Raw genomic sequence first — 72089 nt, 5'->3', positions numbered from 1 at the left:
AATTGCCAATATAGCACTTTTTTGAGTCCTGTGAATTTGGCTTAAGCTTTACAGAAATAAGGAAGTTAATATGTGCAAATGTTATTAGTATGTATTAAGTACTGTTTAACTTTTGGCTATTATCATTGTTTTTCTTCTTGCTTGTATTTTTTTTTCAGATTCATCTCTTCTTTTGCCTAGCTAAAAAAATGACTTACACTTAAATTTGCTCCTGTGTTAAGACCACTGCTTTTCTTCCCATTTGCTGTTTCTTCTTTGGCCTTCTGAGCTTAGCTATTCATGATGTGACTATAACAGTCTCTACTTACTCCCACCTTTATTCTTGCATTGTACAGTATATACTCAATATATCATTCAGTTTTTCTTCAAAAATATAAGCCAAACTATAATTATCCTCTAATCCATAATTTTTATAGTGTTTTATCTAACTCAGTACTATATTCACACCCCTCACCATGGCCTGCAAAGCCTTAGATAATACAGCTCTCACTATATATGTGATGTGTCAGTTCTCAGCACATATCACCTTTTCCGATTTTCATGTTTTTTTCTATCTAGCAGACTGTCTTCCTCTTTCTCAAACTTACCTTCTAATTCCTGCCCCAATGCCTGTATAATTACTATACATTCTGCCTTGAATATAGGTATTGCAGAACCTGTCTATGAAAACATTTTATCTTTGTATAATTGCAACATGTCATTGTCTCTGAAAACTCTTATTAAGTATATGTTGAATGAGTGCATAAATGGGTAAATAGATAAATGAAAATGAGAAATAATGATTGAACTGATGAATGAGTGAATACATTTTAGCCCTGAAAATGAAAGTCTGTTTATGCAAATAAAGCTCTGTGGAATGAATACATTAATATTATTAAGTTGGTGTGCACATATAATGCCTACTTATTTATGTGAAGGAAAAATTTAGTAAATATTGCAGCCTAAGGCACCTGGAAAAAGGATTTGTCATTGAAGAGAGAAAACAATCAGTGGAGAAAATTAAAGCATATGAATAAAACTTTTTGGTTTTGTGAGGCATATAGGCGAGTTTTGTCATAAGTTGTGATGAAAATAACAGCTCTCAACTCACATTAATTTTAAAGCACAGTGTTATGGCATACATCATATGTACATATGCATGTATAAAATTTTGTATGCAATTATGTTTTCAGATATTATATTAATATACATTATACAATAAGCCATATTTTTAACATGTTTAAAATATATAGCTGAATAAATCTTTGAAACTTTAATTATGTTGATTTTTACAAATTATGTTTTACTTTTTAATCGCAGGCTTAAACATATTTCTACTACTTAAAATGACCTTGTTGGAATCTTAAATCAACACAATTTCTATAGTATACAAAGAAAATTTAAGTACCACTCACCTATAATTGTGAGATTGCTTTAATGCTTTTTGCTTAATAGAAATTGCTTTAATATTATTTTTAAATAATCAAAGAAAATTAAACATTTCATTAGAAAAATAGTGATTTTTCCAAAGTTTATATTGGTAACATGCTAAATGTTATAATTGCCTTATAGGAGGGGCACACTACTGCTGATTTAATTGTTACAATATTTTGTGGATTTTCTTTTCTTTCCTAAATTTTTCTTAAAAAATACTAAAGTTAACCAATTGGATTTAATCACTTCCCCATGAAAATAAAGATAGAAATATGATAATTTTAAATAAATTTAGTCCTCATGAATGTTTATTATAACATTGAGTTTTGAAATAATAGAATATCTCCCATTTAGGATGACAACAAAGATAATTGATTTAAAACTTACTTTAACATTGGCAACAAAGTTAAAATGATATATTTAAATTATATTTTTTGTCTTTAAGTAAAAATAGCTCATTAGTCTCATTAAAATACATTTTTAAAAATTAATATTACCTTGCCTCTAAATAAAAGACTATTTTTAAAGAAGAAAACTGGTTCAGCTTTTTAAAATGTATTATCTGACTGTATTTGAAAAGTAACAATATGAAGGCCGCTTTACAGTTTCGTTAGTATACATGTAAGTAATAATCTCTAATTTATGAGGTTTATCTGTTATAACATTAATGTATGAAAAGCATAAATATTTTGAAACATACAAAATTTGAAATTGGGTTTATGGGAAAAATTTTAGTTTAATGTCAGGCAGTATTTATTTTCTTATTTTTTCTCTTCTAACTTTTATTTTAGGTTCAGGGGTTACATGAGCAGGTTTGTTACATGGGTAAATTGTGTGTCACTGGGGTTTGTTGTACAAATGATTTTGTCACCCAAGTAGTGAGTATAGTACCCAATAGGTAGTTTTCTAATCCTCACCCTCCTAGCCTCCACCCCCAAGTAAGTTTCAGTGTCTATTCTCCTCTTTGTGTTCATGTGTACTGAATGTCTAGCTCCCACTTATAAGTGAGAACATGTGGTATTTGGTTTTCTGTTGCTACGTTAATTCTCTTAGAATAATGGCCTTCAGCTACATCCATGTAGCTGCAAAGAACATGATTTAATTTGTTTTGTGGTTATATAGTATCCATGGTGTATATGTACCATATTTTCTTTATGCAGTCTACTGTTGATGGACATCTAGGTTGATTCCATGTCTTTGCTATAGTGAATAGTGCTGTGATTAATATAAGCATGTATCAGCCTTTATGTTAGAATGATTTGTATTCCTTTCAGTGTTCGTTTGGGTTTTTTATTCATTTTGTGCCTATTGTAAATGGAATTGCATTCTTGATTTGGCTCTCAGCTTGGACGTTATTGGTTTATACAAATGCTACTGATTTTTGAACATTGACTTTGTATCCTGACACTTTGCTATAGTTGTTTATCAGATCTAAGAGCCTTTGGGCAGAAACCATGGGGTTTTCTAGGTATAGAATCGTATTGTCTGCATAGAGAAATATTTTGACTTCCTCTCTTCCTTTTGGATGCCTTTTATTTCTTTCTCTTGATTAATTGCTCTGGCTAGAATTTCCAGTGCTATGTTGAATAGGAGTGGTGAGAGTGGGCATCCTTGTCTTATTCTAGTTCTTGATGGAAAATTGATGACATGGTTTGGCTCTATGTCTCACCCAAATCTCATCTCAAATTGTAATTCCCATGTGTCAATAGAGGGACCTGGTGGAAGGTGATTGGATCATGGGGGTGGTTTCCCCCATTTTGTTCTTGTGACAGTGAATTCTCATGAGATCTGATGGTTTAAAAGTGTGGCACTTTGTCCTTCACTCTCTTTCTCTCTCTCCTGCCGCCATGTAAGTTGTGCCTTGCTTCCTCCCCTTCTGCCATGCTTGTAAGTTTCCTAAGGCCTCCCCAGCCATGCAGAACTGTGACTCAATTAAACCTCTATTATTTATAAATTACCTAATCTCAAGTAGTTCTTTATAGCATGTAAAAACAAACTAATACAAAAAATTTGTACCAAGAGTGAGGCATTGCTATAAAGATATGTGAAAATGTGGAAGCACTTTGGAACTGGGTAAGGGGCAGAGGTTAGAACAGTATGGAGGGCTCAGAAGAAGACAGGAAGATGTGGGAAAGTTTGTAACTACCTACAGACTTGTCGAATAGTTTTGACCAAATTGCTGATAGTAATATGGAAAATGAGACCCATGGTAAGGTAGTCTCAGATGGAGACGTGGAACTTATTGAGAACTAGAGTAAAGGTCACTCTTGCTTGCTTTAGCAAAGAGACTGGTGGCATTATGCCCCTGCCATAGAGATCTTTGGAACTTTGAACTTTAGAAAAATGAGTCAAGGTATCTCATGAAAGACATTTCTAAGCAGCAAAGCATTCAAGAAGTAACATGACTGTTTCTAAATGCATATAGTCATATGCATTCACAAAGAGATGGTCTGAAATTGGAACTTATGTTTAAAAAGGAAGCAGAATATAAAAATTTGGAAAAGTTGCAGCCTGATCATATTGTAGAAAGAACGAACCATTTTCTGGGGAGAAATTCAAGCCATCTGCAGAAATTAGCATAACACCTGGATGTTTAGGTAGAAGTCTGCTGCAGGGATGGAGCCCTCATGGAAAGCCTTTACTAGTGCAAAGCAAAAGGGAAACATGGGGTTGAAGCCCTTACACAGAGTCCCCACTGGGGCACTGCCTAGTGGAGCTGTGAGAAGAGGGCCACTGTCCTCCAGAATCCATAATGGTAGATCCACCAACAGCTTGCATTGTGCACCTGGAAAAGCTGCAGCCACTCAACACCAGCTCATAAAAGCAGCAGCAGGGGCTGTACTCTGAAGTGCTGCAGGGGTGGAGCTGCAGAGTACAGCCCCCTGGGAACCCATATCTTGCCTCATCATGCCCTGGATGTGAGACATGGAGTCAAAGGAGATTATTTTGGAGCTTTATCATTTAATGGCTGCCCTGCTGGATTTCAGACTTATATGGGGTCTGTAGCCACTTAGTTTTCATCAACTTCTCCCATTTGGAATGGGAGCATTTACCCAATGCCTGAACCCCATTGTATCTTGGAAGTAAGTATTTTTTTTTTTATTTTACAGGCTCATAGATGAAAGGGACTTATGTTGTCTCAGATGGGACTTGGAGCATGGACTTTTGAGTTAATGCTGGAATGAGTTAAGACTTTGGGGGACTATTGGGAAGACATGATTGGTTTTGAAATAGGAGAAGTACATGAGATTTGGGAGGGGTCAGGGGTTTGGCTCTGTGTCACCACCCAAATCTAATCTCAAATTGTAATTCCCACATTTCAGGGGAGGGATCTTGTAAAAGGTGATTGGATCATGGGGACAGTTTCCTCAATGCTATTCCTGTGACAGTGAGTTCTCATGAGATCTGATGGTTTAAAAGTGTGGCACTTCCCCCCTTGCTCACTCACTCTCTCTTTTTCTCTCTCTCTCCTGCCACCATGTAAGTCATGCCTTGCTTCCCCTTCTGCCATGGTTGTTAAGCTTCCTAAGCCCTTCCCAGCTATGCAGAACTGTGACTGAATTAAACCTCTTTTCTTTAAAAATTGCCTAGTCTCAGGTAGTTCTTTAAAGTAGTGTGAAAAGAGGCCAATACAGAAATGCTTCCAGCTTTTATTTGTTCAATGTGATATTGGCTGTGGGTTTGTCATAGATGAATCATTTTATTTTGAGGAATGTTCCTTAAGTGCTTAGTTTGTTGAGGGATTTTAACAGGAAATGATGTTGAAATCTTTTAAAAGCCTATATGCATATATTGAACAAACCTTGCATCCCAGGAATAAAATCTATTTGATCCTGGTGTATTAGCTTTTTGACATGCTGCTGGATTTAGTTTGCTAGTATTTTCTTGAAGATTTTTGCATCTGTGTTCATCAGGAATATTGGCCTAAATTTTTTCTTTGTTTGTTGTGTCTCTGCCAGTTTTTGGTAGCAGAATGTTGCTGACCTCTTTGAACGAGTTAGGGAGGAGTCCCTCCTCCACAATTTTTTGCAATAGTTTCAGAATTGGTACCATCTCTTCCTTCTACATCTGAAAGAATTTGTCTGCAAATTCATTTAGTCTAGAGCTTTTTCTGGTTGGTAGGTTTTATATTACTTATTCAATTTCAGAACTCATATTGGTCTATTCATGTATTTAGTTTCTTCCTGGTTCAATCGTGTGAGGTTGCATGTTTCCAGAAATGTATCCATTTTGCCTAGATTTTCTAGTTCTTTTTGCATAGAGGTATTCATAATAGTCTCTGAGAGTTTTTTGTATTTCTGTGGGGTTGGTAGTAATGCCACATTTGTCATTTCTGATTGTGTTTTGGATCTTCTGTCTTCTTTTTCTTTATTAGTCTAAATAGTGGTCTATTCATCTTATTTATTCTTTCAGATAAGCAACTTTCTGTTTCATTGACTTTTGTATGGATTTTCACATCTAAATTTTATTCAGTTCTGCTCTGATTTTGGTTATTTCTTTTCTTCTGCTATCATTGGAGTTGATTTGCTCTTGTTTTTCTGCTTCCCCTAATTGTGATGTTAGGTTGTTAATTTGAGATCTTTCTAACTTTTTGATGTGGGCACTTAGCACTATAAACTTTCCTTTTAACACTGCTTTACCTGTGTCTCAGATATTCTGGTATGTTAAATCTTTGGTTTCATTGTTGTCAAAGAATTTCTTAATTTCTGCCTTAATTTTGTCATTTACTCAAAATTCATTCAGGAGCAGGTTTCTAAATTTCCATTTAATTGTATGGTTTTGAGAGATATTCTTGGTATTGATTTTTGTTGTTATTGTGTGTGGTCCGAGAGTGTTATTGGTATAATTTTGTTTTTTGTGCATTTCTTGAGAATTGCTTTATGGCTGAGCATTTGGTTGATTCTAGAGTATTGCTATGTGCAGATGAGAAGAATGTGTATTCTCTTGTTCTGTGGCATATTCTGTAGATGTCTGTTAGGTCTATTTGGTCAAGTGTTGAGTTTAGGTCTCAAATATCTTTGTTAGTTTTTTGCCTTGATGATCTAATACTGTCAGTGGGATGTTGAAGGCTCCCACTATTATTGTGTTATTATCTAAATCTCTTTTAGGTCTCCAAAAATTATTTTATTAATATGCTGCTCCTGACTTGGGGCATATACATGTAGGATCATTATGTTGAATTGAACACTTTGTCATTATGTAATGTCCTTATTTGTCCTTTTTGATCATTGTTGGTTTAAAGTTTGTTTCATCTGAAATAAAAATAGAAACCCTTGTTCTTCTATGTTTTCTGTTTGCTTGATAGATCTTTTCCCTTCCTTTTACTTTGAGCCTATGGGTGTCATTGCATATGAGATGGTTCTCTTGAAGACATGATACAGTTGAGTTTTGCTTCTTTATCCAATTTGCCACTGTGTGTTTTTTAAGGTATATTTAGCCCATTTACATTAAAGGTTAATATTGACGTGTGAGGATTTGATTATGTTATGTTGTTAGCTGGTTGTTATGTGAACTTGATTATATAGTTGCTTTAGAGTGTCAGTGAGCTATGTACTTTGGTGTGTGTGTGTGTGTGTGTGTGTGTGTGTGTGTGGTGGCAGATAATAGTCTTTCTTTTTCTTTTTTTTTTTCAGACAGAAGTCTTGCTCTGTCACCCAGGCTGGAGTACAGTGGCATGATCCCAGCTCACAGCAACCTCTGCCTCCCAGGTTCAAGTAATTCTGCCTCAGCCTCCCAAGTAGCTGGGATTACAGGCACAGGCCACCAGACCTAGCTAATTTTTGTATTTTTTTAGTTGAGACAGGATTTCACCATGTTGGCCAGGCTGGTCTCGAACTCCTGACCTCAGATGATCCACCCACCTTGGCCTCCCAAAGTGCTGCAATTACAGGAGTAAGCCACTGTGCTCAGTCAGGTAACAGTCTTTCATTTCCATGTTTAGCACTCTCTTAAATACCTCTTGTAAAGGGGGTGTTCTGGTAATGAGTTTCCTTAATATTTGTTTGTCAGAAAAGGATTGTATTTCTCCTTCACTTATAATGTTGAGTTTGGCTGGATATAAAATTTATAGTTGGAAAATTTTTTCTTTAAGGATGCTGAATGTAGACCCTCACTCTCTTCTGGCATGTAAGGTTGCTGCTGAAATATCTACAGTTAGTTTGATGAGGTTCCTTTTGTATGTGACATTGCCATTATCTCTAGTTGCCTTTTATACTTATTTCTTTCACATTGACCTTGGAGAGTCTGATGATTATGTTGTGAGGATGGTCATCTTGTATAGAATATTGTTAGGGTTCTCTGAATATCCTAAATTTGTATATCAACCTCTCTAGTTAGGCTATGGAAATTTTCCTGGACAATAGTCTGAAATATATTTCCAAAATAGCTTGCTTTCTCTCCCTCTCTTGCTGTAATGGCAATGAGTCATAGGTTTGATTTCTTTACATAATCCCATATTTCTCAGGGGTTTTCTTCATTTTTCAAATTATTTTTGTTTGTTTTTGCTTGATTGAGTTGATTCAAGGAACCAGTCTGTAAGTTCTGAGATTCTTTTCTCAGAATTTGCTCTATTCTGCTGTTAATATTTCCGACTCTATTATGAAATTCTTGTAGTGAGTTGTCAGCTCTAGAGTAGTTTGGTTCTTTCTTAAAATGGCTATTTCTTCTTTCATCATTTGTATCATTTCATAGGATTCCTTAGATTCCTCTGATTGTGTTTCAACTTTCTACTGAATCTTAATGATCTTCATTGCCAGTCAGATTCTAAATTCTATCTCTGCCATTTCAGTCATTTCAGTTTGATTAAGAACCTTTGCTGGGGAGCTAGTGGAGGCATTTGGAGGTAAGAAGACAACCTGGCACTTAGAGTTGCTGTAGTTCTTGGACTTTCTTTCTCCTCTAGGTGGGCTTTAATGTTTGAATATGGCACTTTTCGTTTCTATATTTTTTGATGCCCTTGAGGATTTGACTGTAGTGTAAGTTGGGTTTAGTTGGTTGGCTTCATTTCTTGATAATCTCAGAGGGGCAATCCTGGGACTCCTGGGCTGCATGCTGTAACTTTTGCAGGGCTAGCACCTGGCCCACTGCTTTGCTATCTGGCCCCTGGAGGTTAAGCATCTGCTGTGCTAGTTGGTCATAGGTGTTCTCAGTCTGCTGGCAACAATACTCAAATGGATGATGCTTATCAAAAGTGCTTTGGCAGAGCAGTGGCAAGTCGATGGGAGTCCACATGCTCGTGCACAACTCCAGCAGGGCAGCAGATGACCCCACAAACATGTGCATGACAGTCAGTATTTAATTTACGTTCATATAAAAATATATCTGTTTGGGTTGCATAGGCCTTACAAAATCTTTTTGGAAACAAAAAGTAGTTGCAAATAGTAATCCTGTTAAACTAAAAATAACAAATGTCTATATTTACTTGAATAAAATCCTAACAGCAGAAAGTTTTACAAGAAAGAAAAAGTCTTATTTTTTCTTATGTTTCATTTATATAATCTGCCTCTCTAGAATTAATCATTATTATGAGTTCCCTGTGAGTGATTTTTTCCAGGTATTTATTCCACCCAACCTTGAACTCGTTCATTAACAATTTACTAAACACTTATTGAGCATTTACTATGTACTAGGTAATTTTCCAGATACTAGGGATAGAGAAGTGAACAACACAAAATTTGTCATGAACTTCACAATATCAATGATGAGGCAGATAGTTAAGTAAAAAAATAGAGTAAACCAAGTAAAAAAGTAAAAAAAAAAAAGTCAGTGGAAAATGCTATGAAGAAAAACATGTAACAAGCTAAGGGAGCAGAAATCTAATTTTTCATTAGATCCAGAGTCTATCAAAGATTTATCTGAGGAGGTGGAATGTGAGCAGATACTTCCCTAAAATTAGTCCCATAAATCTGAGGGAAGACATACATACTGAACAATCATCAACGTTTATTTCCTATAAGCTTGAGTTGAGTAACACCTGTAATTCTCACTTTTTGCCAGTACAGTGAGAGACAAAATGGAATCTAAGGTGAAATACCTGGATTCAACCCTCAGTAAGTGCACCAGGAAGACCCTTATAATGCCACATGTAATGCCAGAATGGGGATCTGCAGGTACACATGGCAAACTGACATGGTGGTTCTTTTAAAAAGCAAGGGTTTTTAGGATTCAAGAGACCGGAATTGAATCTTGGCTCTGCTACTAATTTCCTCAGGCAAATTACTTAACCTTTTTGTAGTTATCTTCTGTCATCTGATAAATGAGGTAAATGTGTAAATGACTGTCGTGATGACTAAATGAGTCACTATATATATAGTATTTAAAACTGTATTGGTACCTAGCAAATACCCTATAAAAGTTAGCTATTATTATTAAAAGTTAGGTATTAAAATAAGTAATTATTATTATTACTATTAGTATTATTGTTGTGATTATAACCTACATCCAAGAGAGTGTAACTGAAAGACTTCAATTTTTTAAAAAAATTCTCTCACTTTTCCTAGAAAACATCTTATTAAAATAATATGTTAAGATCAGAATCAATGAAAAGCAGATAAATAGTGAACAGTTAATTCAGTTAACTTTTCCTTCACTTAACAATTACACTCGCTGAAACTATAGAAAATAGATGATAATTTAAAAAGAAGAGTCTCTTAGCTGTGTCATCTTGTCTTTCCTGTTATGCAACTGTTATAGTGATGTTATTTGGGACTTTTTAGTCAATGAGACTAAATTCAATGGAAAATACATTTAACAATTATTTTTCTATAAAATAATAACCTACACATTATGTTGTGCCAGAGAGTGAAGTCATATAAATTAAACATTGGCAGGGATTTTTTTTTACAAAGGCTGAACCTTAACTTCCAGTTTTCCTGTAATTCAGTTGTCTCTCTCTGTCATTTAGTTTCTTTGTAGTGTTGCTATAAAGTTGTAAAGTACAAGAGGAAAAGAGTTACAAATTTTTGTAGACTTACACAGATATAAAACTTAGATGGACTGACATCCTTTTAAAAAGACCTAAAAGTATTGCCTGACATGAAGAATTGACCCCATTAACAGTGTGCTGCGAAGGGCAGATAAGCTATCATAAACTTGTAGTTTTAGCAGGAGAATCTATGACTATAGCCATGGCAATAGAATGATTTAGAGATTGGGTCACATTGACAAAATGCCTGAAGCTCACAACATGAATATTAGCATGACATGAAGCCATAAAAAGGGTTTTCACTCAGGTTCATATTTACATGTATCACAGAGCTCTATCAGATTCCTTTTTCTCTTACCATAGTCACATATCCTGAATCTTATCCTTCTGTTCTGTTCATCTACCACAGTTACTCTTTTCCCAAACTGCCTAGAGCCTCACCTTAATCTCATTTCCTGATATTTAAGTAAATTTGCTTTGCAATGCATTTACAATTTGGTATAAACGAATGCATCACATAGAAAGTGCAATCTTAAGTGGCTAAAATGTTTGTGTTCATAATAAGGGTAAACACATAGTACATGTGAAAGTGTTTTAAATGTATTAATTCCCATAATCTTCAATCAACCCTGCAAGAGAGAGTGGTATTATTACCTACATTGAACACACGAGGAAAGTTGGGCATGGAGAGTTTGTGTAGCTTGCTCACACTCACAAAGCTGGAGTATGGTGGAGCCAGGATCAGGATCAAGTCAGTCCGTCTTACAGTCTTTCCTTTTCAACCCTTAGTTTAATAAGTTATTTTCTAGAACTTACTAGCACAGTGTTCGTTTTGCTTAGATCCTTTGACTCTATGAGGGGATCTTTATGGAATGCTTTGATATTTTAATCTGTTTTTATTTTTTATGTAGGTTTTCAAATGACTTGCATTATGGCCCAACCCACATGAATGATATGCACTATATCTATCTATCTATCTATCGTAGACATATTTGTCAAATATGTATTTAACGAGAATAAAAGGCTCAAATACCTTGGGAAGGTTGACCTTTGTAAATTTCACAGGATAGAAAACCAAGCTAAGAGCCAGGCACAGTGGCTCACGCCTGTAATCCCAGCACTTTGGGAGGCCAAGGCGGGCAGATCACTTGAGGTCAGGAGTTTGAGACCAACCTGGCCAACGTGGTGAAACCCCATCTCTATTAAGAATACAAAAGTTAGCTGAGGGTGGTGGTGCATGCCTGTAATCTCAGTTACTAGGGAGGCGGGGGCAGGAGAATCGCTTGAACCTGGGAGGTGGAGGTTGCAGTGAACTGAGATTATGCCGCTGCATTCCAGCCTGGGTGACAGAGACTCCATCTCGAAACAAATAAATAAATAAAACCAAGCTAAAATCACAGCATACTGCTGCCTTCCAGAGCTCTACACTTATTATTACCTAAAGATTAAATTTATAAAATTTTCCATGAAGAATTAGAAATTATTTTCAGAATATGCTACTTAAGCTGAGTGAACAAATGTCTTTATATATATTAGATTACTATGAAGTCAGTAAGAAGTGCATTGCTACTGAAGGTGTAGACTCTGGAGTAAAGAACATTGCCTTTCAGTAAGGTGGGTGGTCCTTGGGCAAATGACTTCACTTGTCTCAGACTCAGTTTCATATTCTATAAACTGGGAAACATAGTTGTATCTAATCAATCAGAATTTTTTTAGAATAAAATATAGTAACACATAAAATCTGTAGCATAAACTAAGTACTCAATAAGTGTTAGTGTTTGTAGCATAAACTAAGTACTCAATAACTGTTAGTGGCTCTTAGTACTTTTATCAAATTGAGGCTACCAGGTTTCTCACTAACAAGAAAGAGCTCACTCTGATGCCAAAAGTCAGCTTACTCTTTTGTTCTTTTACTTAATCCTGACAATATCCATAGGAAGCAGAATAATGTTTTCTACCATTTGAAGAAATTCTGGCTCGCATATTCACCATCCTTTGCACACAGAATAGTAAGGCAATGAGCTAATTTTTATGAGCCTCACTTCACTTTGGACAGGTCTCGTTATCAGGCAGAAACTGGCCCTATAGAAGACTACAAAGATTCACTGAAGGGTGCATCAGCTGAAGGACATCTTGTGAAGTTGAGAGGCATGTCTTATGTGTACTGAGCTAGCAGCCCGTGTACAAGGTAGTTCTCCCATAGTCAAAAATTGTAATTCCAAAATACAAGAAGTTAAAGTGAAAGGTGAAAGTGGTATCTCTCTCCCTATTACTCTTTTTTTTTTTTTTTTTTTTTTTTTTTTTTTTGAGACGGAGTCTCACTCTCTCGCCCAGGCTGGAGTGCAGTGGTGCAATCTTGGCTCACTGCAACCTCCGCCTCCCAGGTTCAAGTGATTCTTCTGCCTCAGCCTCCTGAGTAGTTGGGACTACCGGCGTGTGCCACCAAGCCTGGCTAATTTTTGTATTTTTATTTTTAGTAGAGACAGGGTTTCACCATATTGGTCAGGCTGTTCTCAAACTCCTGACCTCGTGATCCACCCGCCTCAGCCTCCAAAAGTGCTGGGATTACAGGCATGAGCCACTGCGCCCAGCCCCTATTACTCTTTTTATTCTTCTTGCAAAACTATTTTTCACATCATTATCACTATGGGATTTGATGTTAAGCTCTAAGCACACAGATAAATAAGTCAAAAAGTTTTGAGGCTTCTCTCAGAATTTTATTAATATTTTTATGTCCAATGGTTAAAGCACATGGATTACTTTAACAACTTCTTTCAGGAAGTGCCATCAGGGCTGAAAAACCTGCATAATAAAAATCCAATTTCCACAACAGGTAAAGAAAGCATCATAGAGGAGCTGCTAGATAAGTGAGATAAACATTGAAAGGCTTGTGATGTTATTACATCTATGTGTGGTTTCATAACATGTTACAAAAACAGGAAGTGTAGTATCTTCTCAACCTTCACTCTCATTGTGCTATTTATATATTTAACTTAATTATACTTTTTTTTCCCTCTCATGTTCAACCATTTTATATAAAGTGGAGTAGTGTTTTTGTTGTTGTTGTTGTTTGTTTGTTTTTACGTAAACCATGGATTATAGATATCATGACAGGATTGCCGCAGAACTAACAAAGTCTGACCTAGAAGTGATTACAGTCAGAGATTAGACATTGATTTGTGCTGCTTGGTGTGTGTGGAGGGAGGTTTACCATTTAATAAAGGAAAATTACTGAAAAGTGGCAGAATATGCCACCCAAAATATGCCACTCTTGCATAAGGATTATTTTGGGCTAAAGGCACTTGAAAAAACAGCAGATGTAACAAGGAAATTCTAATTATTTCCTTTTCTTTCTCAAAACAGGAGATTAAAACCCCCATGTGAAAGACACCTCCCTTCTACCAGGACAAAATAAAACATTTTTTGATGGGGAGTCACGGCCAAGAGAATCCTGTACAAACAGACCTTGTTAAAATAATTCTTATCTTCCTTTGACCTCCCACATGATTTAGTTACTTTTTCAAATATTCTGTGTTCAATCTAGCATAAAAGCAAGACTTTGACAGTTCTTTGAGCCTTCACTTCCTTGTAAGTGTTCCTATGTCACTCAAAACTTATATACATTTGGATGCCTTTCTCTGGGAATCTGTCTTATATCAATTTAATTTTCAGGCTCAGCTGAAAAAAAGAAGTAGAGATAGACATTTGCCTCTCCTATATTGCCTATTGTTAGTGGACCGTGATGCAATTTTTGTTGATGATGGAAAGTTTAAATGTGATAGAAGTTGTGCGGTGATGTTAGGGCTGTAAGGAGTAGCTACCACAGGCATGTGTGGCTGATCATCTTTGAACATCCTTCTCATTCTTAAAATCATTCCTTGTAATGTGTGTCCCAACTTATCACAGTGAAGACAACACCAAAAAATGTTTTCTAGGCCGTCTTCAAAGCTTCAGCATAAGCAAGCACCTGCATAACCTGTGATGTGATAGGAGTAAGTGGATAGGTGAGGAACCCCTGGCTTTGAGAGTATGATAACATAGAAAAGTAGCTTTATATGGACAGCTGTAAATGAGCTGCCATGGTCCACCAGTATGAATGACAGCTGTGCCTCCAGCTTCGTATGTGCAAGATGGAGAGCCTGCATATGTTAAGGTGAGGTGCCCATCAGTAGCAGCTGTGGGGTTCTTGCCAGAACATCCCCAAAAATGCCTACGGGGATTCTGGCTGCATAATTTAGGAGCCCAACTCTCTGGTCATTCCAGAGATTCTACAATCTACCTTATGTCCTTTAATGCAATCTTATTTTCCTAATACAACAAGGCCTTATTCTGGGTGTTTTTTTTTTTTTTTTTTGTAACTAAAAATATGTATTGAAACTTTGAGCAATAAAATAAAATTTGAAAGTATTGATATAAAAAAGCCATGCTACTTTAGCTTTTTAGCACCAAAAAGGAAGACCAGAAGATTAATTAAAAACAACCTCTTTTAATAATGATTACTGGCCGGGCGAGGTTGCTCCCTCCTGTAATCCCAGCACTTTGAGAAATGTGCGCCTCCAGAAGTGCTGGGATTACAGGCGTGAGCCACAGTGCCCAGCCTGAACTCTTTTTTTTTATACTTTAAGTTCTAGGGTACATGTGCACAACGTGCAGGTTTGTTACATAGGTATAAATTTGACATGTTGGTTTGCTGCACCCATCAACTTGTCATGTACATTAGGTATTTCTCCTAATGCAATCCCTCCCCCAGCCCCCAACCCCCCAACCAGCCCCAGCGTGTGATGTTCCCTGCCCTGTGTCCATGTGTTCTCACTGTTTAACTCCCACCTATGAGTGAGAACATGTTTGGTTTTCTGTTCTTGTGATAGTTTGCTTATAATGATGGTTTCCAGCTTCATCCATGTCCCTACAAAGGACACGAACTCATCTTTTTTTATGGCTGCATAGTATTCCATGGTGTATACGTGCCACAATTTCTTAATCCAGTCTATCATTGATGGACATTTGGTTGGTTCCAAGTCTTTGCTATTGTGAATAGTGCTGCAATAAACATATGTGTGCATGTGTCTTTATAGCAGCATGATTTACAATCCTTTGGTTATATACCCAGTAATGGGATTGCTAGATCAAATGGTATTTCCAGTTCTAGATCCTTGAGGAATCGCCACACTGTCTTGCACAATGATTAAACTAATATACACTCCCAGCAACCGTGTAGAAGCATTCCTGTTTCTCCACATCTTCTCCAGCATCTGTTATTTCCTGACTTTTTAATTATCACCATTCTAACTGGTATGAGATGGTATCTCATTGTGGTTTTGATTTGCATTTCTCTGATGACCAGTGATGATAAGCATTTTTTCATGTCTGTTGGCTGCATAAATATCTTTTTTTGAGAAGTGTTCTTTCATATCCTTTGCCCACTTTTTGATGGGGTTGTTTTTTTCTTGTACATTTGTTTAAGTTTTTTGCAGTTCATGGATATTAGCCCTTTGTCAGATGGATAGATTGCAAAAATGTTCTCCCAATCTGTAGGTTGCCTGTTCACTCTGATGATAGTTTCTTTTGCTGTGCAGAAGCTCTTTAGTTTAATTAGATCCCATTGTCTATTTTGGCTTTTGTCCTAAGTGTATTTCTTTCAGCAAGGACACCAGTTTAAAAAAAAGCAACTCAAACTTTTCTCAACTTTTTACATCAAAAAAATCAAAGCTGGTGGAATCAATTATTTGATCAATACACAAAATTGTAAAATTCCCAATCCCTATTGCCATTAACAAAATGGCTCAGGAACTCCACACATAAATGTCTATTTTATAACCATAAGAAATCATTATACTACATATTGACTTGTGAGATTTCAAAAAATTGTCTAGTATATGGAAAGCCAAACTATTTTAAAGTAAAAAACAAACCTTCAACAAGTGTATGTATGTTTGACCAGTGTCAAATTAGAGAAGAAAGCTGCCTCTGTTCTAAAATTTGAGTATTCTCAATCTCCATCCTTTGGGAAAGCATTAAGAAAAGAATTACAGTGGTTGTATTTATTCTCCCTTTATTGACTGCTATAGGCAGCACATACCCTCTCCTCCAATCTCTGAATATTAGTCACTTGCCAGTTAATTTATGTTTTCATATTTCTACATAGTGACTCAAAAGCCAATATTTATAATACCATTTTAACTTCAAATTATAGATACTAACAGCAGCATTTTGAGGTATATCCAAAACGAGTTTTAAAATACACCATTTGCAGAGCCTGAAATTTCATAAATATTATTCTGAGGAATTTGATTATTCAGCTAATTCTTGTTTCACATCTCTTTAGGAAACAAAAATCTGGCTAATGTTAATTAATTGCAGTTATAAATAAAGAAGCTAGGGTTCATTTGTAAACTATATCCCTTTTTTTCATGTAAGATATTACCTTGGATAATTGAGATCTAAATACGTGCGTTAGAGGCCCATACTCAAAATATTTTTGTTTTATTATTTTAATCTACTAAGATACCAAAAGAAACAACATGGAATATAACATGGATGCTGAATGTCTGCCCACTTGAAAAGTCTGGGAAGGGAACACTAATCCTCTAATGAATTTAGGTGAGTGAGCAAGAATGTGTTAAGAAGAGTTTATGATTGTCAGTTGGACAGAGGAGAGAGAATCATAGTTGTCAGGGTGGATGCTGCAAAGAGAACTGTTGATGTGTTTAGCGGTAACATTGACTACTCACCCTTACAGGAATTGAACTACATTAGATGTAAGACTGTATTGATGCAAAATTTGATTTATTTGGTAAGAAACAAAACTTGGTGTGCCACATAAGAAAACTAACAGAAAGAAAAAATTGATCTCTAACTGAAAGTCTGAAAATGACAGCAGATAATTGGTTCCACAGATTTGCAAATCTGAGAAAGTGTCTTCCTTGGGGTCTTTCTTAGGCTGAATCAGAGGTAGGAAAAATGTACATTTGAATTCTGGGAGGAAGAAAGAGCAAGATCAGAGCCAGAGAGAGAAACAGAGACAGAGAGAGAACCATTAAAAGCAGCTCAGAGAGAAAATAAATTAAAATATGACAAAGAAAATAGCAGGGAGATCAGAACTCAATGCATCTTTTGGAACTTTGTTTCCCTTTTCTTTTGCAGTAACAAGAGTAGTACAGGCATTGGGAGGTTAATAAGTTGTTCTGAAATAAAAACTTAAATGACTTAAAAATTCAGAAGAATGAGAAACCTAACACAAATATGCTAATTAGAAAATCCCACTGCAACAAATATTTCCTTTTGAAATTCCATATGATCTGAAAAATAAAAGAATAAGTACTTTTCTACTTTATATTCTATAGAGAATAAAAGAAAGATAAAAGAAAAAGTACTTTTCCACTTTATATTCTCCTATAAATGGGCTAGTTCTGTATGAAATTATTTTGGACTTTGAATGGCATTAATATAATTTGAAGGACAGGAAACTATATATTAAGCATTAACATAATTTTAAGGACACAAAACTGTATATTAGGCATAAAGTGAAATACGTGATATTCTGACTTGAAATAGAAATTAAACTTTCATAATTTAATTTAAACATTATACTTTTCCACAAAGTGTAATGTTTTTTTCCAAACTAACAATGGTTAATTGATATTTATTTAGTTTTCTAATAATTTCAATAATAATTAACTTTTAGTGGCTTATAATCCTTTTGCATGTTCTTTAAGTGAATATGTTCTTTAACATGAACAAATCATTTTAAATAATAATTATCTTTCTATCTAAACAATACTCTTTAATATGCCCTCCTACAGATACTAAGCTATATTACAGAGAAAAAAAAGAAATAATTGCTTTTACCTCTTATTATAACTTTTTACAATATAAATGCAGTGTATTAGTCCATTTTCACACTGCTATAAAGAACTACCCAAGACTGGATAATTTGTAAAGGAAAGAGTTTTAATGGACTCACAGCTCCATGTAGCTGGGGAGGCCTCAAGAAACTTATAATCATGGTAGAAGAAGAAGCAGGCACCTTCTTCACAAGGTGGAAGGAGAGAGAGTGTGTGAAGGAGGAACTGTCAAACACTTATAAAACCATAAGATCCTGTGAGAACTCACTCATTATCACAAGAAAAGCATGGAGGAAACTGCCCCCATAATTAAATCACCTCCCACCAGATCTCTCCCTTGACACTGGGGATTATGGGGATTACAATTTGTGATAATATTTGGGTGGAGACACAGAGCCAAAACATATCATTTCACCTTTGGCCCCTCTCAGATCTCACATCCTTTTAATGTTTCAAAATCAAGCATGCCTTCCTAACAGTCCCCCAAAGTCTTAACTCATTTCAGCATTAACCCAAAAATCCAAGTCCAAAGTCTTATCCGAGATAAGGCAAGTCTCTTCTGCCTAGGAGCCTGTAAAATCAAAATCCAGTTAGTTATTTCCAAGACACAATGGGGGTACAGGCATTGGATAAATGCTCCCATTTCATATGGGAGAAATTGGCCAAAACAAAGTGGCTACAGACCCCATGCAAGTCTGAAATCCAGTGGGGCAGTCATTACATCTTAAAGCTCCAAAATAATCTCATTTGACACATCTCACACCCAGGGCATGCTGATGAAAGGGGTGCGCTCCCATGATCTTGGGCTGCTCCACCCTCTTGACTTTGCAGGGTACAGCTCTTCTGGCTGTGTTCACAGCTGGTGTTGTGAACTTGTGGCTTTTCCAGGCACACAGTGTGAGCTGTCAGTGGATCTACCATTCTGAGTTCTGGAGGATGGTGGCCCTCTTCTCACAGCTCCACTAGGCAGTGCTCCAGTGGGGACTCTGTGTGGGGGCTCCAACCTCACATTTGCCTTCCGCACTGCCCTAGTAGAGGCTCTACATGTGCCTCCACCCCTGTGGCAAACTTCAGCCTGGACATCCAGGTGTTTTCTTACATCCTCTGAAATATAGGCAAATGTTCCCAAACTTCAATGATTGACTTCTGCACACCTGCAGACCCGACACCATGTGAAAGCTGCCAAAGCTTGAGGCTTGCATCCTCTGAAGCAATGACCCAAGCTGTACTCTGGCCCCTCCTTTTGGCCATGTCTAGAACCAGAGCAACTGGGATGCAGGGCACCAAGTCCCAAGGCTGCACAAAGCTACTGGGCCTGGGGCCAGGTCCAGGAAACTACTTTTCCCTCCTAGGCCTCCAGGTCTGTGATGGGAGGGGCTGCTGTGAAGGTCTCTGACATGCCCTGGAGACATTTTCCCCATTGTATTGGTGATTAACATTAGACTCCTTGTTACTCATGCAAATTTCTGCAGCTGGCTTGAATTTCTTCCCAGAAAAATGTTGTGTGTTTTTTTCTTTTTTTCTACCGCATGGTCAGCCTGCAAATTTTTCAAACTTTTATGCTCTGCTTCCCTTTCAAACATAAGTTCTAATTTCAAAGTTCCAAAGACCTCTAGGGCAGGGGCAAGATGCTGCCAGTCTCCTTGCTAAAGCATAGCAAGAATGACCTTCACTTCAGTTCCCAGGGAAGTTCCTCATCTCCATCTGAAAGCACCTCAGTCTGGACCTCATTGTCCATATCACCATCAGCATTTTGGTCAAAAGCATTCGACAAGTCTCTAGGAAGTTCAAATTTTCCCACATCTTCCTGTCTTCCTCTGAGTCCTCCAAACTGTTCCAACTTCTGCTTGTTACCCAGTTCCAAAGCTGCTTCCACATTTTCAGATTAACTTTTTAGCAGTACCCCAGTCTCTGCAGTACCAGTTTCCTGTTTTCACACTGCTACAAAGAACTACCCAAGGCTGGGTAATTTATAATGGAAAGAGGTTTAATTGACTCACAGTTACACATGCCTAAAGAGGCCTCAGGAAACTTACAATCATGGCAGAAGGGGAAGCAGGCACCTTCTTCACAAGGCAGCAGGAGAGAGAGTGCAAAGGAGGAACTCTCAGATACTTATAAAACCAACAGATCTCATTAGAACTCACTCACTATCATCAAAACAGCATGGAGGAAACTGCCCCCATCATCCAATCACCTCCCACCAGGTCCCTCCCTCGACACATGGGGATTATGGAGATTGCAATTTGAGATGAGATTTGGATGAGGACACAGAGCCAAACCACATCCTGCAACCATATTTATACAGGCAGATTATCAGTTTTAATTAATCTGCACCAATTGCTGTGACCTTCTAACCTTAGAATTCTCTAGGCAGCACTTCGATGATTATTGCAAAAGCTGTTCTAAAAAACAATTATTGAATACTCTCTAATATTTAATTGTTTGAAATAATCTTAAAATAGCATTTATTGGTGAGCTTTCACTGTTTTGTTTTCTTTTCTTTTTTGAGACAGAGTTTTGCACTGTCGCCAGGCTAGAGTGCAGTGGCAAGATCTCAGCTCACTGCAACTTCCATGTCTTGGGTTCAAGTGATTTTCCTGCGTCAGCCTCCCAAGTAACTGGGACTACAGGCATGCACCATCATGCCCAGCTAATTTTTGTATTTTTAGTAGAGATGGGGTTTCACCATGTCTGCTGGGATGGTCTTGATCTCTTGACCTCGTGATCCGCCCTCCTTGGCCTCCCAGAGTGCTGGAATTACAGGCGTGAGCCACCATGCCCAGCCTCATTGTTTATTAAAAGTTATATTCAAAGCCAGGCACAGTGGCTCACACCTGTAATCCCAGCACTATGGGAGGCCAAGGTGGGCAGATCATCTGAGGTTGAGAGTTCAAGACCAGCCTGACCAACATGGAGAAACGTCATCTCTACTAAAAATACAAAAATTAGCTTGGTGTTGTGGCGCATGCTTGTAATCCCAGCTACTTGGGAGGTTGAGGCAAGAGAATCACTTGAACCTGGCAGGTGGAGTTTGCAGTGAGCAGAGACGGCGCCATTGCACTCCAGCCTGGGCAACTAGAGCAAAACTCCGTCTCAAAAAACAAAAACAAAAACAAAGTGATATTCAAAACCAATCACATATTTTTTGGCTCACCAGAAGCATAACCTGGCTGACTTGACTTTTTTAATGAGCATTATTTGCAGTTTCCCCAGATGTATAATTGTAATGTAGGTTCTTGGTTTCAGTTTGTACAAATTTTCAATTTATGTACTTGGTGTCTGTGTGTACACACAGGTGCATGGTGTTTCTGTGTGTGTGTGTATGTATGCTTGCATCTTCATTCTCTCTGGTTTTCATTCTCTCTAGTTTTGGCTCTGTGTCTCCACCCAAATATTATCACAAATTGTAATCCCCATAATCCCCAGTGTCAAGGGAGGGATCTTGCATCTTCATTCTCTCTAGTTTTTTATGTCCTCCAGAAATTACCCTGGATATTACTTTTACCCTGGATACTACTTTTAAGTAACAATTTTGTTTTAAATCTGGCTACCTTGCCTTTATTCTCTACATACAGTGAAACTTTAGTCTCAAGATATTCTTAATTCTTCCTCCTTCACAAAATGAATCTCATTTTTCCATGAGTCGTAAACAAGGACAAACCACAAAGCCATGGCAGGGACACAGACTTTGATCAAGACAAATGCAAACTTTCTAAAATACCCTAAAGAATTTAACACAAAACAAACCAACTTGAGTTTATGCCTAAACTAAAGAAACAACTCTCTCTATAATATATTGTGTGGTTCACATGATTTTTTTCCCTCTGCATTGTTCGTGTGGCCTGAAACAACTGAAACGAATATTAAAAGCCAAGGATCCATTTGAAAAATTCTGTAACTTATGATGTATAAGAAGCAGTAAGAAAGTTGCTGATAAAGTAAAAATACTGTTAAGGAGTATGCAGTCAATGATCAGGTGATAGGTAAATAAAACTGTCAAAAAATGTGGAAATGTTTAGTCATCTCTGTGGAGCAGGGTCTCAGAATGTCATCCTCAGAGGAGATGACACTTGAACTGTGTCTTGAAAATAAGAAGGGATTGTCTAGATTGGCAGTACGGAGAGAAGATGAAAACTGTCTTGTTTAAAAACGTCTTAATTTTTGGAGTCTCATTTTTGTTTAAGAAACTAGGCTGAAATATAAGTTTTAAAGGATCTGGAAGAAAGACAGATTGTAAAATTACAAGATGTTAGCTCTAAACAGGGAACAAATTCTGGACAGTCCTATGTATGACACCAAAGAGTTTGGACATTGTCCTGAGCAATAAATGTCTGCAAATGAAAAAATATATATATCAGGCTGGACGCGGTGGCTCATGCCTGTAATCCCAGCACTTTAGGATGCAGAGGCAGGTGGATCACTTGAAGTCAGAAGTTTGAGACCAGCCTGCCCAACATGGTAAAACCCTGTCTCTACTAAAAATACAAAAGTTAGCCAGGCATAGTGGCACGTGCCTGTAGTCCCAGCTACTCAGAAGGCTAAGGCCAGAGAATTCCTTGAACCTGGGAGGCAGAGGTTTCAATGAGCTGAGATTGAGGCACTGCAGTCCAGTCTAGGTGACAGAGTGAGACTCCATCTCAAAAAAATAATAAGAATAATAATAAAATAAAATTAATTAATTAAAAAAATCAGACAAAAGCATTTATTTTTTACTCTATGTGCAAAGAAAGTATCACCCCAGGTTTCAGCCTTTTTTAAAATTTTTCTCCCCTACACTTTGAAATGCACTCAGGACAGAGAAAGGGTTATACGCAGTAACAGTTTAACCCTCTGAGTATAACTAACTATCTGGTTGTACTCCCCAGGAGGTGACTCAGGAATTTTCTGAACTATTATTGTTGTGGTATTAAGAAAGTTGAGATGAGGTTGTTTGTGGGTTTGTATCTCATTGTTATTGTTTGCTTTACATATGTTTCTTTATAATTTAAGGATCATTGTTTTTCTCATTGAAAGTTAGCTGACAAATGTGTTTTAGTATCTTCATATAAATTCAGCCTTGAAAATACCCAAACTTGCGGAAATATCAGGCTATTAGTATTACTTTTTAAAATACCAGGTGAAGACACTATTCTTTTTCATTTTATTCCATTTATTTATTTCAATTAATAAATAAAAATTGCATATATTTATGGTGTACAACCCGATGTTTAAAAATATTTGAATGGCTAAAATCAAACTAATTGACATATATGTTATCTCACATATTTATTTTTTGTGGTAAGAACACAAAATCTACTCTCTCAGCAATTTTCATGCATATAATACATTGTTACTAGTTATAGTCACCATGTAGGATGGAGCTTACTGCATGTTTTTATTCACTGGAGGAAATTGTTAGGTTTATATTTCAGATAGAGCTTTTCGTCTGCAATATGGAGGATGAATTGGACTAGGGGGTGCCATTAACAGACCAGATGCACTCACAAGTCTTGGTGAGAGATGAGCATATAAACTATGGCAGCAGTCATGAAAGTAGAGAGGAGGAGTTAGATGAGGTATATAAGAAGGTACAATTTACAGGACTTGTTGATTGATTATCTGTGGGCTTAAGGGAGAGTTGGCTCTCTAAATTACATCCCTGATATAGAATTTAAATGTGTGGGTGAATAATGATAAACATTTGGGGAAAGATGATTTTATTCTTTATGTGGTGTATGAGGTAACTTGAGGCTATTTATAACCATCCCCTATACACTTGTATATACAGGGACAGAGTTTAGAGGATGCATTTATAGAGTAAATACGGATTAGTTTAATAGACATTTTTGAGTACTTACTATGTACCAGGTAGTGTTCTGGGGATGCAGTGATTAGTAATAACCCTTCCCTGAAGGAGCCTATTGCATTAGACTAAATATAGTAGTCAACAGCAGAAGTTGTCCTCATAAGGATGGATGATCATTTTTGTAAGAAATAAAATGAGGAGAGATTGAGGAACAAGGAGGGAAAGAGAAAGGGAAAGGGAGAAGTGAGAAACACAGATTTTCAACTGGAATGGGTAAATTTCAACCTTTAAGGGACATCAGTAGAAACACTGCTAAAGTAGATTAAATGCTTAGAAAAGTAAAAATAGTGAACTAGAATTATACAGTAGAAACTGGTGTTTTAGAATCCAAGGAATGAGAAAAGCCAAGAGTTATAATTTTATGAAAAGTTAAATTAAAGTAATCCAAGGTGCGTGAAAGACAAAAATAATTTATTGAAATTTAACAGGCCCACTAGTCACCTTTTAGAGAGTAGTGTCAGTAAAATCATAGAGGCAGAAGCCTAATAGCAGAGTGATAAGAAGTAACTGGAATGTGAGATCTCCTGATTTGAAATAAATGCAACAAACATTCTTTTTTTAGCAAAAATTTCACAGTGGGAGGAATAAAAAAGCTATAATTGCAGAAACAAAGGACATTTTCTATTTTTTAAGTTTGCAAAGACAAACATTTTATTGCATATGAAAAAGCAGTGATGAGGGAGAGGAAAAAAAGTTAAAAATACAAGAAGGGGGAAGACAGCAACCTATTTTATGAGTAAAGGAGTAAACGCAAGAAACTTTTTGAGAAGCACAAGTAGTGGGATTTGCTTGAATATGAGAAAAGACAGACTTTTTTCAGACTCAATGAAATGAGGTGCCAATGAATAAAAATATATATATACACACATATATATACATATATACACATATATACATATATACACACACATATATACACGTATATATATATATACACATATATATATATATACACACACCCCCATAGAGAGAGAATGTATGTGTAAGAGAAAAAGAGATTAACATTTCATATTTTATTGATGTAGGAAGAATGTAGATGTTTCAAGGTTGAGAAAATAATACTCCCATCTGCTTTCACTAGTTAAAATTCATCCCTTTCCTAAATGTTTATTTGTTACAGGATCCTTTTGATTACTAAAATGATGAGCTGTTATAACCCTCTTAAATTGAATGACCTAGCAAGCAGCACATTTTATTGGTCAATTGCACACGTCTGTAAGGGTGACTGCATTTAATACACTGGCATAATTTCAAGTCTGTTCTTAATAAATTATTGCCAACATCCTTTCTATTGAATTACTTTATGCTTGTGAAAAAAAATCAAACAGGTTTTACACGTAAAACAATTCTCCTGCTATATTTTAAATATAGTGTCTTTCTAAATTTTAAATGCAATTTATGTTCATCAGCATAGTATGGACCTTTATAGTTCTACCAGGTTATCTAAAAGGCACCTTAAACCTAAATGTGTTACGTCAAACTATTGATATCCCTCCAACCTGCTATTTAGCTCAGAAAATAGCACTACCGTTCACCACGAAACAAACACAACAAACAAATCTTAGAATAATTACTGACCCCTTTCTTTCTCCCACATTTTCATAAATGCATCAGCAAATCTTGCATCCAACCATTATTAATAAAGGCTTTTCCCAATAAACTTTAGAGAATAAGTTCTCATGAACTTCTATTGTCTTTCCAGCTTTAGTTTTTCTTTTAAGCACTATCACCTGACATTGTTTCTCCCCATTTGGATATAAATTACTTGAAGGCAGGAATTCTATCAGTTTTGTTGACTGTTAAATCCCCAGTACATGCAAATGGTAATTAATACATATTTTTGAGTGAATGAGGGAATCTTTCTGTGTGCTGATTTTCTTTTCTCATCAATTTGAGCAGGGATTAAAGAGAGATGATGGGGCGGCAAGAGGGAATAGCATTGAGACAGCTGGCTCATCCATATCTGTGATTACTGATGTTTTAAGCTGCATTAGATTATTGTGAGTGACTGAAAATGACCTGAAAGCTATAGGGTTTGCTTAAAATGTAATTACATGTTTTAAAAGCAAGGTAAGAGAGATATGAGTGAAGACACATAAAACTTTATTATGAACATACTAGGTTCAGACTGTTCAATAACCTTCTCGTGTATTGATAAAAAATGTTTGAGAGTCAAAATGAACAGATCTATAAATGGGCAATTTTATATATTTAAATTTATTTTCAAATATTACACTGTCATATAATGACTACATTATAGTGTGAATTATAAAGTAAGCCATTCAGTTTACCTGCTTTTTATGTATTGGTTTGATTGCTGTTTTTATTAATGGCCATTGATAACCTACATCAATTCACAAAAGATTCGAGGAGGTTTCAGTAAAGATAAATTGATTGGTTGCCTACCAAATTCATTGGTAGAATTACATTGTCCAACTTCTATAACCAAAATTGTAAAAGTTTATTAACATAATCATGATAATGGTTGAAATCTTCTTTTAATATACTTGCTATGAGCTTCACTTAACCACTGAGATTTAGAGAAGTTTAAATGTGTCAGCTCTCAGGGCAGTGTGCTTCAGGTTCAATTCCAGTTCTACCACATATAAACTGTGTATCGAGGGGCAAATTATTCAAATGTTTTTCATCTATTAAATTGGGTTATCAGTATACTTATTCTATGGGTTGCTATGATGATAAGATGAAATAATACAGCTAAAGTACTTAGAATGATGCCTTGAAATAAACAATCCTTAAATAATTTTAGCTATTGTTAATAACACTGTGTAGTATGTACTTTTATTATCCGAATTATTATCTGAATATGGGATAATTATTCCCTATCTGTTAACATGGAGAGGATATAATAAGTTTTTAATGGTCACATAATGAATAAATGAATGTCAGAGCCAGGAAATTTCATATTCTTGAATTTCATGCCACCCCTAGAGAAGCAGGAAATATGAATTGATATTGAAATACATCCCCGAAAATAGGCTAAAAATAATTAATGTTTTATGAAATATATGTTTTATAGAAAAAGAGAACAAAATAAACAAAAAAAACCCACTGAATGGCAACAGATAATTTGAAAAACAGAAGTCAGATATATGTTGCCTATAAATAATAACATTTCTACATTGGAATGATATTTAAATACATTTTAATGGAATTCTCACCTTTAAAATCAAGTTTGGTATTAAGATTTAGATTTTTCTGGAATCATGAATTTGATTCAATTTCAAATTCTGCAATGAAAATTCATTTGAAAATTTTACACGCACACACACACACACACACCCCCACACGCACACATCACATACCAATTCTTGCTACTGCTAATGATCCTAATAGAGTTCTATAGAGTGCTGCAGATCTTTGTTCTAGGCTCAGTGCAGACCAATGTCGAATATCCATCTCATGGAAAAGATATGTTTACCATATTTGCAGATCCAAGAAGCTAGAAAGCAGAACTAATACCCGCTATCATAAACCATGTTTCAATAATGAATTGAATGATATTTTTGTGTAAAACTGAGATAATGTAGTTTCATGAGAGTAAATCAAACATTTTTTATCAATTTTTTTACTTTCAAAGTATTGCACAAGTACAAGATTAGAGATTTCTAAAGTAAGTGAACCTGCTACTGTGAGCAGGAGATCAAAAAGCAAACAAATAAACAAACAAATGCCCAGAAACACAGATTCCTGACATTTTTGAGTCTTGAGCTAATGTTAGCAAGCCTTTACCTTCAAAATTCTTGCTATGTGAGAAAAATTAACTCCTGCTATTTAAGCCACTATTTGTTAAGCATTTTATTACTTACAGGGATAGAATATCTAATTGATACACCATCTATACGCTGTTGGCTTTTTAACACATGTTTCTCAGAACTCTTGTGAGCTGCCACATCTTTCGCACAGGGTGAATATTTGTTAACTAACTAATGAATAAAAGAACTTGATCTCTTTAAGAGATTCCTATTTGACGTCTATAACTGAATGTTTTGAATCGAATATATTATGGCTGAAGCTGGACTTTTAATTGTCTCTATGCTTTAAAACTTATTTTTTCTTTATAATATTTAAATAAATGAGATAATATTTACCAATGTGTTCAAACAAAAATCAGGATTCATCTTTGATTATTCTCTTTGTATATTTTGTTTGTTTTTGTTTTAATATCCGAAGACTATGCTCATTCCCACTTCTAGCTTCTATGCATAATCATTTATTGTATATGAAACACTGTTTCTAAGCTTTACATGGCTACTTCCTTTCTTTTTTTAATGCTTGAATTACAAAGGATATTCACACAGAGAACTTCCCTGATTTCATGGTTAATTCAGTTTCTCAGTTACTTGCTATCACAGGACACTATTTTTTTCACTTCGTTGTATTTATTGTGGATATGATCATTGTTTTTAATTGAGTTTTTTTTAAAAAAATGGGATGAAATCAATAGGATAATTGTGTTTTTTAAAATATTTACTGTGGGTGTATTGTTGTCCCACAACAGGAGATACATAAATTATGAATATATTTACCTTTCTCTATTCAGGCAGGAAAATAGGGTCTGGGGGCAATAAACCTAGAAGTAAATCAAATGAAAAAAAAAACAAAACAACTTTCTATGATCAAGTAAATAACTTTGTAACTTCAGCTATGGCACAAAACATCCTCTTCATTTGCATAGGGTGTACATCAAGTAAATTACTTTGTAACCTCACTTTATCCTCTCATTTGCATAGGTCATATACAAAGTAACCAATGGGAAACCTCTAGAGGATATTAAAATCCCAGAAAATTCTGTAACTTGTCAGGCCTGCTCCCACCCTGTGGCGTTTGCTTTTATTTTCAATAAATCTCTGCTTTTGTTGCTTCATTCTTTTAGTGCTTTGTTTGTGCATTTTTTCCAATTATTTGTTCAAAATGCCAAGATCCTGGACACCTTCCACTGGTAACTTATTTGCCTTTCTCTATGGCATTCAAATCCAAATTTAAATAAAATCTGCATTAGTTATCTATTGCTACATAGCAAATGACCCCAGAATTTAGTAATGTAAACGTCAAGCATTTATCTCATAGTTTCTGTGGCTTACAAGCCTGGGTGCAGATTAGCTGGGTACCCCTAGGTCAGAGTTCCTCACAAAGCTGCAACTGAGGGGAGGATGTTAATAAGCCCACTCATATAACTGTTGGCACACTTTAGTTCCTAGTGAGTTGTTGAATAAAGGACCTTAGTTCCTTACTGGTTGTTGGCTCCAGGCTTCCCTCAGCTTCTTGCCACATAGGACTCTCTAGAGAGAATCTCACAACTTGTCAGGTAGTTTCCTTCAGAACAAGCTAGTGAGTGAGTGAAAATGAGTGAGCAAAATGGAGTCTACAGATGTGTGCAATGGTGCATACCTATAGTCCCAACTACTCTGGAGGCTAAGGCAGTAGGATAACTTGAGTCCAGGAGTTCTGGGCTGTAGTGCACTATGCTGATCAGTGTTTGCACAAAGTTCAGCATCAATATGGTGACTTCTTGGGAGCTGGGATCACCAGGTTGCCTGAGAAGGGGTTAACCACCCCAGGTAGGAAACAGAGCAGGTCAAAACTCCAGTATTGATCAGTAGTGGGATGGTGCCTATGAATAGCTGCTGCACTCCAGCCTGGGCAACCTAGAGAGACCCCCATCTCCAAAAAAGAAAAAGAAAAAGAAATTGAGCCCACAGTCTTTCTGTAACCTACTCCAGAAAATGGAATTCCGTCATTATAGCCATATCCCATTCCTAGGAAGGGAATCTTTAGGTTCTGCCCACACTCGATTGGAGGGGAATACATAAAGGCATAAATATTAGGAGACAGAGGTCATTCAGGGTCATCTCAGACTCTCCCTACACCAAACAATATTTCAGAGTTTTAAATTTAGTCATTATGCTGTGATACTTTTTATCACATAAAAAGTATCAGCATAATACTTTTTATCCTCTAGAATGTAAGGGCCACAGATACAGAATATAATGTTTGTTTAAAACTGTATCTCCAGCTTTCTGACTACTGCAGGACCATATTAGGCACTTGTGTTAGGCTAAATAATGCCTGCCCCCAAAGATGTTTGCATTCGAATCCCCTGAACGGGTGACTATATTACCTTACAAAGCATAAAGGGATTTTTCAAACATGATTGTGTTATGGATTTTGATATAGAATTTATGGTGGATTATCTTGGTGGGCCAGTGTAATAACAAAGGCCCTTGAAAGAGGGAGGCAGGAGGATCAGAGTGAACAGGAGATGTAATGATGAAGCAAGAGGTTGTAGTAATGGCAAAGAAGAGGCCAAGGAATACAGGCTGTCTCTAGAAATTGAAAAGGGCAAGGAAACAAATTATCCCCTAAATTTTTCAGAAGAAAAGCTCCAAACTTCTAATCCATTCTGGACTTCTTACCTCCAGAATTGTAAGAGAATAAATTTGTGTTGTCTTGTGCTACTAAACTGTGGTTATTTGTTTCAGCAATAGAAAACTAATAAAGCACTCAAGAAATACTTGTTGAATGAGTAAAAAGTTCTATACAGTTTTCACACAGCATTACAACTGTCATTACATATCCATTCCCCCAGAAAATTAAAAAGGCAAAGAAGTGAAATTATGAGGAAGAAAGGAGTGAAATATTTCAGTGAGTTAAGAAGGAAGAATGGAAGGAAGAAAACAAAGAAGGGTGGAGGGAACATAGGATGGGAGGGTAGAAGGAGAGAGGGAGGAAGGAAAAGAAGCTCAGTTTTAGATTTTCAAAATTATATTACCCAGATTATGGGAAAGAATCATCCAATTACATTTCAAAGGGGTTAAACATCAACTAATGTTTAATCCTTGGTATGACATTTTCAATAAACCTTTGAAAAATTAAGGCATATATAGAGAGGTGACTGACACGATGGAAACCAAAATTAAATATACTAGTTGAGGAAATAAAAGTGAGTAGTCAGAAAAACAAAACAAGCAAAATAAGACACTACTGTGATTAGAGATTTGTCAAAGCATGAGTTAAAACATAAGCTTTGAATTTGTAATGATTAAAACACTTAGTAGGTAATAAATAAATGCACTTGAAACTCCCGTCTAAATATAACAGTCCATGATAACACGATTGTTAGATTACTAGTTCTAAGTTGAATTTTTCAACCTCTATAATACCTTTTAAAGTTGAATGTATTAGTGTCAGCTGAAAATGTATCTAAACTCAATACATATGCACGCATTTTACAGAATTATGCAATATAAACAAATCAATTCAATGAAGTACATGTCAATAACCAAATTCTTCTTAGAGAAAGGTAAAATATCTTTTAGCTTTTCCTGTTATTTTGCAATTCACTAAGAATAAAGAGAGACTGAGTGAAGTGTATGTGTAAATTGTAATCCAAATGCAAATGTAATTTAATACATTTCATAAAATCCACTGAAAATACTCCTGGAGGTATAGATAAATTCAGTAAATTTCTTAAAGTAAACATTACATACATTGCTCTTAGAGTTTTATATTAAAAAACTGTGATGATTTTTCCATGTTTAGAACTCCATATTATTTAAACTGATTTTATAGTACTAAATTGTATTTATTTAAATATATGTATTGTGGACTATTACAAAGATTTATATTCTAAAAGTATTTGGATATTAGTAGAACTTCACTATCAACATATTCCAAGGACTCATGAAATTACAGATTTTTTTGGAAAAAAGCTAAAGAGGCTTCCAAAGGGAATTAGTAAAAACAAATCACCTGTCAAATTCTAATATCAGATTTTCCATCAAAAGTCAACCATGAAATGTCTTTGTACATTAAAAATGCTTATACTAATAATGCATCAAATGGAATATTTATTTGATTGTAGCTTGTATTTAATAAATCATCTTTCTTCCTTAATTTATACAAGTAGATATATCACTGATGTTTCCCAGGAAACCTATCTTTAGAAGGCTAAAGTTATTTATAATGAACTGGCATCTTACAATTAAATAGAGGAAGTGATATTTATAACTTTTTGCTGTCTTTGAAGTATATGAAAGAATAAGACATAATATGCCCTTTCTTTCACTGCATTTGGTCCATGTTTTGGATTTTTATATAAGAATAGTCAGTAGTTGGATCTCATTTTTTTAAAAAATCCACCAAGAAGCAACATATTAAAACAAACACCCATGGACACACCCACACTCACACAAATAGCCCTTGAGTAAATGTGTTTGGGGGTGGGGGGGTGGTATGTGCGTGTTTTAAAGTCAGGAAGGATGGGGACAAGTTTAGTAGAGGAGGTTGGTGGTAATTAAAACAAGTTAAAACAATCGACTGCAGCTCTTCCAGGAACGGATTACATAACAAACCTTAAGGGAAATTGGAAAATCTATTAGTTTAGAGCCTAGATGTGTCTAACTACTAGGTAAAAACAATGGAACTCCATCAGTGCTTCAGAATGGGAACTTCACACAATACAGCATATAATAATCATTAAGCTAAAATGCCATCAGTAATCACCTGGAATCAAGTAGCCAGTGAAGGAAAGACTTTGAATGAAATGAATTATAGCTTCTTTAAGACAGAACAAAAGATATAAATTTGAGGCTGTAGTGTGATGTGACTCCTTGTCATGGAACTTAAAAGTTAATTTTAAAAATTTTAAAAATTATAGATCAAATCTCTAAATTCTTAGTTCAAAGTGGGGTAGACTACAAAAATGAACACTAATAATTTCTCTGATTCTTGTATGCTTATGCCACTCAACTCATAAAAAGGTAAAGTCAGCTCCTTTCTCCTCAAATCTGGGCTGCTCTTGTGACTGATTTTGATCAACAGAATGAATGAAGAATGATACTGTATGACTTCTAGGGCTTGGGCTTCAGAGATCCTAGTAGGTTCCACTTTCACATTATTGGGATTCAGCCCCCATGAAAAAAAGCTCGAATCACAGCTTTGAGTGATAAAAGAATTCATGACACAGAAGGAACCAATGGATCCCCGGCCATAATATAGTCATGCCAGGTAAGGCTCTAAAAAACATGAGGGTAGCCACCTGGGATCCTCCAGTTCTGACTGTGGCTCTAGACAACACCATATGGAACAGAGACAAGCCACCATCAGTAAGCTGAATAATGGTCCCCTGAAAAATTTCTGCACCCTAATTCCTGGAAACTATGAATGACATCTTTTATGTCAAAAGGAACTTTGCAGATGTGACTAAGTCAAAGATCTTGAGATAGGAAGATTATCCTCGAGTATCTAGTTGAGCCTTAAATAAGGCTCAACTTATTTATTCTTAAATAAGAATCCCATAGCTTCTTAGACACGCAAAGAGTCTGAGACACATTTCTTACAGTAGTAAGAAAGGTAGTAATTTTCATGAATATAACGTGTAAGAAATGTTATATTCATATAAATATACATGCACACTTCTTACTAGTGTAAGAAAAGTTATATTCATGTAAAAAGCAAGAAGTTGGAGTGAAGTGATGTGAAGAAGGAGTCATGAACCTAGGAGCCAAGCTGTAAGAAAATAAATTTTTGTTGTTTTAAGCCTCTTACTTTTGTTAACCTGTAACAGCAACAATAGGCAACTATTACAATGCCTCTGTCGACTCCTGCACAAATTATACAACAGTGAGAAATAATGAATAGTTATTGCTATTTCATGCCACTAAATTGGAAGGCAGTTGTTAGGCAATAATAGAAAACTTTAATACAAAGTGTGAGTACAAACCCAGGCTCCTTATAACTGTGCTAAAAGAAACTGCTAGTTAGAGTCTCAGGAGTAAGATAACTAAGAATTAAGGTTAAAGTATATTCTATATATTTACAGTGTTAGTTGAGTTCAAAGGGTAACAAAATCTTTTTTTGTTTGTCTGTTTGTTTTTTGAGACAAAGTCTCCCTCTTGTCACCCAGGCTGGAGTGCAATGGGGTGATCTCGGCTCACTGCAACCTCCGCCTCCTGGGTTCAAGCCATTCTCCTGCCTTAGCCTCCCGAGTAGCTGGGATTACAGGCACCTGCCACCACGCCCAGCTAATTTTTTTTATTTTTAGTACAGACAGGGTTTCACCATGTTGGCCATGCTTGTCTCAAACCCCTGACCTCAGGTGATCCACCTGCCTCAGACTCCCAAAGATTACTGGCGCGAGCCACCACGCCCGGCCCACAAAGTCTTTTATGTGAAATGTAGTAGCCTGTCAGCAAAGAGTGGACAACTGATAATTGGAATGGAGATTTGGAGATTCAGAATACAAAAAGCATAACGCCCAATTAGTCTCATCTGGTTGCCAGAGCAAAGCTCTGACCATGCCAAAGCTCTCTAACCTGAGGGAGTTACTTTGCAATGCTCTCAATAGTGATAACTTAAACCAGGTCGCGGTAAAATTCTAGATGATAGTAACAAAGACAACCCATGAGAGAAGATATATCTGCAAAACAACATCAGGGATTTGTTAATTTATAAAAAGGCTACAATTTGCATCTTATATTTGGGCAAAGAATTCTGAAAGTGTTTGTACAGAAAGCGGAGAATGTAATTTTAGATTTAAATGGATTCATGGATTATGTTGTACTCACCAAAAATATTGCTTCCTTCCATTTCCTTTGCTGTTGTCATCATGTAATTTTATTGTTACATATTCTATAAACTCACAATAAGTTGTTATTTTTACATTACAAAGTTATATTTAATAGTGATTTAAAATAATTATTTAATAATATATTATATATTAATATTATATATAATAATTAAGAATTATTAAAAATATTATTATAATTAAAATAATTATTGTATGTATGCCCATACAATTTTCTCTCACATATCTTATTTATTTATATTTGATGAACTTTCTTTTTTTTTTTGCTTTTATTTTAGGTTCAGGGGTACATGTGCAGGTTGCTTATATAGGTAAATTATGTGTCACAAGGGTTTGGTGCACAGATGATTTCATCACCCATTTAATAAGCATAGTATCCAATAGGTAGGTTTTTGATCTTCACCCCCAACCCTCCACTCTAAAGTAGGCCCTGCTGTCTATTGTTCCCTTATTTGTGTCCATGTGTTCTCAATGTTCAACCTCTACTTATAAGGAAGAGCTTATGGTATTTGGTTTTCTTTTCCTGTGTTAGTTTGCTTAGGATAATGGCCTCTAAGTCCATCCATGATGCTGCAAAGGATGTGATCTTATTCTCTTCTGTGGCTGTATAGTATTCCATGGTATATATATATACCACATTTTCTTTATCCAAACTACCATTGATTGGAAAAGAAATAGTGATTGGAAAAGGAAAGTAATAAACATAAGCGATAGCTTCCTAGCCAAATGCAGACACAAGGCCTTATTTTGGTATTTTTTGCTGTGCTACCTAAATATTTACATATTTTAAAACAACAGTTATTTAGCTCACACTGCCTTTTTTAGTAATAATGTATATAAACTATACTGTCAGTAATTTATTTTACAATCTTGCTTTTAGAATGTATAATATGGAAACAAAATAACATAAAAATTAGAGAATGTGATGAGCATTTTGTGGGGATTCTGGACGTGGATCTGGTAGTTAAAACTGAAGAGATTTTGACTGGCTTCTTTAATCAGAAGATGAATGAATACAAGTCCTGTAGAATATAAGTCACCCTTACAAATGAAGGAAATCCTGACATTTGCAACAATATGGATAAATTTTAAGGACATAATGTTAAATGAAATAAGCCAGGAATAGAAAGATAAATTTTACATAAACTCACTTATGTTGAATCTGAAAAAGTCAGGCTCACCGAAGCAGAGTTGAACAGCGGTAATCAAGAGCTGAGGGGAAAACAGGATTTGAGAGACTTTGGTTAAAGGACACAAAATTTCAGTTAGAAGAAATAATTTCAAAGAGATCCATTGTATAAAATTGCAAATATAGTTAGCAACAATGTTTTGTAGACTTGAATATTAAGAGAGTAGATTTTAAGTATTCTCACCACAAATCAATGATGTCTGTGAGATAATGCATGTGTTAATCAGCTTGATTTAATCATTCCATAATACATATTTCAAAACATCATATTGTACACCATAAATATATATATTTATTTGTCAATTAAAAATAATTGACTAAAAATATAAAAATTTATATTCAGTTATATACTGCCTTAAAGGATTCTGTGTAATTCTTTTTTTTTTTTTTTTTTTGGCAGGTTCTCACTCTGTTGCCCAGGCTGAAGTGCAGTGGCATGATCTCGACTCACTGCAACCTCTGTTTCCTTGGCTTAAGGGATTCTTCAGTCTCAGCATCCCGAGTAGTTGGCACTGTAAGTGTGAGCCACTACGCCTGGATAATTTTTTCTTTCTCTTTTTCTTTTTTGTACAAATTTTTTTTGCCATGTTGCCCAGGCTGGTCTTGAAGTCCTGAGCTCAGAACGACGCACCTGCCTCAGCCTCTCAAAGTGCTTGGATTATAGGCATAAGCCACCATGCCAAGCAGTGTAATTCTTTTACTGTATGTCGATCTGTCTCAATTTATTTTATTGTTTCTCAAAGAGGATGATTTCTATTGTACATGTGGGTTTTTCCCTACTTAAACATTTTGTGTGGTAAACAGTCTCTCTACAAAATGAAGGAAATCTATCTTTAGTGCATAACTCACCCCACCTGCTTCCCTGTTGCTCTGGCCTAAGTCACTATTTTCATGTTGGTTACTCTTTGCTGTGATAACTAATGCATAGAGTCTATTATGTCTAGGGGTCATCTATCTACTGTAGTGCCATTGTACTAAGGTTTAATTCTTTCTTGCTCTTCTCTTCAGTTCATTCTTTTAAAACATTTTCAGCATTGATTTTGGTTATTTATTTACACGTTTCTCAAAAATTTGTGGCATGCCAAATATTTTTGGTACTGTTTATTTGATGAGTAAAAATCTCTACCCTCATGGAGCTTATATTCTGGTAAGAAGAGACAGATTAAAGAAAGTAAAGTATTTCATATGTGTGATGATTATAAGAGTAATTGGAGAAAAAATAAACTGGTTAAATGAAAGGGGACCGTGGAGATGGTATTTTATTTTATATTGTATAGTCAGAGAAGACCTCTCTGGAAATAACTTTTGAGCAGAAATGGGAAAAAAAGTAGTTTAATATGAATTGAAAAGGAAGCTTGTCAGATATTATTATTTATCTCTATTTTAATCTAGAAATACGTTAAGAAGCAATTCTGTAATTTTTAAATTTTTTTACAGATATCGTTAACTCAAATGATCTCTAATTTTATCTCATGTTTAAAAGACACAATTTCAGTTACAGCATTTATATTTGCTTTTGTTCACATATATTTTAAAATTCTCCAGGTGAATATTTTACTATAATTCGAACTATCAAATCCTGAATAGATTAACCCATTTATGCCTGAGGTTGCAATTTTTTAAATTTGTGAATGAAATTCATATATTTTACCTAGAAAAGTTCAAGACACAAGAATTTGAAAAGGAAAAATTTTTATTATGTTGTGTTGTTGAGTTATGTGACATTCAAAAAATGGAACACTAGGCAAAATCCCTGCTACATTGTACGTAATGTATAAAATCATGTTTCTTGTCTCAGGAGGTGGTGAAACCTGCTATCCAGTGTGATATTCAACAGAACGCTTCACGTGCAAGGCAACATCACATTTTTCACATTGAAAAGTGTTGTTCTTATGACACTCAGCATACCACATTTGCATTCCCTGCTTGACTATCCCGTGATTTATGCCGTCATAATATGAGTCAGTGTTACGCTTCTGAAAAGGTCTTCTTTTTCGGCCAGGTTCTAGACGATGACCATGGGTCTTCAAATAATGACATACCACACATCGATGAAACTCCGGAAAATCCACTGGCTTCTCATCGTATGCTTTATGCAATTGCCAAGCATTTTGTAAGACCAATTTGAAACAGAACAAAAGAGGGCTTGATACCATTTATTTCCACGGATTGATGCCTGATACTTATTAATGTTTTCATCCGCTCTGTGTATGACTCCCATGAACTGTTTATATACAGTTTGATCATATTTGGCTGCTGACCTTGGATCTTCTTTTTCAGTTTCTGGAAATAACAACTGACAAGACACAGGGGATCAATAGCAGCACCAGATGAGGCAATGGTGACAACACTGTTATCATTCCACCTGCAGACAGTATTGCCTTTGCCATCAATTCGATAATCGAATGTGCTTCTATCTTTTTTTCTTTAGAGCTACATCTGATTCCAATGGAGCCTTGTCAATGCGATACTTTCTCACCGTACCTGTTTCCTGATGTCCCATTGAACTGAGTTTATCAAGAAGTGCAATGCTGGTGAAAAAGTTATCAAATACAAAATGGTATTGTCCAGGGTGTGTCTCTGTAATTGCCTCACCAAACTGAAGGAGAAGTGATGCACCAACACCAGATTCCTCATGTTTAGTATCAGGGTTTTTACCCTGATAAAGCTGAAACCAGCAATGTAGCCCAGACATGTGGTACCACACCAAATCTTATAGCCAAACCGAATGGGCTTTCCCCAGATAAATTGTTTGCACCCCTGACAACCGAAATAAGGAACGCTGGATTCATCAAAGCTGAAATATGTTTCATTTGGAACAAATTTCATACATCTCTCATTGAGTTTGCTTGCGAGACGTCACCACTTGGAAAACTGGTCCATTGGATCCAAATTTGCATTGTCAGCAACATGCAAATTAGAAAATGTAGTTTCAAAACAGTCATGTCTCATGGCAGTACATTATGCCAGTACATTATGCCAGTACATTATGCGCATCTGTTCTTTGTTCCGCAAACACATGCCTTCTAGGAACTAGATGTAACCACTCAGAAAAATAATTTCCAGAAAAGATTTGAATTTGGAGGTAGTCAAGCCAAGATGTACATCCTTACTTCGAGCACATAAGTTGGAGTCCTTGACAATGAATTCAACAACCTCATCATCATGAAAAAGTTTAAGAATTTCTATGGGAGTTCTCATTTTGGTGAAGAAATCGTTTGGTGTTTCTGTAACTCTACCTCTTACAGGTTGGGCAGTTAGGCCAGCTTTTATCCATTTGCAAACAATTTTGGTCACTTTCCTCCTCTTCGATGGTGGAGGTTGCTGCACAGTAGATGTAGATGAAAATTCATCAGGAGAGTCATCTTTAGGTGCATATGAGGGATCATCTCAGTCAGATCCAGCATCAGAGCCATCTTGAATAAGATATGCAGTTGCACAAAACAAAGAACCTGGCAGATTATTTCTTGTTCCACCTACTTTATCTCCTGAGTGCTCATCAGAAACAGGTGCTGTAGCATTTTCAGGTGATTGTGTCACTATAGCACTTGCTGTCATGTGTCTCTAAAATGTCAATTGTTTCATGTAAACTTAGAGTTTGCAGCATCTTGGGAAGAAAATGAAAAAAAAAGTATTATTAGTCCTAGTGGTAGTGGTTGTGCCTAGTGTCCCAAAAATGGAATGCAAAAAATGTCAAACCCATGACTAATGCAACAGTAATAATCTCGGTATTTTCTTTTTACAGCACAATAGCAAAACAAATAGAGAAGTAATAAAAGATTACTAGTATAGGTTGTAGTTCAGTAAAGTTATATGTACCTGTCTTTTTTTCTTTGTTTGCTTGTGGGTTTTTGTTTTGTTTTGTTTTGAGAGGGAGTCTTGCTCTGTCACCCATGGAGTGCAATGGTACTGAAATCTCTGCCTCCAGGATTCAAGCAATTCTCCTGCCTCGGCCTCCTGAGTAGCTGTATTGCAGGTGCCTGCCACCATGGCCGGGTAATTTTTGTATATATATCTTTTTTTTTTTTTTTTTAAGTAGAGAAGGAGTTTTGCCATGTTGGCCAGGCTGGTCTTGAACTTCTGACCTCTGGTGATCCGCCCACATCGGCCTCCCAAACTGTTGGGATTACAGGTGTGAGCCACTACACCCGGCCTGTACCTGTCTTTGGATACTTCCTCAAAAATATTTCTGAAAACTCATATCACTTTTTTACAAGCTCCCAGCACACCAGCATCTGCAGCAGTGACTAACTCTGTGCACCATGTGATAACATGTATCCTCGGGAGGCAAAGATGTGTGAAAAATCAGACCTAGATGTTGACCTTGAGGAGTAGGATATAAATAACTCCTAAATGCTAAGCATTCCAGTGATGGAACACTAGGCATAAGTTTAATGGCTAAGAGGCTAAAGAATACTTTCAACTTCACAATAATATATTTGTTCAATTTAATTTTAGGACATTATTCTTCCTTTCACTACTTTGTGACTATTATTAATATGTTTTCCTTTGTTATGTATATATATAATACAAAGGATATATATAATAACAAAGGATATATATAATATATATAATAAAGGATATATATATTATATATATAACAAAGGATATATATACTTGTTTAACAAGTATATAATTAAAAATATAGTGTTTTACTTTTTTTTTTTTTTTTTTTTTTTAGACAGAGTCTTGCTCCTTCGCCCAGGCTGGAGTTCTGTGGCGCGATCTCGGCTCACTGCAAGCTCCGCCTGCTGAGTTCGCGCCATTCTCCAGCCTCAGCCTCCTGAGTGGCTAGGACTACAGGTGCCCGCCACCATGCCTGGCTAATTTTTTTTTTTTTTTGTATTTTTAGTAGAAACGAGGTTTCACTGTGTCAGCCAGGATGGTCTCGATCTCCTGACCTCGTGATCCGCCTGCCTTGGCCTCCCAAAGTGCTGGGATTACAGGCGTGAGCCACCGCGCCCAGCCATGTATACTTAATTCATTGTTTTATCTAAGCCGAGTGAATTAAAATCTTAATTTTTACTTTCATGCCTTTCAAATACTTCATGTTAGTTTCTCTTACATTTTTTCCAATACTTAAGACTACACATCATGAAGGAATCAACAATTTAAAAAGATGTAAATTCTTAATCAATTAGGAAAAACTATTTCAAATTTTATAGAGAAATTATATTATTGGCTTTTAAAATGTTTTGCTTATATATAGCTATAGTCTAAAGAATAAAGTTACATGTATGGAGTATTATTTCTTTCATTGATACGTATTAATGTAATCTTCAAATGATTCTAGCCTGTTTGCTTGCTAAATATTTCTAGCTTTTTAAATACTTATGACTGCATATTCAAAGAAATCAGAGGATTTTCAAAAATTTTTTTAGTTTATTGATGTATATTTGAGAGTTAAAAATTATATATATTTAAAGCATACGATTTTATCATTTAATGTATAAATATGTAGTGAAATAATCATCACAAGCAAGTTAAATATTATTTCCATGACTTCAGATAGCTAACTTTTTTTACTTTTTTATTCTTTTTTTTATGAGAACATTTAAGATCTATCCTCTTAGGAAATTCCAAGTATGAAATATAATATTATTAACCACAGTAACCATGCTGTACATTAGATCTTAAGAATTTATTTATCCTGCATAATCAAAACTTGTGCCATTTCTCCATTCTTTCCCCCTCCTCTCACCCCCAGCTTCTGGAAAACTCTATGACTTTGTCTTCTTTTAGATTCCACATATGAATGAGATCTTGAGGTATTCATCGTTCTGTGCCTTGCTTATTTCGTTTAACATAATGCACTCAAAATGTCCTCCAGTTTCATCCATGTTGTTGCAAATAATAGGATTTCCTTCATTTTAAGGCTAAGAAATATTCCAATAGGTATATATGTGTGTATGTGTGTATACATATATACATTAATATCCTTTTACCCACCCATCAAAGTACACTGGGTTGTTTTCAAATCTTGACTATTGTGAATAATGCTTCAATAAACATGGAGGTGAATGTTCAATATGCTGATTTCATTTCCTTGGAAAATATACCAAGCAGTAGGTTTGCTTGGTCGTATGGTAGTTTTATTTTTATTTTATTTTTATTATTATATTTATTATGTTATATATTATATTTATTATATTTTTATTTTATTTTAAGTTCCAGGATACATTCACAGGATGTGCAGGTTTGTTACATAGGTAAATGTGTGCCATGGTAGTTTGCTGCACCTATCAACCTATTGCCTAAGTATTAAGCCCCACATCCATTAGCTATTTATCCTAATGTTCTTCCTTCCCCTGCCCTCCTGACAGGCCCCAGTGTGTGTTGTTGCCCTCCCTGTGTCCATGTGATCTCATTGTTTAGTTCCCACTTATAAGTGAGAAGATGTAGTGTTTGGTTTTCTGTTCCTGTGTTTGTTTGCTGAGGATAATGGCTTTCAGCTCCATCCATATTCCTTCAAAATACATGACCTCATTCCTTTTTATGGCTGCATAGTATTCCCTGGTACATATGTACCACATTTTCTTTATCCTGTCTATCATTGATGGGCATTTGGGTTGGTTCCATGTCTTTGGTATTGTGAATGGTGCTGCAATGAACATACATGTGCATGTATCTTTATAACAGAATGATTTCTATTCCCTTGGGTATATACCCAGTAATGGGATTGTTGGATCAAATTGTATTTCTGGTTCTAGGTCTTTGAAGAATCATGACACTGTCTTCCACAATGGTTGAAATAATTTACATTGCCTCCAACATATAAAAGTTATCCTATTTCTCCATAGCCTCACCAGCACCTGTTGTTTCTTGACTTTTTAATAATGGCCATTCTGACTGGCATGAGACAATATGCCTTTATGGTTTTGATTTGCATTTCTCTAATGATCAGTGTTGTTGAGCTTGTTTTCATATGTTTGTTGGCTGTATAAATATCTTCTTTTGACAAGTATCTGTTCATGCCCTTTGCCCACTTTTCAATGGAGTTGTTTATTTTTTTCTTGTAAATTTAAGTTTCTTGTGGAGTCTGGATATTAGACCTTTGTCAGATGGGTAGATAGCAAAAATTTTCTTCTATACTGTAGGTTGTCTGTTCACTTTAATGACAGTTTATTTTGCTGTGTAGAAGCTCTTTAGTTTAATTCAATCCCATTTGTCAATTTTGCTTTTGTTGCAATTGCTTTTGATGGTTTCATCATAAAATCTTTGTCCCTGCCTATGTCCTGAATGGTATTGCCTAGATTTTCTTCTAGGGTTCTTATAGTTGTGGGTTTACATTTAAGTGTTTAATCTATCTTGAGTTAATTTTTGTGTAAGGTTTAAGGAAGAGGTCCAAAATCAATTTTCTGCATATGGCTAGCCAGTTTTCCCACCACCAATTATTAAATAGGGAATCCTTTCTCCATTGCTTGTTTTTGTCAGATTTCTTGAAGATATATGAAGGCAGCAGCATCTTGATACCAAACTCTGGCAGAGATTATCGGGGGACCTTCCCTGATAATCACGTAGGTTCTTTTCTATTTTCCTAAGCATCAGCTGGCTTGAGAAATAAAAGGACAGAGTACAAAAGAGAGAAATTTTAAAGCTGGGCGTCCGGGGGAGACATCACACATTGGTAGGATCCGTGATGCCCCACAAGCCACAAAAACCAGCAAGTTTTTATTAGGGATTTTCAAAAGGGGAGGGAGTGTGCGAATAGGTGTGGGTGACAGACATCAAGTACTTAACAGGATAATAGAATATCACAAGGCAAGCGGAGGCAGGGCGAGATCACAGGACCACAGGACCGAGGCGAAATTAAAATTGCTAAAGAAGTTTCAGGCACCACTGTCATTGATAACATCTTATCAGGAGATAGGGTTTTGAGATCAACCGGTCTGACCAAAATTTATTAGGTGGGAATTTCCTCTTCCTAATAAGCCTGGGAGCGCTGTGGGAGACTGGAGTTTATTTCACCTCTGCAATCTCGACCATAAGAGACAGGTACGCCCCGGGGGGGCCAGTTCAGAGACCTGCCCCTAGGTGCGCATTCTCTTTCTCAGGGACATTCCATGCTGAGAAAAAGAATTCAGCGATATTTCTCCCATTTGCTTTTGAAAGAAGAGAAATATGGCTCTGTTCTGCCCAGCTCACCGGCGGTCAGAGTTTAAGGTTATCTCTCTTATTCCCTGAACAATTGCTGTTATCCTGTTCTTTTTTTAGGGTGCCCATATTTCATATTGCTCAAACACACATGCTGTACAATTTGTGTAGTTAACGCAATTATTACAGGGTCCTGAGACGATATACATCCTTCTCGGCTGACAGGATTAAGAGATTAAAGCAAAGACAGGCATAGGAAATCACAAGGGTATTGATTGGGGAAGTGATAAGTGTCCGTGAAATCTTTACAATTTATGTTTAGAGATTGCAGTAAAGACAGGCATAAGAAATTACAAAAGTATTAATTTGGGGAACTAATAAATGTCCATAAAATCTTCACAATCCAGGTTCTTCTGCCATGGTTTCAGCCAGTCTCTCTGTTTGGGGTCCCTGACTTCCCACAACAAGAGATACAATAACAAAAAAAAAACTTCAGGCCAATATCCCTGATGAACACTGATGCAAAAATCCTCAATAAAATACTGGCAAACTTAACCTAGCAGCACATCAAAAAGTTTATGCAACATGATCAAGTCATCTTCATCCCTGGGATGCAAGTCTGGTTCAACATACGCAAATCAATAAATGTAATTCATCACTTAAACAAAACCAAAGACAAAAATCACATGATTATCTCAATAGATGCAGAAAAGGCCTTCAATAAAATTCAACATCCCTTCATGTTAAAAACTCTCAATAAGCTAGATATTTCTGGAACATATTTCAAAATAATAAGAGCCATATATGACAAACCCACAGCCAATGGCAGCAGCTGGAAGCATTCTGCTTGAAAACTGGCACAAGACAAGGATGCCCTCACTCACCATTCCCATTCAACAGAATATTGGAAGTTCTGGCCAGGGCAATTAGGCAAGAGAAAGACATAAAGAATATTCAAATAGGAAGAGAAGAAGCCAAACTGTCTCTGTTTGCAGACAACATGATCCTGTATCTAGAAAACCACATTGTCTCAGCCCAAAAGCTTCTTAAGCTGATAAGCAACTTCACCAAAGTCTCAGAATACAAAATCAATGTGCAAAAATCACAAGCATTTCTATACACCAACAATAGACAAGCAGAGAACCATATCATGAATGAACTCCCACTCACAATTGCTACAAAGGAAATAAAATATCTAGGAAAACAGCTAACAAGGGAAATAAAGGTCCTCTTCAAGGTATTTCTATTTTTAATATTTTTGAGAAACCTCCATACTGTCTTCCATAATGGCTGTACTAATTTACATTCTTACCAAGAGTGTACAAGACTTCTCTTTTCACCACATCCTCACCAACATTTTTTTCATGCATCTCTCTGATAGCCATTATAACACGTTTGAGGCATTATTACATTATGGCTTTGCTTTCTATTTTTCTGATGATTATTGGTGATGAGAACTTTTTCATATACCCGTTGGTCATTTATGTGCCTTCTTTTGAGAAAAGTCAGTTTAAGTCTTTTGCCCATTTTGTAAATAGAGTTGTTTGTTTTTTCGCTATTGAGTTCTATAAATTCCCCACATATTTTCTATATTAACTCCTCATTCAATATATGGCTTGCAAATGTTTTCTCCAATTCCATAGGTTGCCTTTTTACTTTGTTGATTGTTTCCTTTGCTGTGCAAGAGCTTTTTAGTGTGATGGAATCTCACTTTTCTTTTTTTTTTTCTGTTGCCTGTGCTTTTGGTGTCAAACAAACAAACAAAAATATTGTCTAGACCAATGTCAGGAAGGTATTTCCCTTCCTCTAAGTTTTCTTCTCGTAGCTTCACAGTTTTAGATCTTACATTTAATTCTTCAGTTAATTTTGAATTAATTTTGTATATGGTGTGAAAAAAGGAAACAATTTCATTCTTCAGCATCTGAATATCTAGTTTTTCCAATACCACTTGCTGAAGAAAGTATATTTCTCCATTTTGTGTTCTTGACATTCTTGTTGAAGATTACTTGACCTGAGATACATGGATTTATTTCTGGGATATCTATTTTGTTGTATTGGTCTATATGCTGTTTTTATGCCAGTGCCACATTGTTGGGATTACTGTAGTTTTATAATATATTTTGAAATCAGAAAGTGTGATGCTTCCAGTTTTATTCTTTTGTTTAGGATTTATTTAGCTATTCAGAGTCTTTTTTGGTTCTTTATGAATTACAGGTTTGTTTTTTTCCATTTCAATAAAGAATGCCACTGGGACTTTGATAGGAATTACACTGACTCTGTAGATCATTTGGGGTAGTATGGATATAAAAAGTAACAAATTTGAAAGCAAGAAGTAAAATTATCTGTTTGCAGACAATATTATCTACATAATAAAACCTAAATGCTTGCAAGGAACTGTCAGAACTAATAAACTAAGTTAGTAAAATTCCAGGATACAGCATTTGCATATAAAAATCAATCACATTTCTATACAAAAACAATTAACTATCCAGAAACAAAATTAAGAAAGCAATCCCATTCACAATAGTAACATAAAGAATAAAACTCTTAACCAAAGAGATGAAAGCATTAAACATTGAATATTATAAAACATTGATAAAAGAAATTAAAGAAAATATAGATAAATGGAAAAACATCCTGTGTTCATAGACTAAAAAACTTAATATTGTTAAAATATCCATACTATGCAGCTTGATTATTTTAAATGGAACAGAAAATATTTGAGCTGTAGAATTCATCACTCAATCTAGAAAATTAAGTTGTGGAGCTTTGCAAAATAACATTGATAAAAATAAATCATTTCAACATTCATATGTCCTTTCTATATCTGAATGTTAATAGTTAATAAATATAGGCTATATTTCATGGTGATGTGATTTATGCACATATATATTTATATACTATTTATTAATTGCTTCAATTTGGATGGACAATTATTTTTGCTGTGGTAGAAGTATGTAGTTTTCTAAGAATTGTATTATAACTCTGTGAAAACAATTCCTGGTTTTGGACCCTATTACGATTGCTAAGCTATAAATAAGTAACAGATTTGGGGTAAATTTAATCATTTTTATCTGAAGGTCTTGGTTGTTTTAAAAAGTATAATAATAATTATTGGTCAAAGAAGTAATATGTGTGTGTGTTTGTGCTATAGGCTATAATTTGCTATTTAGAACATTGTATAATCAGTTTTTCCAGTGCAACAAAGCATCCCAAACACGATGCCTTTTTTTAAAAAAGCATTTATTTGGCTCATGATTCTGTACTGACAATTTGTGCAAAGTTCACCTCGGCTTAACTGATAACACCTTGGGGGTGAGTCAACTGGGGATCACTGTTATATAGGGCCCTCAAATGGGATAGTGGTGACAGCCAGCGTTCCAAGAGCAAAAGAGGAAGCTTGCAAGGCTTCCTGAAGCCTGTCTTAGAAATGTCATAAAATTGCTTCTAAGAAATTCTATTTGTCAAAGGAAGTCTTGAGATAACCAAATTAAAGGGCAAATAGGTTTCACCTCTTGATGAGTGAGCAGCAATGAATTATGACTTTTTATAATCTAATATAAACATTAATCTGAATTTTTAGATAGGCTATCAAGTATACACAAACAAATCAAGTAGTATCTCTATCAGCTAAGAAAATAATTTACTTCCAGATGTTTAATTTGTATACTAAAAGAAAGAAGTCAAAATTTGTTAGATATCACCACCATCTTAAACATAATAAGCAAATAATTTTGATCTGATGTTGTGAAGAAGGCTTTACATGTCATTTATTCACTTTTCAAAAAAATATGATAAATATATAGGCACATGCCTTTTGCAACATTCAGTGTGAAAAACATAATACAATGTATTTGTCACCATTATTAAAAGGAATAATGCATTGGTTGAATTCACTTAGTTAACTTCAAATAATTTTAGAGTAAAGTGTAAACTAAATGATTGTGGAAGATGAATAGCTGGATAAATTGGTTAAAGTAGGCAACTTTGTCTAGTGCCAGTTCTTAGGAGGGATGCTTTCAACTTTTTCCCACTTAGTGTTATGTTGGCTATGGGTTTTTATGTATAACTTACATTATTTTGAGGTATGTTTCTTCTATGCATAGTATCTTTAGGGTTTCTATCATGAAGGGATGCTGAATTTTATCAATGCTTCTTCTGCATCTATTGAGATAATCATATGGTTTTTGTTTTTAATTCTGTTGATGTGGTGAATCGCATTTATTGATTTGTGTTTGTTGAGACATCCTTGTATCCCTGGAATAAAATCCACTTGACTATGTTGTATTATCTTTTTGATAAGCTGTTGGATTTTGTTTACTAGTATTTTGTTGAAGACTTATGAGTCTATGTTCACCTGCATATTGGCCTGAAGTTTTCTTTTTGTTGTTGCTGTCTCTTTTTCTGATTTTGGTGTCAAGGTAATACTGGCCTAATAGACTGAGTTTGGAAGTATTTCTCACTCTTCAATTTTTTTAAGGAGTTTGAGTATAACTGGTATTGGTTCTTTTTTAAATGTTTGATGGAATTCTGCAGTAAAGCTTTCAGGTCAGGTCCTGGAATTTTTGTTGATGGGAGACTGTTTATAAAGGTTTTGATCTCATTATTCATTATGAGTTTGTTGAGATATTATATTACTTTATGGTTCAATCTTGGAAGGTTGTGTATGTCCAGATATTTATGTATTTCTTCTAGGTTTTCCAATTTCTTGTGTATAGGGGTTAATAATAGTCTCTAGTAATTCTTAGTTGTTATGTCTATTTTTTCATTTCTGCTTTTACTTGGGTCTTTTCTCTTTTTCTTAATCTAGCTAAAGTCCTGTTGATTTTGTTTATCTTTTCAGAGAAACAACTTTGTGTTTCGTCACTCTTCTGTGATTTTTCAGTATATGTTTCATTTAGTTATGCTCTGATAGCGTGAAAAGGCTGGTTAGGGTTTTTTGCCCAGGACATCTGTGGTGTGAACCTGCTTACTGCATGGTGCTGCTGAAGAGCTGCTCAGGTTTGGCATTGCCTCTAATCTAGTCACAGAGCAGAGATTTCGTGTCTGAGGTGGTTTTACCTTCCCACCTTGACTCTGGCTATTTTTAGGGATATTTCTCCCTTCAGGCACTCCCAATGCTTCCCATGGGTTCAGGCAGCAGTAGGTCTCCTGCCAGGGAACCCAAGATAGTGGAGTAGCTGGTTGTTCACTTTTTCCAGTAGAGACACTATCATTCAGGGAAATTTTTTCATATGCTTGGTCCTGGGCAGATTGCGGGGAGGGATGTCACATATGTGGAAGTTTGATTTTCTTACCATCTCCTCAGATGTTTTACTTCTCTGTGGCCTGGGAACGGTCTCATCCTCATATTTGAGTTCTGGCATATCTGGTGATAATGTCAATGTTATATATTTGTTTTTGGTTTTCTGCAGGGAGGAGTAGAGTTATCTTGCTTCTAAGGCACCATTTTATTACCAGAAGTCTGTATTAATATTCTATTGCAGGGTAAAAAGTTAGTGCAAACTTTGCAGTTGACTGCCACACTCATTTATCATCTCACAGTTTCTGTAGCTCAGATGTCTGAGATAGGTTTACTGCTCAGGGTTTCACAAGGATATGCCAAGTTGTGGGCAGTGGCAGCAGTCTCATCATTAGCTTGGAGTTCTCTCAATCTCATTCAGGTTGTTGGTATAATTTGTTTCTTGTGGTTGTAGGAATGAAGTCACTGTTGTTTTCTTGCTGTGCTTGGACTGGAGATGACTCTTAGTTCCCAGAAGCCACTCTTTAGCTAGGTAGCTTTCTCCAGAAGAAAGTCCACTGGTTCATAATATGCCTATTTCCTTTCTTCATGCCAGGAACAGAGCATTTTATGCTGCTACTTATCTCTTTTAAGAACTAATTGATTAGGTCAGGTCTATCCAAGATAATATTATTTCCCTTTTATTTCAAATTTAGCTGTTTAGGGATCTTCATTATATCTGAAAAATTCCTTAGTCTATGTAATGCAACATCATCAAGGGAAAGGTGTTCCATCATATTCACAGGCTCTGCTTGCACTCAAGGAAAGGGATTATAAAAGGTACATATATCAGGCAGTAGAATCTTGGGAGCCATCTTGGAATCTGCCTATCATAATGTTCACAGTGACTGAAGAGGAAACTACAAAGAGTAGGCAGAAATAACAAGTAATTAACTTGGAAGTCAAAGAAATTGTTGTGGATGAGAAATATGTAGGAAAGAAAATCTACTATTCTCAAAAAGAACTCAATGTCTGTTTAGTTTATTTAGGGTAATTCAAGTGCAAAACTAAACTACTGTAGCCTTAGAAGATGGATACTAATATTACTTACTCTTAAGCTCTGCTCTCCAGTGTTTCAAAGCCATCCTTATTATAATTAATGGTTTCTGTTATAAAAGAAAGAATGAAAGATAATTATCTCATACAACCCAGATTTTCTTAAGTAGATTAATGTGATGTAAGAGACCAAAAAACTTTAAATATTTTTAACTGTCTCCCATTTCCTCGGTAATGTGTGCTTTCATGTAGGAAATACTCCTCTTACTATGAGTCAGTTCAGTCAGTTAGAATGTCACCTTTGGGTGTTTTAAGAAAGATGAATATAATCTTATTATTATTTCTTTTTCTTTTTTTAAAGCAAATCTTATATATATTTTAATATAAAGGGATTCTTGCCATGTTGCCTAGGCTGATCTCGAACTCCTGGGCTTCTGTGCTCCTGGGCGCGAGCAATCCTACAATGTTGGCCTCGCAAAGTGCTGGGATTACAGGTGTGACCCACCACATCTAGCTGATATGATCTTCTCTAAGGCATTAGGAAAGAAAGTCTTACAAATGTAGAAGCTTAGACTCATGACAGAAGGAAAAAAAATGTGATTTTAAAAAACAAGTTGGCACACATAGGATAATTAATCAAAGTTTCTTCCTATTCTTATTAGTCACATATGTGTACCTCACATTATTAATAACAACTGCTAAGCGGGGAATAATAGAGAAAAAGCAGAAAAGGATTTAAAATCAAATTTATCATTGTTGCAAAAAGTTATAAAAACGAATTAACAGTTGAAAATGTAAAGCACTGATAAAAAAATTTAAACTATTTTTGCTATTTCTGAATATCAGAACGAAAATTTAGGGAAATTTAAAAATGTAGTGTGGTTATGTGCATGTGACTTCTATCTATGTTTAAGTAACACATAAGAAAATCCATTTTAGAGTTAAGCAGCAACAGATAAAAACTTTATCAGTATCTTTTAAAGATGACTTCAGATTGTGATATTCAGTGTGTTTTATTTTTCTTCTATTCATTTATTCATATTAATGTTAATTCATTAATTCACTTATCCACTTCCATAAAAGTATTTATTGGGTAGTCTCATATACAAAGGACTAAATAAGTTTTATTTTTTATATTAATTATCATATAATAACTCTAGGTCATAAATTTATATTTATAAATATTAAATAAACCTGCTGAGAGAGATTACTTATTATCTAAATGTTATCTGAATGATTTTCAACAGAGTGAAATTTTGTCACCAACACCACTACCTCCCAAGACAGTTTGAAAATGTATGTGGTCATTTTTGATTGTCATGACATGAAGGCAGGGATGCTACCAGCCTCTAGTTGGTAAAGACCAGAGATGTTACCAAACATCCCATAATACACACCCTGATCTGTCTGTACATTTTTAAAATTTCAAAATTTTTACATGCATTATTCAGAAATTGGCAGCAGTTTTCTAGTAACTATAGAAAAATCTATTATCCTCGGATGTGAGAATTTACAAAAATGGAACACATTTTGCAAAGTGTAGTGGAAGAATATTGATGCATATGGGCATGCATATGTACGTATGAATTTAAAGTATTTGTTGTAGTGCCAGAGATCTTTGTCAATAGAGCTGAGTTCACAGTGTAAACAATGGCCTGTTTTACTCTGAGGTTTGTTTTTGCCTTGAAAATATGAAAATTTTCTCACAACACTGTGTTTACTTGCTGTATAAAGCAGCCTTGAAAAGTTCTTGACTATTTCATGTAGAAGCGAAGTATTGATATACTTCCAGGTAGGCAGTTATATAAGTAAACTACATTAGAAATTATTCAGATATTAAGATTTTCTACAAAAGCGTTCTATTCCCAACCTCAGTAATCAATTTTTAGTATATAACAGAGTTAATCTGTGCTTCCAAAGCAATCCTAAAACCCAGAATATCTAATTTCTTAGTTTAATTTTATTTTATCTTGTTCTATACTTAGTATAGAAGAAACACAGCTGGTATCCATCTTCTAAAATACATCTATTCACACTCTTGAATTCTATTATTAAATTTAGTTCAAACTTCTTTTATTTAAAATCACTCACTTTCTCAAAACTGCATGGAAAGGTTGACATGTCCTACCTACCTGTGAAGATTAGAGGTAGACTTGATATATTAAAAAGCCCCTCAGAAATTCAGCCATCTGATTTATCATTAAAAAGAACTTTCTTCTTAATGGAACTAGTCCCTTTGATTAAAAGCCCTGCTTTCCAAAATGAAATCATTTTCTAAGCCATGAACATTCTCTGCAGATGTTGTTTCTAGTGGAGTTGAAACACTTTTCCCTATACAGTACTTCTAGTAAAGATAAATTCTAGAGTATAAACAATTACCAATAATAGAATGTTAATGTAGTTTCCTTCATGGCAGATGTAACACAAAAGTATAACAAATTCAAATATATAGAGAAAATTTAAATCAAATTGATTAGCATTTGGATATAATCAGTCATGGGCATGAAATGCTATTTAATCAGGTAATGACTTCATTAAACATCGTTAATCACACACCACCTTGAACCCATTTTCTAAACATAGAATTAATTATTCAAATTATAGCAATTAAAACACACCAGTCAATGGCTGGATTCATTTTTAAAACTACCTAGGCAAGCCTGCCAAGAAAATCTACTCATCATTTGCAGAAGTTGGTGTGTGTGTTGAATATCTACTTCAATAAAATAGACTTCTGAATCAAATGGTACTATAGAAAAAAAAATGGACAACACTGGGTAGTTATTTTTAACCAAATCACATAATCGATTTAGAGAAGTAAATAGTAGATAGAGAATATAATTGAATATTGAAATTTACCATTGTTTCCTCAAATATGGTACACCTCTTTCTTTATCATAGGACCATACTCAATTCAAACAAACTAGAAATACATTTTCCTTACTTCACACAAAATCAACATGTATATATGTATCTATAACCCGTATGTATATGTTCATTTTGTGTGGAGTAATCCACACCATACAAAACTGGAGTGGATTATTTCATTTAATGATGTACATAAACAAAAAATCTTACTTGAGAGATCTCACATCTAATTTTGGATACCGGATATAAAATGAGGAGAACGACTCATAAAATCCTCTAAGCATAGTCAACTACGGAAGAGGCTATTGGGCTTTCTGTTTTGAGGCATACACTTGGAAAACATTTATTGTGTCTCAGCTTAGGAAATTGTTGGATTCTGTTTCATGGCAGTCTTTACATGGTCATTCTTGACCACTCTGGCACTGGAGGAAGAGTTTATTTCCTGATTATGCACACTTATATACTCACTAATGTTCCAATACAACTTAGGGGATGGAATGGGTAACATTGCCTTAAATTTGGCCTGTGTCTCAGGATTATTATTCATCACAATCTAAGATGGTAATTCTCTTAAGTAATACTTTTTTTCAAAATGTGGCCTACTATTTAATTACTCTACATTTAATTCAACATTCCAACTGTTAATGGGCATTATAATAATATACATCCAGAATTCTAACAAAACCTTTTCAAATATTACTTAAAAGTGTTAGCATATTTATACAATTACCAAGGTCATCATTTACTTTCTCCCACCAGTTGAAACCTACTATATAAATTTTCGTGTGAAAATAATTCTTACAATTCCACATAGATAAGGTGAGCATTGAGTATCTGGACATATTTGTGACATAGTTCTTAACAATTTTCCTTTCATTACAGCAATTCTTTCCTTTTAAAATGACCAAACAAGGTCAAATAATGATTATGTTAATATATGCTTATGAAGAAGTTATAACTCTTAGTAACATTATGTAAGAGAATAAAATGTAGGACTTACTTCTAAGAAACATCTAATTTCCATGTATTGCTTGTAGTATGGAAAATAGGATAGAAACACCAGCACATTCTCATCCCAGAATGCTCATTTATAGACATGAACTATTCACACACTGTGATTCAAAGTGAACAGTTGTTAATAAAGAAGCGACTTAAAAAATAATAATTTCAACTTCATTCAATTTTTACCTCATATTCTAGCATCAGGTATGAATTTTCTGAGAATTGATGTGTACCTGCTGTTATTCTAAAACTGTATTTATAGCAAATTGAAGTAATATTATTGACCTAGTAATTTAGTTTAATGAAAATTATGCCTCATTATCATAAATTTATAAAATAATACTGAATACTTTTATTGGAAATTGCTTCTGAAATTATGCCATTATAGTAACTCAACAAGAGGAAACAATATAAATGGAAAATTCCATCTTCTTGCTTACCTAAAACTACATTTTAAAGGCTAGCTGACATACATTGAATTTTTATTGAGGTTAAAATATATGATAAAGTGATAGTGAAAACAAGCAATACATGTTGAAAATTCAACCCAAAATATAATACATCTTATACATATATTTGCTATATATAATAAAAATGCACTTTGTTATCTATCTACTGAATATTGCTTAGCTGCACAATCAGTATCTGAGTATCCCTTGATGAATGTACACAGTGTGCTTCTGAATACATCATTGTCTTCATATTCCATTTAAAATGCAGTAACTGGCTTGACAAATATTTCTGGGAATAGAATGCAGCTATTTTAATGTTTATTTATTCATTTACTTATTTTAAAATTTTATGATAGTCCACGTTTAATGATTCAACTCAAATGCTGCCTCTTCTATGCAGCAGTCCCTGGTCTAATATAATAAAGAGTTTCTTCTTCCCTGAGTTTTGCCATATTCCTTGGCCCCTGGCTTGTTAAATGAATCACTTTCTTTTTTGAATCATGATTTCAATCTAATTTTTTTTCAGAAATGGTTCAGATGCTGACATGTTAAGGCTGCTGTAAACAGCTTAAATTTTCAGTCATTTAAATTCTGCAACTTTGCCTTATTAACCCAGGTATTGGAAATAAATACTGTGATGATTAATTTTATGTGTCAATGTAACCAGGGTAAGGGATACTCAGATTTGGTAAAACATAATTTCTGGGTGTTTCTGTAAGAGGGTGTCCGGAAGACAGTAGCGTTTGAATCAGTAAACTGAGTAAAGAAGATCTATCCTTACCAATATGGGTGGGCCTCATCCAGTCCTTTGGGGGCCTGCCAGAATAGGACAATACGGTAAGGAAGGGTATGTTGTTTCTTCCTGAGCTAGGAGGTCCACTTTCTTCTGCCCGTGAACATCAGAGCTCCTGGTTCTTGAGTTTTTGAACTCCAGCACTTGCAGCAGCACCCCCTCAATTTCATAGGCCTTTAGCCTCAGACTGAGATTTATGCTTTCAGCCTCCCTGGCTCTCAGGCCTTCAGACTCAGACTGAATTATGCCACCAACTTTTCTGGTGCTCCAGCTTGCAAACTGGTGGGGCTTCTTGGTGTTCATAATTTCAGAAACCAATTTCCATAATAAATTTATTACATATGTCATAGTTAATACTGAGTGTCAATTCGATTGGATTGAAGAATGCGAAGTATTGTTCCTGGGTGTGTCTGTGAGAGTGTTGTCAAAGGAGATTAACATTACAGTCAGTGGACTGGGAGAGTCAGACCCACCCTTAATCTGTGTGGGCACTATCCAATCAGCTGCCAGTGCTGCTATGATAAAAGCTGGAAGAGGGAGGTGAAAGGACTAGACTGGCTAAGTCTTCCGACCTTCCTCTTTCTCCTGTGCTGGATGCTTCCTGTCCTGGAACATCGGACTCCAGGTTCTTCCGCTTTTGGGCTCTCAGGCTTTACACCAGTGCTTTACCAGGAGCTGTTGGGCCTTCAGCCACAGACTGAAGGCTGCACTGTTGGCTTCCCCACTTTTGAGGTTTTGGGACTTGGTCTGGCTTCCTTGCTCCTCAGCTTGCAGATGGCCTATTGAGGGACTTCACCTTGTGATCGTGTGAGTCAAAACTCCTTAATAAATTCCCCTTCATATATACATCTATCCTATTAGTTCTGTCCCTCTAGAGAATCCTGAGTAATATGACATATAATATATTATATATCTGTATAGGTCCTGTTGGTTTCATTTCTCTAAGAACCCTAAGTAATACAGGTGGTCACATGACTAAGTATAATACAATATGGTCGTGGCCCACTATATGCTGTGAGAATGAATACAGTGGAAGTCAACCAGGTGTGGTCACGGTGGAGCAGGCTCAGAACAAAGATCTTGCCTGTCCTGCCTATGTCATCCTTTCACTTGACAGACAGATACTCAGTGGTATAAAGGATCTCTATTATTAATTAGATCATGTGTAATCAGATGAACCAAAGAGTCTCGGGAATTTCAATATTGAAGGTGTTAGAGGTAGCTGGAATTCAAAATATTGTAAAGCCTAGAATATTTGCCACATTGTTTTACATTCTCATTTTAAAATCACTTAATTGTATATATATTTTTTTCTGTTTTTCCTCATTAGCCTTCTCAAGCTTCTTTTACTTTTTAGGCTTCTGTACTTAGCAGCTATAAATTACTTACATTTACATACTATCAACACTCTTGGTTAAAATAAATTATGAAGTGAAATATAGTATGTCTGCAGCTTACTATAAGCCAGTAGGTAAGGTACAGTTTAAAGAAAAGTTACTTCCTTAAAATGTGAAACATAGACATTATGCTCGTAAAAGTGAAAAATACTTTTAGATATCATGTTCATTCATTTAGTTTTTTTGACTCTTAAGTATCATCAAATGTACAAATTCAGCAGAGGAATATTAATTTTAATATACAGGTCATTTTTTAAAGGAAAATATTCTCCCTTTCTTGGATATAATTAGCAATGGAAAATTTAAAATACTTTTTTTTTTTTGAGACAGAGTCTTGCTCTGTCACCCAGGCTGGAGTGCAGTGGCTCGATCTCAGCTCACTGCAACCTCTGCCTCCCGGATACAAGATTACGCCACCATGCCGGCTAATTTTTGTATTTTTAGTAGAGAAGGAGTTTTTCTATGTTGGCCAGGATGGTCTCAAACTCCTGACCTCAGGTGATCCACTCGCCCTGGCCTCTCAAAGTACTGGGATTACAGGCGTGAGTCACCACACCCGACCTTAAAATACTTTTTAATACATGACTAAAAGCATCAAACAAAATGGATAATGATTATATCAAAATGCCTAAGGTAATATTCTTACAAACATTGCTGATTGGTATTTTCCCATTCTTTCAGGATGTGAATTAAGAGGTCAAGAAATAAAGAGAAAAAAGTGAAATATAGATAGGCAATAATAACAAAAATAATCAAGACTGTTGAAAACGTTTGGAAAATAAGAATTGACTGATAAATGTACAATAATTACACAAAGTTTGTCATTGAGGACTAACAAAGAGAGGCAAGTCACCCAGTCTGTCAGCTTCACTCACATTATTTTTTCTAAATTTTACACCCACTTGCTGTCATAAAACATCATTGTCTAAATCCTTGTTTGCTTTTTTACAGTAGTATCAAAACCCTATAATAATCATAAAACTCTGAAAAAGCTTTGTCATATTTCAATCATTCCTAGAATTTTGTTTCACTAGAACTGAGAAGTAAGTACCTTTTCAAGAAAAAAAAAATCAAGCTGCTAAAATTGGTAACTATAATTCTACATTTTAAAATATGATTTGAAAACCAGATATTATAATTTTAAAATTTTAAAATAAAATTTGCTTCCTCTTTGATAAATTGAAGCGTTAGTGTCATTTTAAATATTTCTTTCCTCTCTACACACTGGGAATTGATTGTTCAATTCATGATTATTCATAGTACATCTCTAGGCAACCTCATTAGTTCATGAAAGATCCTTTTTTCTCCCCTTCAAATGTATTTGCAGTATTGCACTAAAACACTTTTTCTAAAATACTTTCTCTAGAAATTTTCTTTCATTATTTTTGACTTGGGAGATAAAGTTTATATGTGTTAGGCAAGGCAAAAACCCTTTTTTTAAATCTGCCTATTAGGAATTTTGTCTATAAATAGCTACTTATTTAGATGAAGGTGGATCTTTCACATTTGGTTATAGTATCACAGAAGATACTATTCCAAGATATTCAGTATTTCCAAGCTTGACAGGAATGATGATGGTTCTCACTGAATTTTTCCTCCCTAATTTGGTGGGCAATGAGTAGGTATGTGCTATGGGACAAATTGTGTTTCTCCACAAAATTAATATACAGAAGGTACGAAATGCCTCAGAATGTGATTTTTTGGAGACAGGGCCTTTAAAGAGGCAGTTACATTCAAATAGGGCCCTTAGAGTGAGCCTTAATCCAATAAGACTAATCCAACAGTGCAGATAAGAACATACAGAGACACCGTACGTAGACACCAGAAAAAGATAGCTATTACAAGAGAGAGGCCTCAGAAGAAACAACCTTGCCAACACCTTGGTCTATTACTTTTATCCTCTAAAACTGTGAGAAAATAATTTTCCCTTTTTAAGCCGTGTACTCTATGGCAGCATAACAGACTTTGTTATGGCAGTCCTAAAAACCTAATAAACATAGGAAAGAGGAGGAAAATAGTCTCTGTGTTTAATTACCACTCATAGATAAATTCAGCCTTGTATGTTATAGGGCCTACAAGATCATCCACATTATGTCTTGTGGCTTTGCCTTTAATACCAAAACAATCAATTAATGTAGAAATTAGGCTTCCCCAAAAACACAGATTCAAGCAATTATGGTTCAAAATTGCATTTTTTCTTTTTGTATTTAAATAACAAAACTTAAAATAGGAATATTTGATTAAATTTAGGTAACGTAAGTATTTACAGGCAATATATAGCAAGATTAATATTACAGTAAATTTTTTACCTTTTATCTATTACCCTCTTCCATCACCCAATGGCTCCTTCCATGAAATATATAGTTTGAGCTGAATCCCACTCTGGAATAACATAGGCAATTTTGAATCCTGTTTTATGTTTCAATCAAATAAGGCAGGATCATTTTAAGTGGGCATTGCAAATTTCAGGCTTCACCTTCAATTAAAAGAACACAAGGAAAGGCTCTTTTCTCCTAACAGTCCAAAGCCTAGGACTGGAGGCATTTGGATTTCCTCCTGTACATCACTTGCCATTGCACATTATCTCCCAGCAACAGCTGGTGACACACAGACACTGTGCCTCTAGGAAAACTCTCTTTTCCCCCTTCCATCTGTTTCAGTCCATTTACTTCAGAAATAAAACACTGCTTTAGCTACTGTGCTTACAACATCTTATCCACAATGTAATTTAAATCCCTTCAGTTAGAGGAAGCAGATTTTGCATTTTGAGGCTACTTTTACTTAAAAAAAAAAAAAAGAAAGCTGAAGTTATAGGTCTTCACAACCAGATTATCACATGGAAACTTTTTATAGGTAGGACAGGAAAATACACGATGCTTATGTCATCAAAAGAATATAAAGGTAATATGTAAATATGTTTGAAAATAAAATATACTGACTGTATTTCCGAGGTTGAATTTAAACCTACGTGACTTTTATTTATTTTCACTACAGCACAGGAAGGATTCACAATTTTATAACGGCTGCTATATCAATGTCTTAATGCTCTACTGCTCTTGATTGGGATGCAGCAACAAACATCAATGAAAGTAGAAGTAACCACAACTTCTGCTTCTTCACACCCTCACGCCTGCTTTGAATGCCTAGACTATGACTATAGTAAAGTTTTTTTTTCTATTTTTCTCTTTTTGAATTTGCGTGTGACCTCTTCTCCAATGTTTGAAAAAAATCACAAGCTCAGAAATCAAATGGCCAAAGTCTGAACAAAGACTACAACATTACGTATGAAATAAGCAAGTTATTTAACATATCTTTCTCTGTTTATCTAAAAAATAAGGTACCTATTTCATAGAGTTACTATGAAGATTAAATGATAGGTTTCATTTAAAGTGTTTAATACAGTGCCTGTCCCACTGTAAGGGATCAAATGTAAGCTAACATAAATGTTGCAGAAATAATAATAATGAAAATAAAATATATTATTTTCCTTTGATTACTGTGATTCTTCCTCATTTTCAAGAAAAGAGAATGTCATTAGTCTTTTGAATCAATCTCTTTGTTTTTGGTTTGAGGAGATGAAAAAATACAAAATCTTACTCCCGATATTGACGTAAGAGTTATACCATTTCTTCCTAAATACATTATGGCAACAAAGCTAATTCTGTTCAGCAGAACATAAAATCAATATTTATACTGATGTTTTCTAATGTACTAATTTATTTGTTACTTATTTAGTAGAATTTTTTATTTTAAAATAGTTTTTTTTATGTTGTGATTTTTTTCTGTGTGTATTTCCAAGTGAACATTTTTCACCTTTGGACTGTAAAAGCAGAAATGCGTGTTAACTTTATGCTTTTTTGTTTGTTGTTTCTCTGTTTATTATTATAAGATATAATAAGATATTTTTGTCATAAAACAATAAAATATGAGTTTTAGGTTTTAAATTTAATTTTTAAGTTTTAGGTTTTAAATTTAATTTTTAAATTTTAGGTTTTAAATTAGATTTTAAAGCTAGATTTTAAATTTTATTTATTAATTTCCAACTTGAATCAGCAGTAAATATGGCTTTACCCTTTGTTTCTCATAGACCATTATGAAAATTGTTATTCTGTTCCACTCTGGGACTGTCTACTTTTAAATCACCGTGTGGAAATCTATTGTAGATCTCAAAATTAATTGTCCAACTGGAACTATTGATTTCACTTCTCCTCACAAAAGCCCCCAATTTGTTCATCCTCAACTCTCACACATCAATAGTGGCATTATTACTGAGCTAGTTGCTTAAGCAAAACACATGCTTTATCTTTCCCTTTTCTTCACACTTCATATCTGGTGTCTCAGTAAGTCTTTAGGTAGTATAATTAAAATACACAAAAATTTAAATTACTTGTCGCTATCTCCATCTCCATAAGCCACCATCACCCTGTAAATGGTCTACTGTGATGGCATTCTATATTTGTCAATGTGGGCTAGTTTGTTAGTCTTGACAGGAAGTTCATTAATTTTTATTATCTAAAAAAACACGTAATACTTAGCTCATTATAATTCTCAGGTCAATCATGAAGTACAAAAGTATATGAGAAAATTGAAAGTCTCCTCCTCTTACCCTTGCCACTCTCCCCTTTATCTCTTTAGAACTGACCATGGTTAACTGGTTAAAATGTGTATTCTTCAGTCCTGTGCAATTACATGTGTAGTTCTTAAGTGGGGTTGATTTTCCACTTAGGGGACATTTTACAATGCCTGAAGGCATTTTTGGTTGTTATTACTGCATGAGGTTGCTACTGACATATAGTAGGTAGGGGTCAGGAACACTGCTGAACTTCCACAATGCACAGGCAACCCTCGCAGCAGAGAATTATTTGGACCAAAATATAAATAGTACTGAATTTGAAAAACCCTTGTTTTTTTTGTTTTTTTTTTGTGTGTGTGTGTGTGTGTGTGTGTGTGTGTGTGGTGATGTTGGTGATGTTGCTTTTTCTTTAAACAATCTACTGTTTTAATATAATCACAGAGTTGTCCGATTATTCAATTTTAGAACACTTTTATCACTCAAACAAGAAACCCCACATCCATTATCAGTCATATCTCATTTGCTGTAATCCTCCCAACCCTAGGCAATCATAATCTACATTCTGTCTCTACAGACCTATTTTGAACATTTCATATTAATGAAATTACACAATATGTGGTATTTTGTGATTGGGTTCTTTCACTTAGCATAATGTTTTCAAGGTTCATCAACATTTAGTATGCATCTTTACTTCATTTCTTTTCATTGCCAAATAATATTGCATTGCATTGATATCCTACATTTTATTAATATTTATCTGTCAGTTGATGGAAATTTGGGTTGTTTCTATTCTTTGGCTATCACTAATAGAACTTCTAAGGATATTTCTGTAGAAGTTTCATGTGAATATATGTTTTTATTTCTCTTAGTATAAACCTAAGAGTGCAGTTGCTGAATCATATGGAACTTTATATTTCACATTTTGAGGAACTACCAGACTATTTTCCAAAGTGGCTGCACCATTCTCACCACCAATGTATGAGTTCCATTTTCTCCACATCTTTGTCAACTCTTATTACGTGATTATTATATTTTGATTATACCCATCAAAGCAATGAAAAGTGGTATATCATTGTGATTTTGATTTTCATTTATCTAATGACTAATGGTTTTTACCATCTTTTTATGTGCTAATCATTTGTATATCCTCTTTGGAGAAATATCTACTTAGATTCTTTTTTTTTTTTTTTTCTGAGATGGAGTTTTGCTCTTGTTGCCCAAGCTAGAGTGCAATGGCGTGATCTCGGCTCATTGCAACCTCTGCCTCCTGGGTTCAAGCGATTCTCCTGCCTCAGCCTCCCGAATAGCTGGGATTACAGGCATGTGCTGCCATGCCTGGCTAATTTTTTATTTATTTTTATTTTTTAGTAGAGATGGGGTTTCCCCATGTTGGTCATACTGGTCTCGAACTCCTGACCTCAGGTGATCCGCCTGCCTCAGCCTCCCAAAGTGCTGGGATTACAGGCGTGAGCCTCCGCACCCAGCCTACTTAGATTCTCTGTCTTTTTTTTATTTGGGTTGTTTTTTTTTATTATTAAGTTGAAGAATTATTTGTATTTTACATATGAGTCCTTTATCCAATATATGATTTATAAATATCTTCTCCCATTCTATGCTATTTGTTTCCACTTTATTTATATTAATTTTTTAAAGCAAAAGAGTTTTAATTTTGACATACTTCAAGTTTTATATTTTATGTTTTGTGACCTACCTGAAGCTCATGAAGATATACTCCCATATTTTCCTCTAGGAATTTTGTAGTTTTATTTTAAATATTTAGGTTCATGTTCTAAGTTAATTTCTGTGTGTGATATGAGGAAAATATCCAACTACATTCAGTTAACTTTTTAAATTGGTAAATAAAATTTGTGTATTTCTATGGTAAACAATGCAATGTTTTGGTATATGTATAAGTTGTGGAATGATTAAATCAAACTAATTAACATATCCCTCATTTCAAATAGTTTTTTTATAGTGAGTCCATTTAAAATCCATTGTCTTAGCAATTTCCAAGTATACAACACATTGTTAACTACAGTCATCATGCTGTACAATATATCTCCAGATTTCTTTTTCATGTGGGTATCTAATGTCCAAGTGATACAGGCAAACCCCAAAACTGGGGCTCAACCTGGGAGGGTTTTTGGCTTCTTGCAGGAAAGAATTCAAGAGTGAGCAAACAGAGTAAAGTAAAAGCAAAACAACTTTATTAGAGCAACAGAGCACAGGAAAATGGCTGCTCCATAGAGCAGGGCTTCACCATAGGCAGAGTAGCACTCATGGACTACTGGCTAGCTATATTTATAGCTACTCTTAATTATATGCTAAATAAGTGGCAGGTTATTCACAAATACTCTAGAACAAGGATGGGAAGTCCCCAAAACTGAGGGTTCCTCCCTTTTTAAACCATATATTGTAAATTCTGGACGTTGCTATGGCACTTGTAAACTGTCATGGTGCTGATGGGAGTGTCTTTTAGCTTGTTAATGCATTATAATTAGCATATAATGAGCAGTGAGGGCAACTAGAAGGTTGCTTTTATCACCATGTTCGTTTTAGCTGGTTTGGGCTAGTTTCTTTACCGCATCCTGTTTTGACCAGATCCTGTTTTGATCAGCAGGGTTGTGCTGATCAAGCTCAGAAAAAGAAGTTCTGCTAATCTCCTTCCCCACATGCATCACCTGTTGAAAAGACTATTCTTCCTCATTGATTTGTCTTGGCACTGTAGTCAAAAATCAAATAACTGTAGATGTTAGGTTTTTTTTTTTTTTGACTGTCAATCCTATTGCTTTGGTCTATGTGTCTAGCCTTATGACATAACCACATAATGGATTGGTGTAGCTTTGTAGTAAGTATTGAATTTACATGTGTGAGTTCTCCAACATTGTTCTTCTTTTACAAGATTGGTTTCTCTATCCTCTCCATTATTAAAAATAAAATATTAAAATATCCGTTTGTTATTGTTATTTTTCTATTTTCCCTTTCAATTTTTTCAGTTTTTATTTTGTGTATTTTGGGGACCTCTGTTAAGTGCATATGTGTTTATAATTTGTGTATCTTTCTGATGGATTAGCACTTCTTATTATGAAATGTCCCTGTAGATCTCTATTTTATTATAAAGTCTGTTTTACCTAATATAGGTGTAAACACACCAGTTTCTTGTGTTTGGTGTTTTCTAGCCTTTTATTTTATTTTATTTATTTATATTATTTGAGATGGAGTCTTGCTGTCACCTAGGCTGGAGGGCAGTGGCACAATCTCGGCTCACTGAAAGCTCCACCTCCTGGGTTCATGCCATTCTCCTGCCTCAGCTTCCGGCGTAGCTGGAAATACAGGCGCCCCCACCATACCTGGCTAATTTTTTTTTTATTTTTAGTAGAGATGGGGTTTCACCGTGTTAGCCAGGATGCTCTCGATCTCCTGACCTCATTATCTGCCTGCTTCAGCCTCCCAAAGTGCTGGGATTACAGGTGTGAGCCACCACGCCCGGCCTGTAGCCTTTTATTTTTAACCAACTTGAATCTCTGATTCTAAAGTGAGTCACCTGTAGACTACATGTAGGTGGATTTTGTTGTTTTATTTCTGTGTCCAGTTTTACAAACTCTGCATATTAATTGGATTGTTTACTCATATTTAAATGTTATTATTAATGGAGTTGTATTAGCATATTACTATTTACTTTTTGTTTTCTATGTCTCATATGTTTTTGTTTCCTATTTTATGGCTTTTTGGATTACCTTAGTATTTCCTAGTGTAACATTTTAATTTCTTTATTGATCTTTTAGTATATATATATAATATATATAAAAAATGTATTTTTTTTTAGCAGTTGTTCTGGAACTTACTATATATATTCTTACTCATCAGAATCAACTTTATATTTATACTAACTTAATTTCAGTGAGATATGAAAAAGTTGGTCCTACATAGATCTATGTTTTCTTTCCCATTCATGTGCTATTATTATTGTATATATTGCATCTATATTTCACTAATCCAACAATACATGTACAATTATTACTTTATACATATATTTTGTCTTTTAAAAGAGAGAAGAGAGAATAGCAATTATAGAGAGAGTACATTAATATAAAACTTTCTACTTACTATTTCTGGCTCTCTTAATTCATTTTTGTGTTTTAAGTTACAATTTAAACACAACTTCAGCTTTTTTTACTTACTCAACTTCAGCTTTGTTTCCACATACATTCTTTGTGCTAACTTTTCTCAACTATATTACATTTATTTATGCTGTAGCCCTGCTGTAGTTTCAATGTCTGCTCCCAAAACTGATGGGAAACATTGTCTCCAATGTGGAAGTGTTGAAAGGTGGAGCTTTTTCGGCACTCATCCACAGTCAAATGTCTCAGGAATCAGGTAGGAGTTTGTGAAACCCTGGTAGAGCCTAAGACTTAAGAAGGTAGTTTTGAGAGAGCAGATCAACACCAAGGTGGCTGATCTGCCCTACTGAGCTTGCTTACGGTTCAAGACCAGAAACAGGAGAGTTCCCCAAGAGACTTGCTATAGCCCAATTTGGCCTTGAGCTTTTAACCAAAACCATCTGTCAAGAAGTCCACAAGGAATGATGCACATTAGTGCCTTGGTGGAAGGGCTTATTTGCCCATTGACATCAGTCTCAGCAGTGAACCTGAATGTTGTCCTGTGGTGCTTCTTCAGCTTTCCTTAGCTGATTTCCTAGCTCAGAGTCACTCTCACAGGGACCCTGAGGGAGACTCACCCATATCTCCCAATCTAAGATTCTAAGCCTTCCAGACAAGCTTGCCAACCTCCATCCCACAACAGATCCCAAAGAGGTCTAATCTCAGCTCTGGTCCCTTTTGCTGCAACTGGAAACTATCCCATCTGGGTAGGGAGGTGCTAACAGCCTCATACTTGTCTGTGACAATGTGACAGGCTCTCTAGCCTCTGTCCCATAGCAGATTCCAAGGGGGCCCAGTTTCAGTCTAGTCTCTCTCTTTGCAGTCAAGGAAATGTCCTATCTGTGTAGGAGCTTGCTGGGTAATGCACAGCACTCTTTGAAGAGACCAGGCTTTCAGCCTCTGTCCCTCACCAGATCCCAGGCTCAACTCTGGGTCCCCTACTATAGTTGAAGAACTATCTCATCCGTGTAGGAACCTACTGCGAGATGCACACCCATCTAAGCCAATGTGACAGGCATGCCAGTCTTCATTCCACAGCAGATCCTGAAGGGGCCTAGTCTCATCTCTGGCACCTCCTGAAAAATACTCTGTATATGCAGAGTAGGACCCATCCTGTTTGTGTAGAGACCTGCAGGGATGCATGTCCATTTGGGATACTGAGACAGCCTTTTGAATTCAGGTCCCTGGCCGGCATTCCTACACAGCCTTAGTACCCTCACTGGGCCTTCCCCAGGTCCATCAGGGCCAGAAAGCCATGTCAACCCTACAACCTTTGCAGCTCTCCTAGACTTGGGCTAAGAATGTCCTCTAATGCTAAGATAGATGCAGTAGATATAGGGTTAGGGCATACAACAGTCAGTTTAGAATTCCTAGATGCTCCTCTGAAGAAGGACAGGCACAATCAAAGTCAGATTGTAAAGACTAAAATACATACTTAATGGGCAGACATCATCACACTTCCAAATGGGCAGACATCATCACACTTCCAAAGGTATCAAGAACATACAGGAAAATAGGATGTATCCACATGGACAAAATAAGGCACTAAAGACTGGCCCTATAGTGATGAAGATGTGTAATCTCTCATATAAAGAATACAAAATAGCTGTTTTAAAGAAGCTTGATGAACTTCAAGAAAACACAGATAATTAATTCAAAAATTTGCCGGAGAAATTTTAACAAAGATATTAAAATTAAAAAAAGGAAATTCTGGACCTACTAAACACAATGAATGAAATAAAAAAAATGCAATAGAGGGCATCAAGAGCAGGACTAATCAAACAGAAAAAAGAATCAGTAAACTTGAAGATGGACTATTTGCAAATGCACAGAGGAGGAAAACAGAAAAATAGTGAAAAAGAATAAACCAAACTTATGGGTCCTATGGAACAACATCAACATGGCAAGTATCCAAGTTATTGAAGTTAGAGAACTGAGAAACACAAAGTGTAAGTATGCTTATTCAAATGAATAATAACTTTAAACCTTTGAAAACCTGGAGAAATATATAAATATCTAGGTACATGAAGGCCAACATTTACCAATCCAATTCAACCCAAATAAGAATACTTCCAGAAATTATAATTGAATTCGCAAATGTCCAAGACAAAGCGAGGATCCTGAAAGCAACAAGAGAAAAGAAGCAAATAACATGTAAGAGAGATCCAATGCACCTGGTGGCAGACTTTGCAGGAGAAACCTTACACGCAAAGAGGAAGTGCAACAATGTATTCAGAATAATGAAGAAAAAGATTATATCAAGAACATTGTACCCAGCAAAGTTATTTTTCAGAAATGAAAGACAAATAAGGACTTTCCCAGAAATGGAAAAGCTAAGGGAATTTATTGCTACCAGACCTGTCATACGAGAAATGCTAATAAAGTTATTCAAATTGAAACAAAAGGAAGCTAATATGATTGTTACTCTAATATTTTAATTATTGTACTTAAACCACTTATATTGTTAGTAAGAAGACTAAAAGACAAAACTATTAAAAAATAACAACTCGATAAAAGGTAAGCAATACAAAATGTAAATTGTGACATCAAAAATTCAAAATGGTGAAGGGAGTTAGTTTGCACAGGATTTTTAGAGAGTTGTTTTATTTTTTGTGTGATCACAGTACATTGGTATCGGTTTTAAATACTTGTAATTATAGAATGCTTTTGGTAAGCTTCTTAGGTTACCACCACAAAGCAAAAATCTATAATAGGCACCCTAATAATAAAAAGGAATAAATTAATGCATACTACCAGAGAAAATTATTTAACCACAAAGGAAGACAGTAGAATGAAAGAGAATAAGAAAAGAGTTACAAAACAACCCACAAAACAAGCAACAAATGAAAGTAATAAGGCTTAAACTATCAATTATGACATTGAACATAAATTGACTAAATTATCCAACTAAAAGTGGCTGAATGGATTAAAAAACAAGACCCGCGTATATGCTGCCTAAAAGAAACTCACTTCACATGTAAATACACACAGAAAGTGAGGGGATGGAAAAAAAATTTCATAAAAATGAAAACCGTAAGAGAGCCGGGGTAACTGAGCTTATATCAGATAAGATAGATTTTAAGTCAAGAACTGTAAAAAGACCCATAGAAGGTTGTTATTTCATGATAAGTGGGTCAATTCAGCAAGATATAACAATAGTAAACAAATAGCACCCAAAACTGGAGCACCCAACTATATAAAACAAATATTAAATTTATTGGCAGGGATAGTCTACACTACAATAATGGTTAGGGATTTCAACACCCCATTTCTGGCAATGAACAGATCATCCAGGCAGAAAATCAACAAAGAAGCATGAGAGTTAACTATACTCTAGAACAAATGGACCTAACATTTATAGAACACTCCATCCAACTGCTGCAGAATACATAGTCTTCTCATTATCACTTAAAACATTTTCAGGATAGACCATATGTTAGGCTCCAAAAACAACCTCAACAAATTCAGAAAAGTAAAAATTATACCAAGCATATTTTCTGACCAAAATGAAAGGAAACTAGAAATCAATAACACAAGGAATTCTGGAAATTTTACCAATATATGGAAATTAAACACATATTCCTAAATGATCAATGTTCAATAAAGAAATTAAGAAGGAAATAAGGGGCCAGGCATGATGGCTCATGCCTGTAATCCCAGTACTTTGGGAGGCTGAGGCAGGTGGATCACAAGGTCAAGAGATCAAGACAATCCTGGCCAACATGGTGAAACCCTGTCTCTACTAAAAATACAAAAATTAGTTGGGTGTGGTGGCACATGCCTGTAGTCCCAGCTACTCAGGAGGCTGAGGCAGGAGAATCACTTGAACCTGGGAGGTGGAGATTGCAGTGAGCCAAGATTGTGCCTCCGCACTCCAGCCTGGCGACAGAGTGAGACTCTGTCAAAAAAAAAAGAAAGAAAGAAGGAAATAAAAAAATTAAATGGAAATAGAAATGGAAAGAAAACATAGCAAAACCTATGGGGTACAGCAAAAGAGGTTCTAGTCATCCATTCTCATGCTGCTATGAAAAAAATACCCAAGACTGGTTAATTTATAAAGGAAAGAGGTTTAATTAACTCACAGTTCCACAGGGCTGGGGAGGCTTCAGGAAACTTGGAATGATGGTGGAAAGGGAAGCAAACATGTACTTCTTCACATGGTGGCAGGAAGAAGGAGAGTCCAGCAAAGAGGAAAATCCTTTATGAAACCATCAGATCTCATGAAAACTAACTCAGTATCACAAGAACAGGATGGTGGAAACCACTCCCATGAAACAATTATCTCCACCTTGTCCTTCCCATGACATGGGGATTATGAGAACTAAAATTCAAGATGAGATTTGGGTAGGGACACAGCCAAACCATATCTTTCCACCCTGACCCATCCTAAATCTCATATCCTCACAATTCAAAACACAATCATGCCCTTCCAACAGTCCCCCAAAGTCTTAAATCATATCAGCATTAACTCAAAAGTCAAAGTCCAAAGTTTCATTTGAGAAAAGGCAAGTCCCTTCCACCTATGAGTCTATAAACTCAAAAGCAAGTTGGTTACTTCCTAGATATAAAAGGGGTACAGGCATTGGGTAAGGACATCCATTCCAAATGGGAGAAATTGGCCAAAACAAAGGGGTTATGGGCACCATGCAAGTCCAAAATCCAATAGGGCGGTCATTAAACCTTAAAGTTCCAGAATGATCTCCTTTGACTCCAAGTCTCACATCCATGTTATGCTAATACAAGAGGTGAGCTCCCATGACCTTGGTACGATCCACCCCTGTGGCTTTGCAGGGCACAGCCCTCTCCTGGCTGCTTTCACAGGCTGATATTGAGTGTCTGTGGCTTTTCCAAGTGCACAGTGCAAGCTATCAGTAAATCTACCACTCTGGAGTCTGGAAGACAGTGGCCCTCTTCTCACAGTTCCACTAGGCAGGTCCCACTGTGGGCCTCTGTGTGGGGGCTCCAACCCCACATTTCCCTTTTGCACTGTCCTAGCAGAGGTTCTCTATGAGGGCCCATCCCTGCAGGAAAGTTCTGCCTGGGCATCCAGGCTTTTCCATACATCCTCTAAAGTCCAAGTGGAGTTTCACAAACCTCAATGCTTGATTTCTGTGCATTTGCAAGACCAACACCATGTGGAAGCTGCCAAGGCTTGGGGCTTGCCCAATCTGAAACAACAACCTGAGCTGTACCTTGGTCTCTTTTTGGTATGGCTAGAGCAGCTGGAATGCAGGACATCAAGCCCTGGGGCTGCACACAGCAGCCCTGGACCCAGCCCAGGAAACCATTTTTCCTTCCTAGGCCTCCTGGCCTGTGATGGGAGGGGCTGCTGTGAAGGTCTCTGACATGCTCTGGAGATATTCTCTGCCATTGTCTTGGTGATTAACATTTAGCTCCTTGTCACTTATGCAAATTTCTGCAGTGGGCAGAAATTTCTCACCAGAAAGTGGGTTTTTCTTTTCTATCACATCATCAGGTTGCAAATTTTTCAAACTTTTATGGTCTACTTCCCCTTGAACATTTTGCCGCTTAGAAATTTCCTCTACCAGAAACTCTGAATTATCTCTCTCTGGTTCAAAATTCCAAAGATCTCTAGGGCAGGGGCAAAATGTTGCCAGTCTATTTGCATAGCAAGAGTAATCTTTACTCCAGTTCCCAAAAAGTTCTTCATCTCCATCTGAGACCATCTCAACCTGAACTTCATTGTCCATATCACTATTAACATTTTTGTCAAAGCCATTCAACAAGTCTCTAGGAAGTTCCAACCTTTCCCACATTTTCCTGTCTTCTTCTGAGCCCTCCAAACTGTGCCATCATCTGCCTGTTTACAGAGTTCCAAAGTTGCTTCTACATTTTTGAGTGTCTTTACAGCAATATTCCACTCTCTGTGGTACCAATTTACTGTATTAGTCCATTCTCATGCTGCTGTGAAGAAATACCAGAGACTGGGTAATCTATAAAGGAAAGGGGGTTAATTGACTCACAGTTCCACAGTGCTGGAGAAGCCTCAGGAAACTTACAATCATGGCAGAAGGGGAAGCAAATATGTCCTTCTTCACAGGGCAGCAGGAAGGAGAAGAATAACAGCCCAGCAAAGGGCAAAGCCCCTCATGAAACCATCAGATCTCATGAAAACTAACTCACTATCATGAAAACAGGACGGGAGAAACAGCGCCCATGATTTAGTTCTCTTCACCTGGTCCCTCCCATGACACATAGGGATTATAGGAACTACAATTCAAGATAAGATTTGGGTGGGGACACAGCCAAATTGTATCAGAGGTACTAAAAGGAAAGTTTATAGCAATAAAACATAGAAAAAGTCTAAACATACAATCTAACAATGCATCTCAAGAAACTATAAAAGCAAAAACACCCAAAAATAGTAGAATAAAAGAAATCATAAAGATCAGAGCAGAGATAAATAAAAGTGAGACTAAACAACATACAGATAAACAAAAGGAAAAGCTGGCTTTTTTCAAAAGATAAACAAAATCGTCAAACATTTAGCTGGAATAATAAAAAAGAGAGATATAAATAAAATCAGAGATAAAAAGGGAAATATTACAACTGATACCACAGAAATACAAAGAATCATTAGATTCTATTATGAACAACTATATAACAATAAATTGGAAAACCTAGAGGAA

General features: G+C 35.5%; 1 pseudogene; it reads right to left on the bottom strand.

Annotated features, from left to right (window-relative positions):
* Positions 1-37637: 37637 nt before the first annotated feature.
* LOC129034529 (piggyBac transposable element-derived protein 3-like) lies at positions 37638-49283 on the bottom strand (annotated as a pseudogene).
* Between the last annotated feature and the right edge of the window lie 22806 nt (positions 49284-72089).

This window comes from Pongo pygmaeus, chromosome 3, assembly GCF_028885625.2.
Source record: "Pongo pygmaeus isolate AG05252 chromosome 3, NHGRI_mPonPyg2-v2.0_pri, whole genome shotgun sequence".
NCBI classification, from domain to species: domain Eukaryota; kingdom Metazoa; phylum Chordata; class Mammalia; order Primates; family Hominidae; genus Pongo; species Pongo pygmaeus.
The sequence above is the reverse complement of the archived record's forward strand: the minus strand, read 5'-3'. Positions and strand labels throughout refer to the sequence as shown.